Raw genomic sequence first — 72,089 nt, forward strand, 5'->3', positions numbered from 1 at the left:
TTCTTTTAGGTCCCTTTCCAACGGCCTTGTCCTTCCTAATCCATCAGATGAAACAGCAGTATGAGCACTTTCTATCCACATTACCTTGCCTAATTCTTCTCCATAGTGTGTCATTAACATCCTATACCTTTTATATTTACTGGTTTAATTTCTGCCTTCTCACTAGAACAGAAGCACCACGAAGGGAGAGAATTCGTCTGTTGTATCATGTATCCCTAGCAAGTAAAACATCACCTAGCACATACTTGTTGTTGTTGTTAGTTGCCACCCAGTCAATTCTAGCTCATGGTGACCCCATGTGTGCAGAGTAACTGCTGCATAGAGTTTCCAAGGCTGTGACCTTTCAGAAGCAGATCACCAGGCCTCACTTCTGAGGTACCTCTGGGTAAGTTTGAACTGGAAAACTTTTGGTTGGTAGTTCAGCACTTAACAATTACGCCACCCAGGAATTCCATACTAACACTCCATAAATATTTGTGGAATAATTAGATAAGTGAAAAAAAGCAAGTAAATGAAATTTACCGGAAAACTAAGATTTTCTGTTATTCTGTGGTTAAATCATTACCCTTTGTCATTCCATCAGAGTTCAGCAGTAGACTTGCCATCTTGAATTTCACATGCTTTCTGTAGTCCATGATTAGGTAAATAGTCAAATTGAAGAAAACCAAGAGCCTGATTAAATTTTAAATGTGCTAATTTGTATACAAATAATTAGGAGTTGAATAGAAAATAACTGCTCTATCACTACTGTTATGAACTTCTGGAAAGCTGTATATAATTCTGTCTAAATCTTAAGCCTCTCCCCTCCAAATTTATTTATTTTTTTAAAGGCACGTCTAAAGTTTCATTTGTTTATAGCTTCTTTTTTGTTTAGTCTTTAAATGTTCGTCCTACATTAATGCATTTTGACCCACAAGCACAGGGCAGTTATCTAGAGGGCAGTTTCACAGAGTAGAATTAATCCTCAGTTGATTTTGCTTTCAAAGCCCCAGCTTTATCCTGAATCCAGTGCAATGGAATGTTAGCAGGAGCCCACCACCTATGCCACCACGTTACCACGAATTCTGGGCATCCGCACTGTAAATGCGTGATTTTATACCACTGTGCTTCCCATCTGGCTTGCGAATGAGTTCTGCCCTACAGGACTGTTAGCAAACAGCAAAAATGATAACATTTCGCAAGCCGAGGGATAACTATGTCTTCCCTTTGGACATACAAAAACGTCAGCAGTTAAGCAGCTGATGCATCAGCGCGCATCTTACATCAAATACTGCTTTTCCCATCACTTCCTGGAATTTATGTAATTTAATTAACTTCTGCTTCAGCTTCAGTGGTGTTTGGAAATGAAGTGGCTGAAGTATTAGATAGGATCTACTTAGCATTCCATTGTGGGAGAGTGGTGCAGAGACCTAATACTTTCAATAAAATTATGCTTAAATATAAATTGGTTTGAAAAATTTAAGATTGTTTAATAAGTTTGCTATCCTTAAATAACATAGCTGTAGTCACACCAGTGAAATTTTTTGTTTGTTTTCATGTGCCTTTTGGCACTGGGTTTAAGAGAAAGAGATAGACAGGCAGACAGACAGACAGATGGATCAATATACACACACTCCTCACTGATCAACATGGTTAGGTTCCAAAGACCAAGTCTTTATGCAAAAATTGGCGTTAGGAGAAAATGAAGGATTTTTTTCTTTTCTGTTTTCAGACCATCCATTTGTCCAATTTTTTTATTTAGAAAACATGATCACTGAAATAATAACGGCTAAGATTTACTGATGTGTTCCTCACTGTGTCGAATCTAGTTATGGATTATTCTTCTGTGGAGAAGGAGGCTTGGAGTAGACAAAGCTGGATGAAGCTGGGCTGTGTGCCTGGTGGGCCCACGGCTTAACCACTTCACCTTCCTCCTGTGCTGGGTCTGGCCTCCCTTGCAGAGCCGCCTCCAGGGCTCCACTTCCAGCCCTGCAAGACCTGCATTCATGATCCCAGAGCCTGCTCTGCCCTCCCACCCAGTGAGTCATCAAGGCTCAGGGCTTCCTAGGAAGGCCCTGGGAGCCTGGCCACGCAGCTGGAGGCCCAGTTTGGCTCACTTTGGGGTGTCATTAACCTGGCAAGCATTTCTTCCAAACATCCTCTCCTATGCCTCTTTCTTTCCTCCCTTCCCACCCCACAGCAATTTTGAGCTGTAGGGCCTCAGGACGTATAGGAGCTGGGAACCCCGAACAGGCACCTGTTCGCTGGTGCTGCTGCCTATAGCCTGGCCACATAGGAGGCCGGCCCGGCTCAGCAGCTGGACCTGCTCCCCCTGCTGGCAGGAGGCAACAGAGGGTGCAAGGCAGTGCAGCCCAGCTTCCAGGAGGCCACCTGGAGACCCTCCTTGAGGGAGGGTTGCTCCACAGCCCTCTGCCTCATTACTATGCAAAGTAGGATAGTAGATTTTTCACTATTGTCTTAAGTGCAAAATTTTGGATAATGAAATAGTCCATAAGTGAGGAGTAGGTGAATACACGTATACATATATGTGTGTGTGTGTATATATATATATATATATATATATATACATATATATAAGAAACTCTGGTGGCTTAGTAGTTAAGAGCTATGTCTACTAACCAAAAGCTGGCAATTCAAATCCACCAGGCACTCCTTGGAAACCCTATGGGGCAGTTTTACTCTTTCCTGTAGGGTCACTATGAGCCGGAATCGACTCGAGGGCAACAGATTTTTGGTTATATGTATGTATATATACATACATATATCCTTTTCATTACCCTTAATACATATAGGGACCACATACTTTTTCCAGCTCTGGGGTTTATTGGGAAGCTCCTGTCCCACAGACAGTTCATGTTGCATACAGGTAAAGAGCTGTATAACAGGTGGAAATTGAAAATACAGCCACGTGCCACAAAGTACTGTTTTTTAGGACATTGTATGAGGTGGTGCTGAATCAATGCTTTTGGCAAGGAAACCATGAATTTTGATAAAAATTATTTGGGACATATGTCCCCCCCACCCACCCACGCCATGGCATGGTAGTTAAGAGCTCAGCTGCTAACCAAAAAGTCAGCAGTTCAAAACTACCAGCCACTCCCTGGAAACCTATGGAGCAGTTCTACTCTGTTCTATAGGATCATTATGAGTCAGAATCCACTCCATGACAACATTTTTTTGTTTGTTTGTTTTTCTTTTGGTATGTCCTCTTGAACTCTGAGGGTAATATTTGGGAGACAATATGTCCCTCTGGACTCTGAGGGTAGGATTGGTGGGGTGAGAGAAAAAAATCATAGTACCTACCAAAAATTCAGACACACTCAATGATTCAGTATGTATTCCATTAATGAACCAAAAACTCAAACCCAGTGCCGTCAAGTCAATTCTGACTCATAGCGACCTTATAGGACAGAGTAGAAATGCCCCATAGAGTTTTTAAGGAGCGCCTGGAGGATTCAAACTGCCGACCATTGGTTAGCAGCCATAGCACTTAACCACTTTGCCACCAGTGTTTCCCCATTAATGAAAACACATAAAAATTCAAATATATATATATATATATATAGTGACTCATAGCGACCCTATAGGACAGAGTAGAACTGACCCATAGGGTTTCCAAGGAGCAGCTGGTGGATTAGAACTGCAGACTTTTTGATTAGCAGCCAAGCTCATAACCACTGCACCAACTAATATATACATTAGTTGTTGTTAGCTGCCAGCAAGTTGGCCCCTGACATTTGGTGACCCCATGCACAGTGGAAAAAAATGCTTCCTTGTTTGTGTTTGCATAAAATCCATATTGTAATCATAGTCTTCTTCACAGAAAATCAACATAGCCTACACAAAAGCTGTTTCACAACTCTGGACAATTCAGTTGGCCTGAGATGCTGTTCTAAGATACAAGTGAGATCATTATAAGAATTAATTTAGATAATTTATGTCAAAGCACTACAATACTGTAAAAAAAAAAAAAAGTGTAAGGTATTATCATTCTTTTATTATTTAATCATCTGTCCAGTCAGACTAAATTACTACCATGGGTATATTCTACTTATATTTTGCTTAATAGAACCTTTCTCACAGAGATAACAACATACATGCAAGAATGTGCACTGTGAAGTGAAGGACTGTATCTTATTCATCTCCATAATTCCAAGTGGTAAGTATTCAATAAAATTGTAATTTTAAGTAATTAAAAAAAAAGTCAAAACTAAGTGAATGAGTGAGCACATGATGCTAAAACAAGGCCAGGGAAACACTCAATTGCACCACATCATGGCGAGCAAGGAGAGATTTTCATGCTAAATGAACAACTTACAATCTACCATACACTGTTGTAAGTGGTTTACTTGTAATTAATTTGTTTAATCATCTTAAATCTATGGAATAAGCACTATTAGTATTGTTTTCTCCCTTTTTCAGATGTGAACACTGAGTCACAGAGTAATGAAGATCACATGACACTTAGGGCAGGATTCAAAGCAACAAGCCTGGCTCCAAAGCCTCAACTCTTAACCACTGTTCTTTACAAACAGGGAAATACTTAACAGAAGGATAAGATTAAAGATGTTGAAGTTGATATCTAGTATGATTCCATGTAATATAAATAACATGCATATTATATACAAACAATAACATTGAAATAATAAGATATCACATGAATTTACTCTTCAGACCTCACTCATAAGTACTTAATTAATTTTGCTCCTCTCAACTATGCTACAGGAGCCCTGGTTGCACAGTGGGTAAGCACTCTGGGGTAACCAAAATATCAGCAGTTTGAACCACCTACCAGCCACCCCAATGAAAGAAAGATATGGCAGTCTGTTTCCATAAAGATTTACAGCCTCGAAAACACTATGGGGAAGTTCTACTCTGTCTTATAGGGTTGCTATGAATCCAATCGACTTGAGGACAGTGGTTTTTACGGGTTCAACTATACTACATGTTAGATGGAAATAATGTTGTCTTAGGGCCAATAAAGAATTTTAGAAAACAATCGTGGAAAGAGAAAAATATTTTAAAGTAACAGTAAAGATTAAATAACTTAAGAAGATAAGGGAACAAGGCCACCAAGTCACTCAGCAAAATGAAACTTCAAATCCCTGTGCTTGACTGAAGTAACTGTCTAAGCCCTAGATTCAGGGATGGGACTTTGGATTTTGTGGCTCCTCCTTATAATGGATGTCAGTATTTCCATTGGTGTTTACCATTATTGATGTATTCTATTAAAATGACATTTGGTTTTGGTTTCTTTTTCTCATAGGGATTCCACAAATAATAAGGCAGAGTTAATATTAACTATATCACATGACTGTAACTGTCATCAGGATAAACCTTGGGACCATGTGCCGCACTTGAGAAATGATTTGGAAGTAAACGCTTCCACTGTTTGATGATGAAAACCAATACTCTCTGAAAGACAGAAAGTGTTCCACTCAGTGAAATATGGAGAGGGCTCATTTTCAGAGAAGTAGTAGCCAATCCTATAATCATACCATCTTTTCTCTGCATGACTATCCCATCTCAGAAACACGCCTTGGCAAATCATGACAAAGCAATTTCAGAATCAACTAAGTACATAAATAGTATCCTGATTGCAATTCAGGCTGTGGCGACCACAGCTGCATGGCTCCCTTTGTGCTGACGCTCTCAAAATAAATTAGTGGTCATTTCACCAGTGGTCTCTTAGAAAGCCAGTTTCTCACCTTATGAACTTTCTCTTCCTCCTCAAAAAGCAGTCTGTTAACCACCCAGAAATGATTTAACAGATGCAAATGCTTTAAAGCAGTTCTGTCCAATAGAACTTTCCGAGACAATGAAAATATCCTGTCCCTGGGTTGTCCCATCCAGCACCCACTAGCCATATGCAACTATGGAGCACTTGGAATGTGACTGATGAGACTGAGGAACTGAATTTTTAATTTTATCTAATTTGAATTTTTTTAACTTTCAATTTAAATATCCACACATGACTAGATGACAGCCGCCTAGTTCTGAATTAGCACCATGGTAGACAAGTACACTACATACCAAAACCCCAAACCCAGTGCCATCAAGTCGATTCTGACTCATAGCGACTACATAGGTTAGGAACTAAACAGTGCTCCTAGCCTTCCAATTATTACTTAATAATTTTCTTTCCTGGAAGTACAAACACACCTAAACTGTCATAAAGACACAAGTTTTTATATGTCGGGATCAATTTGAACCCTGCATTCCAACTCTTCACGTCAACAAAGCAAACAAGTATTTTTTAGGGGGCTGAAAATTTATTATTTTCTTCTTTATGTAAAAATTATGGGATGCCCCCTGAAGAAGGACAACATGCTCGGTAGGGCAGAGGGTCAGTGAAAAAGAGGCAGACCCTCAAAGAGGTGGACTGACACAGTGGCTGCAACAATGATTGTGTGGATGGTGCAGGACTGGGAAGTGTTTCAATCTGTTTTACATAGGGTGGCTATGAGTAAGAACCAACTTGATGGCACTTAACAACAACAAGGTTAGTAGGGTGTAAATATCATTCCTTGTGTGTTCTCTTGTGGGAGTCGAACTAGAATAAGCTTTGTTCTCACTGAGATGAGTCAATCTCACTTGAGAGCCCAGATCAAGGGAGTATCATGATAACCAGCACTACATGTATTTACTATACTGAAAAATTCCAAAGTAGACAAAGCATTGAAGCTGTGGTGGGACAATACAAAATGTGATGTTGTATTGCATTTATTTGATTAATAGCATATAAATGGGGAATCTGGATCATTCAGACCTCTAAATGTATTTTTCAGTCTGAATGGTCAAGAATAGCTGTCCACATTAGTCATTCTAACTACATAATTTTTAAATGTCCCTTTCCATGTTACAGACCTGCTGTAAGGTAGGCCTGGATTGATTCAAGATGGCATCATGATATTCCATCAATTTTTACTGCCTCGAAATACCTTGATTATCCAACTAATAAATATAGCTGGAATTTACTTATCAACTACTATTTACCTAATGGAAACCCTGGTGGCATAGTGGTTAAGAGCTTCAGCTGCTAAACAAAAGGTCAAAAGTTTGAATCCATCAGGTGCTCCTTGGAAACCCTATGAGGCAGTGCTACTCTGTCCTATAGGGTTGCTATGAGTCGGAATCGACTCGACGGCAATAGGTTTGGTTTTGGTTTTATTTACCCAATTTTTTTTTTTTTTTATGCTGTACCATGATTCAAACAGGAGAAACATAAGCAGAGTTTCCTAAGCTCTCAACAAATGTGTGATGTTGCCTTGGAGACAAAAAAAAAAAAAAAAACAGCTTTAGAATTACAGAAGAACCTTTCCTTTGGAATATTAGAAAAAGCAATGGAAGTGAAATCAAGTTCTGGTCTTGAATCGGCTGCGTGATAGCTTGGACAAGATACTTCGGGCTTTGGGTCTCGGTTTCCACATTTCTAAAAATGAAATGGTTGTATTGAAGGTCTTTAATATCGATTGCAGAGCCAATCATATGACAATAAGAACAGTAAAAATAATAATTGCTAAATTCTTTAATAATTGCAAAATAAGTTAGAAATGGGAAAATCAATACTAGCTGAGACACGAAGCGTATCATCAGGGTCTTAAAATATAAGAAACCAAATTTATCTACAAGCCTTATATGTCACAAACTGATTTTTCTCCTGCATCCCCCCTATTAGTCCTGGCTAAAAATTGTAATTGTGAAATTAGTCTTCTTTCTGTCTTACATCTAGCCATTCCTTCTTGTCAATTGTACCTCTGCAATCTCTCTAGTGTTTATTTCATTCCTTTCATTTCCTTCCCTCTTTATCACTATTAACTCCTTAGTCCATCATTTTTTGCCAGATTCATCTCTAATCTCTCTAACCTCTCCCTAGCAACCCCACTTTTTTTTTTTTAATTTTTATTGTGCTTTAAGTGAAAGTTTACAAATCAAGTCGGACTCTCATGCAAAAATTTATAAACAACTTGCTCTATACTCCTAATTACTCTCCCCCTAAAGAGACAGCCCACTCTTTCCCTCCACTCTCTCTTTTAATGTCCATCCGGCCAGCTTCTGATCCCTTCTACCCTCTCATTTCGCCTCCAGACAGGAGATGCCAACATAGTCTTATGAGTCTACTTGATCCAAGAAGCTCATTCTTCACCAGTGTCATTGTCTATCCCATAGTCCAGTCCAATCCCTGTCTGAAGAGTTGGCTTTGGGAATGGCAGCCCCACTTTTTGGGTGATATTTGCACAAACGTGAATCTGGAGTCATTCCTGCTCTTCCCCTCCCCCCAGGATCAAAGATTTGGATGGTTTCTTATTGGTCAAAAAGACAAAAATCCTACAAAATCCAACATGGTCTAACCCTACCTATCTCTGCAGCCTCATTGCATACCACATCCTTCCTTCCTAGCCTCTAGTCAAAATGTTTTTGTTTTTTTTAAGAGCCTCTCCTACATGCCAACTCCCACTCCCTCCTGCCTGAGGCCTTACCATGTGCTGATCACTCTGCCACTCCACTCAACCCCACCTATACTTTAAGACACACCTATTCATGACTTATGACTTAGAGCCCTGGTGGTGCAGTGGTTAAGAGCTTGGCTGCTAACCAGAGGGTCGGCATTTTGAATCCACCAGCTGTTCCTTGGAAACCCTATGGGGCAGTTCTAAGGGGTTTTACTCATGATTTAGTTCTTTTCCCCTGAGAGAAGGAAGCTTCCCTGACCTCCTTGACTGTCTTAGTTTCTTGGTGCTGCTACATCAGAAATACCACAAGTAGGTGGCCTTGATGAATAGAAATTTGTTTTCTCACAGTTTGTAAGGCTAGAAGTCCAAATTAAGGGTGCTGGCTCTAGGGGAAGGCTGTCTCTCTTTGCTCTGGGATAAGGTCTTTATCTCAGCTTCTCTAGCTTCCTTCTCAGCATTCCTTGGGTATCTCCACATGGTATCTCTCTTTTCCCAGTTTCTGCTTGCTTTCTTCTGTGCCTAATATGCTATTTTTATATCTCAAAAGTAACTGATTTATACACTTTACACTGATAGGGCCTTATCAACATAACAAAGAAAACTCTATTGCCAAACTGTGTTACATCATCAGCAGGTGCTGGGGTTGGGATTTACAACATCTATTTAAAAAAAAAAAAAAAAAAGAGTAGTTGCCTTGGGGTTTATTCTGACTCATAGAGACCCTATATGACAGAGCAGAACTCCGCCACAGGGTTTCCAAAGAGCTCCTGGTAAATTCGAACTGCCAACGTTTTGGTTAGCAGCCCATCTCTTAACCGCTGTGCTACCAGGGCTCCACACCTATTTTGTTTCAAATCTTCCCAAATCTCTTTATGGGACCACATATCTTCTTATTATAACACATTTTATACTTGTATACTCTTTTTAATTAACATCTGCCTCCCCCTCTGGACTGTTAAACTATGAGAACAACAATCTATGGGAGCAAAGAACATGGTTTTTTCTCCCTCTCACCTTATTATCTCCTTTGCTTGCTCTGAATTCTGACAATTAGTTGTTGCTGTTGCTGTTAGGTGCTGTGGAGTTGGAAGCGACTCATGGCGACACCATGTGTTATAGAGTAGAACTGCTCCATAGGGTACTCTGGTCTGTGATCTTTACAGAAGCAGATTACCAGATTTTTTTTTTTTTTGCAACACAGCCACTGTGTGGGTTGCAACTGCCAGCTATTAGGTTAGCAACTGCCACCCAGGCACTTGTGCCAATTATCACTCAAAAACTCTTTGTTGAACAAATGTTGAATGAATAGCACCTAATTGGTATGATTGCCTGAAATTTTAACTTCCTACAATTCCACTGGAGCCCTGGTGGTGCAGTAGTTAAGAGCTATGGCTACTGCTCAAAAGGTCAGCAAGTTCAAATCCACCAACAGCTCCTTGGAACCCTGTGGGGTAGTTCTACTCTGTCCTGTCAGTTCATTATGAATCGGGATCGACTCAATGGCAACGGGTTTTTTAAGATTCCACTAAGCTTATATCACTCACAAAATTTTATTTTCAGCCTACTTATTGCTAAAACAACAATAATAAGCAAACAAACAAAAATAGAATTTATTTGCACAGCGTTTACAGTGTTTGAAACTGTCCACTGACTGGCCATGGATAAACTTCCAGAAATGAGATCTAATTCTCATTTCAGCACTTAAGACATCTGAGATTATGAATTTAGGTCTGTAAATATGATGTATTCTTGCTTATCAGTCTGCTTTAATTCATATTATTCACCAAATCTGGAATGTTTTACCCTCCAACATCCCCTTATCTGCATCTTTCAAATCCATATTCAGGGCACATTTGACCTATAATGGCCCAAGCTCGCCCGTCTTCTGCTTTTCCAAAGGTTGTAGATTTTACTATTTTTATTATAGTCATTTCATTCTTTCTTCCCCACTGGATTAGAAAGTCCTTAAAGCTGAGAACTGTTATTTTTTCTTGTTTTATTGAGTCATTATTCATTTATTCCACAGTTACAGTTTAAGTGCAATACAATAGTGAGCATAGGTGGGCCTGGCTTCTACTATAGTAGAGCTTATAACCTAGTTAGGAAAGGTCATTAATTAAATTATCACACAGATAAGTGCATAATTATAAACTAAAATAAATTATGTGAAAGAAAGAAGTACTTAAAGAAAAATAAATAAATAAATGAATTAAAAGAAAACCTGCCCAAAACTGGAAATGGAGATATCTTTCTTTTCTACGGCTGCAATACAAAATACCACCAACTGGGTGGCTTATAAGAACATATATTTATTGTTTCACAGTTCTGGAGGGTAGGAGTCCAAATTCAGAGTTTTGGCAGGGCCATGCTCTCTCTGTCTGCTCTGAAGAAAGATCTCCATGGTTTCTTTCACCTTTGGTAGCCCCAGGCATCTCTCGGCTTCCTTGGCTGGTAGATGCATCCTCATATGGCCATCTTCCCCCTGTAAGTCTTTCAGTGTCTGTCTTCCTCCTTTATAAAGAAAGCACTTAGATAGGATTAGGACCCAAAAAGAGGAAGACAGTCAACAAGATGGACTGACACAGTGGTTGCAACAATGGGCGTAGGCATAACGATTGCAAGGATGCCTCAGTACCGGGCAGTGCTTTGTTCTGTTATACATGGGGTCACTAGGAATTGGAGGCGACTCAAGGGTACCTAACAACAACAACAACTGCTACTCAGTTATGATCTCACATTAATTTAACTGATGACATCTTCAAAGACCCTATTTCCAAACAGTGTCTCATTCATAGGTACCAGAGTTAGGACTTCAACATGTGTTTTGGAGGATACAATGCAATCCATAACAAGACAGGGTGTGTCAAATAACTCTTCTCTCTTTAAACAGTACTTGAAAAGAGGCCAAGTAATTAAGAATTTTTGTTTTAAGCCAAACTCCAATGAAAAGTTGTTGGGTAGTTAAAAACAAGAGGTTGATATAATGCTTTTTGTTCTGTTTTTGAGACGGTCACTCTGGCTTACATAATGTGAAAAAAATTAAATAGGGGTGAGTGTGAGTAGAACAAATTATAGGAGGATAATTAGCTGGTTACTTCAATAATTCAAAAGAGGGATAATGCTAGATTGAAACAGAATAGTGGTCTTGAAGATGAAGGTAAAATAAATGTGCAACAATGGGACTTATTTGTGGACAAGCTATGGGAACATTTCGACAAACACCAGCTGCTGCATACCCAACATCCCAATGTCTAGTACATGCTCAGCATCCCTAATCTGCTACATCTCCAACATCACAACGTCTGCCACCTACCCAGGGTTTCAACATCTGCCACATACCTGCCACCCTCACTTCTGCTACATATCTAAAATCAGTTCCTCCCTAACCACCTTCTCTCCTTCCAAAAGAATTTCTTTTTATTTTGGTAATGACAGTGAACAATAGATCATAGAAAGGAAAAGATTTCTTATCTCATCCCCAGGGGGTGTACTAGGATTGGTCTAACACTGAAACAGTAATCTAACTTCAGTTGGCCAGTGATTGACCTAAGGTGGTCATGTGACCCAATTTTGGATAAGAAGATATAAGTAAATGCCAGCCCATTAGGGTTCCTAGGAAAGCTTTCGCTTTCCTGATAGAAAGTAACAAACTCAGCTGGCATGGCTCTGCCTCCTTCTACCCATTCCCGTTTGTATTAATTTCATGTTGCTGTTATAATAAATTACCACAAACTTGGTGGCTTAAGGCAACAAAAATGTATAATCTTACGGTTCTCAGGTCAGAAGTCTGAAATGGGGCTCACCAGGCTAAAATTCCCTGAGGACTCTAGGGAGAATCCACTTCCTTGCCTTTTATAGTTAGAGGCTGTGTCTATTCCTTGTCTTGTGGCCCTCTTCCATCTTCAAAGCCAGCAATTCCCAGTCAAGTCTTTCACGTGCTGCATCACTGTGACAGCACTTCCTTCATCACATCTCCTTCTCTCAATCTCCTGTCTCCCTCTTTTACTTCTCAGGATTCTTGTCATTACACTGGGCCCATCCAAGTAGTCCAGGACAATCGCCCCGGCTTAAAATCCTTAACCTAATCACATTTGCAAAATCTCTTTTGCCACATAAGGTAACATATGCACTGGTCCTGGAGGATAGAAAAGAGCCTTGGTGATGCAGTGGTTAAAGCGTTTGGCTGCTAACCAAAAGGTCAGTAGTTGGAATCCACCAAGTTGCTCCTCAGAAGAAAGATGTGGAGGTGTGCTTCCATAAAGATTTACAACCTTGGAAACCCTATGGGGCAGTTCTACTCTGTCCTATAGGGTCTTTATGAGTCAGAATTGACTGGACGGAAGTGGGTTTGGTTTTGGGTTTTAGAGAGTAAGATATGGACATCCTTGGGGTGGGGGGCATTATTCTGCCTATAACAATGTTTTCCCTTCCTGGAATATAAATGAGATGCCTGTCAACTTGGGACCATGAGCCAATAAGTATCAGAGAAAGAGTATCCTAGAGATACAAGTTCTGTCTTTATTTGGCCACTGAGCTGATATTAGCAAATGTATACCTCAGGTCTTCTTACATGACAAAGGTGAATTTTCAACTAGTGAAGCATTTTTATTTAGGTCTTCTTTTTTCAGACCTGTTTTAGATTGAATTGCATTCCCCCAAAATACGTGTTAAAATCTTAACCCCTGTATGCCTATGGATGTAATCCTATTTGGAAATAGAGTTTTCTTTGTTATGTTAATCAGACTATATCAGTATTGGGTTATCCTGAACCTAATCACTTCCGAGTTATAAAAAGAGCAGACTAGACAAACAAAACACCAAACACAGGGGAAGACGGATGCCAGGTGAGGATCCTCTACAAGCCAAAGAAAGAAGGAATGTCCTGGGCTATTCTCAGGCAAGAAATTGACAAGACCCTATTTGGACTTTTAGCCTCCTGAACCATAAGAAAATAAATTTCTGTTCTTCAAAACCACCGATTTTTTGTGTTTGTGTTACTGTAGCACTAGGCAACTATGACAGGTGCCATGCACTGCAAGAAATGCACTTTATTTTAGGACCCAGTGATGGGGCGTACCCTTATTTTGAAAAACAGTGTAGAACTGCCCTGTATGGTTTCCAAGGAGTAGCTGATCTTTTGGTGAGCGGCTGCATTCTTAACCACTGTGCCACCAGGGCTCCAAGAATAAAGATTATTTTAGGATTTTTATTTTCCTGATTCTCCCACATTATACCTGCATTTTATTTGAATTATGTAAACAAAATAATATTCATATGAATTCAGTTGTTAAAAAGACCTTTCCTCAGCACCACACTCCATAAAGCTATTAGCAGTATCTGAAAAAGTCAGCTGCTCCTTCCTGAAATTCCCCTATTCTCTGTATTGAAGAATGTTCCATTCTATTTTTTTCCACTTTGTGTTATTTCTGATGATTTTCCTTCTTCCTGCTGTCCTCTAACTATAGTTCCCTTAAAGCACTGCATTTTATAGTTTTTAACCAGGGCATATAATCAGAAATGAACTTTATATCACAACCTATTACACACAAATACAGAGGTTAGTCTTTGATTCTCAACTATATTTTTTTCCTTTTACTTATTAAAATTATTTATTTGCAATCAACTAGTATCAATTTGCAGTCCTGGCAGTGCAGTGGTTAAGAGCTAGGCTGCTAACCAAAAGGTCAGCAGTTTGAATCCACCAGCTGCTCCTTGGAAACTCTATGGGGCCGTTCTACTCTGTCCTTTAGGGTCACTATGAGTCAGAATCGACTCTATGGCTTTGGGTTTTAGCATCAATTTATCTCTGATTTCATTTTAAGTTACTTTCCACAGAAAATAGCCAGTAAACATTGGTCCTAAACTCTGCTATTGTACTCTTGGGTATTCGGTTTCCCAAGACTCAAAATGACTGCTTCTACTTTCTTACCTATCTTCAAACTTCCTTGACATCTTCACTCTTTCACCCTCAACTGATGACATTATCTTATAAAAGTTATCAGGCAACTTCTTCTTTCCACTACCCAAACTATCACCTCTGCATCTTGATCTATATCTCTGTTATGTGAATGAAACAATTCCATGCCTACCAGACACTTCTGTGCCAGATTCCATAGCCTTGCACCTACTGAGGGTTTATTTATTTTGGAAAATGATCCATCTCTTCTCTGCATCAACAGCATCTTCCTTTCTACTGGATTGTGCTTTAAAAATCTGTTCTAGTACACCTCTCAAAAGAAGAGGGGGAGAAGGAGGAGGAAAGAAGAAGAAATTGTTTGTTAATTACACATCTCTCTCCAGGTCTGCTCTATTTTCACACTACCCTTAACAGCAAAACTTCTAGAAAGAGCTATCTATAATCATGTTCTCTATTTATCACCTCCATTCTCTCCTCAGACCAGTCTAATGGGCTTTCATCTTCACTGCTCTCATGAGCCGCTCTTGTCAAGCTACACGCAGCTAAACCCAATGATGCTTTTTCTGGTCTTGTTGTCCATGATGTTTTAGAAGCAGTCAACACAGTTTATCACTCCCTTTTGAAAAGCTTCTTCTTCTGGCTTCAAAAACTCCGTTCTCTCCTCATTTTTCTCCAAGTCACTGACACTCTCTTCATAAGTTCATTTGCTGCCTCCCTTCCCAAATCTTGGCATAGTCAGGGCCTCTATTGAACCCTTCACTCTTCTCTATGTACAAATATTGCCTCTTGAGCCTATTTAATTCCTGGATTTTACCCACCATCCATACAAATAGGAATTTTCAAATTTTAACTCCTATTCTGAATTCTTTCTGGAACTATGGTTTGTATGATCAACTACAGATATGACAATCTCCATATAATATAGAATTTTAGATGCACATATAGCCTTGGAAGATGATACAGTCAGTCCAGTTCACTTCCTAAATAATAAAAGTAAGATTTAGAAAAGATGAATAATTTCCCAAGTTCACAATGCTAGTCCAAGACAGAGTGGAGGTACTAATCCAAAACCTTCAGCTACTCCTACTAAAGAACAGGACAAAAAAAGCACATGATCAAGAAGCAAGAATGTAAGATTCCTTTTTGTTTGTTGGGAAGGTTTGGTGTTGGACACTGTCCCACTGGAAGGATAAAAAAAAAAAAAAAAAACTTTTTTTTTTTTAGAAGATAGCCTCCTGGAAATACAGGCACTGTGGTGGATGGAGCTCATCCCGCCCATGCTGAGTGGTACAGCAGAGAGGCACAAGGACTTTTCTTTCAAGCTTTCCTGAAGAATTCAATCTGATTTCTACATTTTCTGCTTCCCTCTTCCTGCTGATAGGGCTGATGCTGGCTTACATGTCCCCAACCTGATTATATTCTAGTTTACTGATTAAAAATTACCAACATGATATTAAGCTATTATACAGCGAGGCGTGATTACTTGATGAGTGATCACTTTTGCAGATAACCATAACCTGACGGCAGGCTCTCCTCACCAAAGAGTTGCTGTTTGTTTAGCGCTTGCTGAGATGCAGATCTTTTATGTGAATTTATTAATTTATTAATCCTCAAGACTCAATGCTGATTTAAAAAAAGTATCTAGACCTAACAGTATGGTTTTTTCAGCTGACATCAAAGAGATGTTGCAGGCTTTCACGCTCAACATTTGGAGGCATGTATTAACTATTAAAGTATAAATTTACCATATAATATTTCTCTCTACTGAGTCCTCATGCAGTAATGTTAATCATCAGGATAAACAATTCAAAATGAGATTACAGCTAAAAATTGAAATGCTAAACAAATTCTCCATGATCACAGGATGACTCAATTAAAGCAAATTGCGGCTAAACACAGGGCAGCAATAAGGCAAACAGTGAAATAACTGGAGAAATTATCTGCATCATAAACAAAGTTCCAAAGCCAAAATATTTAAGAGTAGTGCAAAATGGTCTGGCTTGGGAAAATAAACCAGATGCCAGTGGTTTGCAACTACAGTGATCACAAATGCCAGGTATTTAAAATACTTAGCATTTTGCATGCCGGATAGTTTACTGGGGAACACCAATTATATGAACACAGGCTGTATAGTGAGCCACTACTGGTTTCATTTTCCCCTATAGCAATACCCAACTATAATAACTCAGCAGGCTCTTTCCTTCCAGTTGCCTCTGGAAAGCCTTTATTACAAGGTATCAGAGTATCTGAACAGGCAGATTTCAAAGACTTTAAAGTTTTTCAGAACAAGTATATGACTATTTTTGTGATTGCTTATTAATTGACTTTTTTGTGGGGACAGAACTTGACCACAGACTTGCTTTTATTATATCAGCTGCTGTCAAGTCAGTTCTGACTCATGGCAACCCCATGTGTGGCAGAATAGAACTGTGCTACATAGGGTTTCCAATGGCTGATTTTGCTGAAGTAGATATCCAGGTCCTTTTTCCCAGGTGCCTCTGTGTGGAACCAAACCACCGACATTCCAAAAGCCTTAACCATTTGCACCAGTTTTATTGTTTAAAAAAACAGGATTTTTAGGGAAGAAGCCTATAGCCCTTATTTGATGCTACCAAGATCAAAAGAACCATAACAATTGTGTAATGACAGTTAAGCATTACTCAGTTGCCTTCAGAAAGAGGAGGGAAAAGATGGCACAACATTCAGCCTCCTCCCTCTAGCTGCTGGCAGATGGAAAAGAGAATTGTGCAGGACAAGAGATGAGTTAAGCCTCCATGGATACGTGCCTGGGTTCTTCTGGAGCAGATATTCCCTTACTCTCAGATATCAAGCCTAGGAGAGCACATGGGATTCTAAAGAATCTTGACTTAAAATGGAACGAGAGTATGTGGGATTGCTCTTTTTAACAAAGGAGCAACCAAGCTGTCCCTCACCTCCAAATGATTTCCCTTCACTTTTTCTTCCTAACATACAAAATCATGGTTTCTCAATAAGCGTGAGTATTTATATATTTGTGCATAAATATTGTGGAGCTCAAAAAACTTTGTTCATTATTAAATGTGTCAAATTAACTTTATCTTCAAGTGCGCATTTCCAACATTAAATTTGTTCCTGCGTAAATATACATCATGGTCGTGCTTTTCTTAGTAGAAAGAAATTTGCAGGAATTGCTGTTTCTTATTAGGAAGATATTGTACTGGTTTCCTTCACATGCAAGAAGAAAATTAGGTTTATGATTTTGTGGCCAAGTTTGATGTAAAGACAGAATATAACTTTTCTATAATCCCTGTGTATTAGGCTTCTAACCTCAACAGCAGAGATTTTTGCCTGAATATATTTCAATAATTTCCCACACTCTTCATGTCTACTTCACTTTGTTAAAACAGATACAGCCCAAATGTCTTTTGGTTGTCTACCCTTTACAAGAGAAATCCTTGACTTGGTATTAGGTTACTCTGAAATATTTTCTAAAGTAACTCAGCCTTTACGAGATCCAAGTACATGCATCCAAGTGCATTTTATAGCTATAGATAATATGTATTTCTAATTTCCACTTGACAGTTTTTTTTATCACAACTGAGAATTTTAATTCTGTGTCTGAAAAATTACACTATACATATTTCCCTTGTAGCCATTTGGTATGAAGTACTGCCTATTAGAAGCAAGCCAAGCATTCTGAAGACATATTATTCATCTCTCAAGAGATGGCCATCCTCAGTGGATGCTAATTTGAGGATCTATTACTGTTCTGATTAATATGACTCCTCCAACCAGTATCCGAAATAAACGCAAATAGCCACAGTAACACAATTGTTTGAAGTTTTCGTTTTAAAACCTTTCCACTAAGAAATCAAATATACTGTAAAGTTTATACAGCTCAGTCTAGCTGACAGACTCTCAGATGGATAGACCTATTACAGTCTATCCAAACAGGAAGGCCAGGTCACTCATTAAACCATGGTCAATAAAAATGGTGAAATGGGTTTTGTCCCAAGGACTGATGGCTGGATAATTCGAGAAAAGGACAGAGAAGAATTGTGAAAAACCAGGAGATCAATGGCTATTAATTTAAAAGCAACACATATCCTAGAATGAAACACTTTATGTTGTTATGTGGGATAATTACCATTTTCAATTAGCTGACATTTCACATAGCTTTGGGACTATAGCAAGACAATAACCTTCGGCATCTAATCTCGGCTCTGCTCTTAAGGCTTTTGTCAATGATCTTCTGGTATTGTATTGCTTCAAAGGCAAACCCAATACTTTGTGAGGAATGACTTTCTTTGTCATAAATACCAAGAATTGCACAGAGTTCAGAGGAAGTTCAAGTGATATACAAGCTTAGGCAAAATATCTCAACGCTACATTTCCCTGAGTGAATGAATACTTTTCTTTCTGGACATTTCACTAATAAGCATGTGCTTTTAATGCAACAGAGCAGTCATTTTATCGTATCATGATAATACAAAATAAAAAAAGGAGGGAATTAGAAATTCCAGTATGCAGATTTCTATCCATCGGCATCTGTATATAATTTACATAACTATTTGCTTAAGCTATATTAAAAAACTTAAACATTCCCTTTCTTTTATCTAATATCATGTTTGAAATTAAAAAAAAAAGAATACCAGAAATAGTATGGTGTTATACATAACACCATACTATTTCTGGTTTAAAATAAATTGGTATTCCTTTTTCTTTTTTTAATTTCTTACCTGCTAGGAAAGGAGCCCTGGTGGAGAAGTGGTTAACACGATGGACTGCTAACTGAAAGGCTGGTGGTTTCAAACCACCAGAAGCTACACAGAATAAAGGTGTGGCAGTATGCTTCCATAGAGATTTACAGCCTGGAAACCCTTTGAGGTCACTATGAGTCGGAATTGACGAAATGGCAGTGGGGTTGGTTTGGTTTGGGTAATCTGTTAGAAGAATACGTAGTAACAGTTTTGAGAATCATTTGTTTTGCAGCTAGCTCACCAGGCCATTAGTTTGGAGTCACAGGTTTGATTCTAGTCTAATCTATGGCTCATGCAATGTGTACTGAGTCACCTAGTCCTTTGCCAAACACAAGCTTTAAGTCACAAATTTGAATGGGGAAACATGGTGAACAAACATAAAGAAAGCATTGCGACCCATCCCTCCTGAAACACAAAACGCAAATCCGTGTCTCACTTCTGGCTATTGGCCAGTTGTATCACCTCTGTATTTGAAAGGTATTGAGACACTAGCAATAATTAAAAATACAAATTGCAAGAATATCATAAACGCTTTGGAAGTAATAAAGATCTAGAAAATGGAAGAAAATATGTGGTATGTGTTTTCCAGACCTGAGTCCTTGGGGTTTAGATGTAAAATACTTCTTTATTCTATTTTCTAATTTTTAGAAATATCATTAGTGTTTATTTTGACAGTTTTTCTTAAATAGGTAAAAGGTCATTAAAATTTTAAACTGCTTATTCCATTGGGTACCTAGGCATGTAAAGCCAATCATCGATAAGGTACTACCCAACTGCATCGCTTGGTTCACACAAAGGTTCTGAATTATGCTATTATTTTATATGCTTCTTGAGATTTTAATTTCACACTCTTTAGAGCCATGATTATATTGTCAATTAAATATGTCATTAACAAAACTGGAGAATCCTCAGACATAGCACTAAGGTACAAGTCACAATTAAAACCAACATGATGCTTCCACTCACAGGATTTCTCTTTGGATAGCCCAAGCAAAGACAGCTGGGTTCCCTTCCCGCCCACCCTCCCTCCCACCTTTATACTCACCTACAAAACAGCAGCAAAGTAAAATCATTTCAAGACAAAAAAAAGTAAATGTATGTTAAATATTTTATATATTTAAAAGTACTACTTCATTCACTCTACTTTCCTATTCTCTGAACAAGTTGTCTGATTTAGGCAACTGGCAAGAGGAACTTGGACCTTTTATAAAAAGTCCTAAGAGATACATATGAGGCACTGGGGGTTCAAGGGTATCATTCTCTTCTTCCTTGAGGGAGACCCAGGTTTGACTTCACGCACAGCCACCAGCCATCTGTCAGGGGAGGCTTGCGAGTTGCTATGATGCTGAACAGGTTTCAGCAGAGCTTCCAGACAAAGACAGACTAGGAAAAAAGCCCTGGTAATCTACTTCAGAAAATCAGCCAGTGGAAGCCTTATGGATTACAGTAGTTCAATCTGCATCCGGGTCATGGGGAAGGCAAAGGACCCGGTAGCATTTCATTCCTTTACACTTGGGTCTCCGTGAGTTGGAAGTTGACTTAAGGGCAGCTAAAAACAGTAAGACATACACACCGCTTTGTAAAGGAGGGAAGGAGATCAATACTAACTGAACGATTTTAAATAAGATAACTTCCATAAATTATCCCATTTAATCTTCACAACAACATCACAAGACTAAAACTCCAGCAGGCCAAGAAAATATAAGTTTTGCTCAGCATTTGAGCAGCAAGCAGGATATGCGGAAAGAGAACAGGATTTCACTAAATATTCTTGGACAAGGAAAAGAGGAAAAGGATGTGGGAAGTCAATATTATTATCCTTATCTTAAAGATGAAAAGCTGACTTACAGAGAATACAAAACTTGCTTAAGATCACACAGCCAGGACATGATGGCCTAGAATTGAAGTCCTGATCTGTCGGAATCCAAAGTCCACGTTTTCTGCAATAATTATGCTTTCATTTATATACGTATTTCTTTCCTTTCTATCTTCAAAGCACTGCCCTGGAGGGACTTTCATGACTTCATGGTCATATCTCTTATTTGGGCTAGCTACCAGCTAAGAGGGTACCAACTACCTGGAAACAGATGTGCTAGGCATTTTTTATTTTCTATAGAAACTAATCCCACCTATTCTGGTGAGTTTGGAACAGGTGACACTATTTCACCTTCCAGCTCCACTTTAGGGCTCTTGTGGATCAAGTACATGCAAAGCCCACGCTTCTTCACTGTGGTATGACCCCTAGGCATTGGCAAAAATCTTTATTAATGTTTTGGATAATCAAATACCCATGCAGTTGCTTTAACATCTCTGTGAAATAAGTCATTTACACCTTTAACTCCTTGAAATCCTCCAATTAATCAGCACTTTTTAAAATAAATAACTTCCTGCCAGCCAGTTAAGTAACTAGCTTTTCCTGCTCTGATTCTGAATGTAATGTTCTTCCTTTATTAAAAATACCTTAAAAGACCTGCAAGCTACCTGTCTTGGATGGTGTATCTATAAGTAGGGAGAGGTGACTAACCAGCTGACCTCAGTGGGTTTCTCTGGGTCTTCCCTTTCTTTTCCAGGGCTCTGAGGTTGATGACTACACCATCCTTATGCTGATCCATACAGCTGCATATTCCACCTAAATATTACCACTTGACTGTTAACTAAAAGGTTGTCAGTTTAAGCCCCACACAAAGGTAGCTCGGAAGAAAAGCCTGAAGATCTACTTCTGAAAAATCAGCCATTGGAAACCCTGTGAAAAAAAAATTCTACTCTGCCACACACGGGGTCTTCATAATCGGAATCGAATTCAACAGAATTTTTTTTTTTTTTTTTTTGTACTAAAAACACCTGCACTGGTTGTGTTTAATAGAGTACAGGGAGTCTGGTATACTAAAAAACATGTTAAAATACTACAAAAGAACATACAATAGAAATAAATAAGGGAGGATAGACAAACTAATAAATAAATTTAGTTTACAAAGTACATGTTTCTTATGCTCCTTTAGTAGCTTATTACTGGGTCTCATTTCTACATCTTTTTCACATCCTGGCTGAGAACAATGTCGGCCTTTTAACCCCATAGGGCTCGGCTACCATTGAGTGTTTGCCCAGTTTCAGAGAGAGGGGGCCATCATGTGTCCTATCACATGACAGTTGGGTCTCCATTCTTCAACTCTTCAGAGGCAATCGGGAAAGAAGCCTCTTATTCGCAAACCTCTCTTCCTATATTTTAAATTCTCATCAAAGGAGCTTGCCCCTTCCCCACATGACTGATAGGTCTGCAAAAGTTAATAAAAATGTAGAAGGCCAAGCTAAGTCCTTCAAACCAAACCAAACTCATTGCTGCTGAGTTAATTTGGACTCATAGCCGCCCTATAGGACAGAGTAGAACTGCCCCATAGAGTTTCCAAGGAGCAATTGGTGGGTGTGAACTGCCGACCTTTTCGTTAGCAGCCGCGCTTTTAACCACTGTGCCACCAGAGCTCCTTTAAAGGTCTTTAGACACATAACAGACCTAATACTTACACCCGCATGTTGATAAGAGGGCTCTTATATCACTGTTGGAGACCCTAGGTGGTGCAAATGCTTAACATGCTCAACAGCTACCAAAGTTTAGAAGTTCAAGTCCACCCAGGCATGCCTCGAAAGAAAGTCCTGATGATCTACTTTTGAAAATTCAGCCATTCGAAACCTTATGGAGCACAGTTCCATGCTGACACACCTGGGGTCTCCATGAGTTGGAATCAACTAGATGGCAACTCACCTTTGTGTCACTGTGAAGGCTGAAGCTGCATAATAAGATAGAGCTTCAGACCAACAATAACTGTTTTTTTATTATTGTTATTATTTTTATTATGGTGTAGGAATGATTAGAATGAGAAAGTGGCTGCTCAGCAGTGGTCAAGGAAAGAAGATGCTGAATTGAGAGGTCAGCATGAGGCCAAGAACATTGTCCTCCCATAACATGCTTCTCCTGTCATTGTTCACGTTTCTTCTCAGAGTTTTTTTGCTTCTCTTCCCAGGTGTTTTACTGCTGTATTCAATCATTTTCAGGTAAGAGGTAATGGATAGTAAACACAGTGGCAGGTCTATGTAATGTTCAGCTATTTAAAAAAATACGAGCTGGAATTCCATACAGTCTGCTGTAAAATATAAATTGACTTATTGTGCCAGGAAAAGACAATAAGTATGCACACTAATATTTTATCTGTTGTACAATAGGTCTCTTTTTATAGGACCATTTCATACTTACTCATCTCTCTTTCCTATAATCAAACAAAATTCTTAAACATGCTCCATGGTTGGAGGAAAAAAAGAATAGGTTATTGATTTAGTTCAATTTCAGGGCAAATGATCTTTTAAAAACTATTATGAGTACTAAAGCACTTCCAGTTCTCTAATCTCAGTTATTTAGTACCTCAACTCATTTCCTATTGTTCCCAGATAGTCCCTGGATGACACTAGGAATTCAGTTTTGAGATTCTGAAGGCCGTTGGTCACAGTAGAGAAGAAGCAGGGTTACTATCCGTGAGTGTCTACCTCACGGTTCCTGTGTGACATGAATTCGTACAAGAGGACAAAATTTGGATTTGGGAGCCATAATTTTTACTCTTATACCTTTAACCCCTGCATAAATTCCTACCTTGCTATTGTCTGTAAATTCAGGGCTTCCCAAAAGATATAGGAAATATGGTCTTAAACATGGAATTTAAGAGCAATTTAATTCAACAAAAATTCACTCACTTTCTATTATTTACAAACTTTGTGCAAAAAACACAGTTGTACAGACATGATGCAAAGTTCTAAAATGCTTTAAAATTCTGTAAACTAAACCAGCCGTTATAAAGTGTGGAACAGGTGGAAAGAGCCCCATAAAATAAATTAGGAGACAAAGATTCGTAGGGAACGACGTGTATTTCTGAATGACTGGAGCAAGAGTTAGCTCAAGAATGCAGGAAATTGAAGGTGCTCAGCCAATTCTGCTATGTCTTTCCCCCCAATTTTCACTAAGCAACAAACAGGCAATGTGTGTTTGTGTGTGTGTGTGTGTGTGTGTTTCATTAGTTCTAATCAAAACAAATCCATTGGCATCAAGTCAATTCTGACTCATAGTGACCCTATAGGACAGAGTAGAACTGCCCCATAGGGTTTCCAAGGAGCACCTGGTAGATTCGAACTGATGACCTTTTTGGTTAGCAGCCAAGCTCTTAACCACTGCACCACCAGGACTCCTCATTAGTCCTGTGCATCCAAAAATATAATGTAAAAAAATTTAGTTAAATGCCCTTCCTATAAATGTATGCAAGATTTTACTAATGTAAAGAAACATACTTTCCACATAACTGTGTATTACAAATTCCAATTTATTTACATCCCTGTCTGTTCTCAGAATCTGGAAATCCCTAAAGCATGTCTATTTGCTATGACTGAGATCTGACATTTTGCCCACCCAATTACAGATTGGTTAAAGCAATTGACTGCTAACTGAAAGGTTGGCGGTTCGAACCCACCAGTGGCTCTGCAGGAGAAAGATGTGGCAGTCAGCTTCTGTGGAGATTTACAGCCTTGGAAACCCTGTGGGGTCACTACAAGTCAGAATCCACTCCATGGCAGTGAAGTTAGTACAGATTAGCAGCAACTGAAAAAGACGAGTAACTCTATCTCCCCAGACCTAACAGAATTTCCAGGCCCTCATTCCAAACAAACAAGAATGCTGTCCTAGAGTGACACAAACTTCTGTAGTCCCACTTCCCTCTCTGTATGCCTTTACATGAGCCTTCCCCTTGTGAAATTATAATTTGTTCTTTGCATGTTTGTTTCCCTTGAAAGCAAGCAACAGCTTCACATCCTTGAGTTTATGGCACATAGAACCTTGTTTACATCAATCCTTTAATCCATGATTGAACTAGTTAATTAGCTCCCTCTCTCCAGGTGTTGCACTATTTTTTTTTCCCCATAAGAGAGTTCGATCTGTAGTATTAGTATTATCTCAGAAACTCTTGTCGTTAGGTGCCATCGAGTCGAGTCCAAATCATACCAGCCCTATGAACAGCCAAACAACACTGCCCTGTTCTGTGCCATTCTCACAATTGTCGCTATGCTTGTGCACATTGTCGAAGCCACTGTGTCAATCCATCTCATTGAGGGTCTCCCTCTTTTTCGCTGACCCTCTACTTTACCAAGCATAACGTTCTTCTCCAGTGACAGAACCACTTAGACCCTTTTAATTTAAGAATACAGAAGAAGAGCGGGAGACTGAAGCTAGAAACATTCCTCTTAACTTGGGACAGATGAATGAACTTGAGTTTTCTGCCCCAAATACTTATTTCTCCTTCTGTTTTATTGAACTCCGCCTCAGGTTGGATGCACTGTGTCCTGACAAATGTGTTCATCTTGCCAAGGCATATCAAGGCTGTTGAAAGTTCTTGGCTCTGTTAGTCTTTCACATTGCATATGCTGTCATCATTGAACATTAGCTCTTTATATGGGAATGTAAAGGCAAGAATTTTCCTTGGTGTTTTCAAAGCTGAGTCTACCTATAGTAAGTACTGAGAGGGAGTGTATCCCAGTGGTTAAAACACGATTCTGGGGTCAGGATGCTTCCTCTTCTACATAATAATTTTGATATATTGAGCATATTGTTTTACTTCTCTGGGATTCAATATCTTCTCCCATCAAATGGGACATAATAATACAACTTTTATGATACATTTCATTTGTGTGTATGTGTGTGAGAATTAAATAACAGAATGAATGAAATTTGCCTGGGACGGTGACTAAGATGTAATAAATGCTTAATCTATTTATCAATCAGGGTATCATTTTTTCTGCAGTCTTGTACTTAGGCATAATAATATGAAAGCAAACATCTCGCCAGACTTATCTACAAATATAAATTTATATTGTTGCATGTCAATTTATTTAGATTTCCAACTTCATTATTTAGCAGTCATTCTGTCTTTACTTTTGTTTTTAAGGTGGATATAAGTTTCTGTGCATTATCTTTAGTTTTTAATTGTCCTCAAGCAACACCAATAACGTCCGAAAAGCTCAGAAGATAAAGGTGAAGTGTTCAAGGTTCTTATTAGTGCTCTAAGCAGTCTTAAGATGTTCAAAGAACTTCTAAGAGTTACTTCAAAATTCATTTGAGGAAGGCTTGCTCACATATCAGATGACAAAGCACTATTGACAGATGGAAACTGGAAGTGTTGTCCTACCTTTGGGAAATGAAGGCCTCTTTCCTTCAGCTTTTATTATGGAGGACAGCCAGAACAGTCTGAAGCCTGTTTAGCATGATGGGCACTAAACCCTTAATTAACACCTCCTCTTCAGTACCCTTTTCTATATGCTAAATTGAAATAAAATGGAATCTGCTTCATTTTCAAAAAGAGCAACACTCTACTCAGTAAAAAGTACAGGCTTGTTTGCAATGTATGCAGTAATGTTTTTGCCAGTTTAGTATTTTACATCTTTAACCCAATGTCTTACAGCAGGAACCACGAAATTACTTTTGCCACCATTCTACTATTGACCACTGTTTAAACCTTCTTGGAGAAATTGACCAAGAGGGACATTAAGTTTGTCATTTTTTTATTACTCTATCACTGGCCTTTGATTAGTAGAGAAATTGGCTGTAACCAAAGCACTGGCTCTTATTACTTCCCTAAAATGTTTATTTTAGTGCCTCTGGAAGAATTAGATTTACCATGAACAGTCTACTAAAAGATAAGATCAAAATCTCAAGTAATATATTGTAAACCAATGTTTGGATCCCATTCTCTTTAATTTACACCACAATGGTCTGAGACGAGTTAGAGAGAAACTTAATGCAAAATTTCCTTCTGAGAGTAATAGAGAGATGAGAATTCTTACTACTTGATGGTGTGATTTTATATTCCCAAACTAGGAATGATCCATATTTCTGTTATCACACGAATGGGTATTTTTATCATTACTAAAACCATTGCCTTCCACAGAATGCTCTAAGTCAATTTGTTCAGATATTCTAGGCTCATTCATCATGGAAATGATGCCGGTGACCACGCAGAGAAGCTATACTGTTCAGGATGAAATGTGTTTTATGGGACATCATTGAGGCATTGTCTAATACAATTTCCTTGGCTATAGGTGTGGAACTCTGGGGGTTTATTAAGCTCTTGTTCAAATGCTGCAATTAAATCAAAATGACTTTTTGGGAAAACAAAACAATACATGCTTTTGCCAGAAGGAATCTCAGTGATTCAATCCGTGTGTAAATGATGTGGCAATTATATTGGGGAAAAAAAAAAAAAGTTGGGCTTCTCAAGTTGCAAAACAAAGTCTGGACTCCGGTAGGAACTCATCTGATTTTCAAAATACATAGAATATCTCTCCCGGAGTATGATAGACTATGAACATTCTAGGGCAAGTCAAAGAATATCAAATAGTTTGATATCCAACTCAAAAACACATGCTGAAATAAATTCCATTTAAGATACCCTATAAAAAAAAAAAATTTTTTTTTTTAAAGAAGCGCAGTGGCGCAGTGGTTAAGCATTTGGCTGCTAACCAAAAAAGTCAGCAGTTTAAGTCCACCAGCCTCTTTTTGGAAACTCTATGGGGCATCTCTACTCTTTCTATGGGGTCACTATGAGTCGGGATGTGCTGGACAGAAATGTTTTGTTTTGTTTTGTTTTTCTTTTTAAAGAACATGCTGCTCACTCTTTTTTCTAAATAGCCTACGTTTCATCCGTGTGTGGTTATCTAAGCAGAAAGCAATATTCCAGTAGAATTGCTTGAATGTTAGAAGAAATAGCTGGTTAAAAAATTCTTTCATATTTTTTTACAAAAATTATGATCATTCAATAACAGATATTTTTACAACATGTCTTTCAATGTCTCAAAGACTTATATGAGAAATTTTTTTTAGAACTGATTACGTAGTAAATTGTGTCTACCATTTGAAAAACTGATAATCTTCCTACTTCTTAGGGAAAAAGAATTGTGCAGACTCTGGCTTCCCTCCTTACATTGCTTGTTGGGAAACACAGAAACAAATATGCCGATATGCCATCTGTCACGGTCCCTTACTAGTAATTGTTACTTGCTTATTTGCTTCTTCTTTCCATTATGTTTATTATTAATTTATACATTAGTGTAACCTTCTTCATATAATGTTTGGCAAGAGCTAGGCAGCCAGCAAACAAATGTATATTGGATGTAATTTTGATTATGCCATGATATGCTAAATAATTACATGTTTTAATGCGACTTTCTAATAATTTTCTAGAGTAATGAAAACATGTTGAATGTATTATGTAATATGTAATTTCAAATTTCTCCAAGATTTTAAATGCAATAAACTTTATGCTGTGCAGGTCATGAGGTAGAGTTGTATATGTTGGGCACAGCACAACTACAGGGATACCACTCATATCATTAAAAAAAAAAATTATTGTCAAGTGGATTCTGACTCATAGTGACCCTATAAGATAGAGTTGAACTGTCCCACAGGGTTTCCAAGGAATGGCTGATGGATTTGAACTGTCAGCCTCTTAGTAAGCAGCCAAGCTCTTAAACACTGAGCCACGAGGTCTCCACTCACACCATAGTCTAAGTAAATGACAACAGTTAAGATTATCCAGTTCATAAGCAATGTGGCTGAATGTTGGGCCTGTTATATGTGACCACACAGTGATCCAAAGAAAATCAAAAATTGGTATTTTTAGGATGTTCTTGAGTTCTAATCCATCATTAAACTATGTTAATCATGACGAAATTGGTGGGAAATAAATGCAGTCAATTTGCATTCATAGAAATTTCTGTGACTTTCTTTAAGATTGATGGATATAGATAAAGAAGAACCAAAGAAGACAAATTCTTCCTAAAAATTTATGGGCTTTTTGATGTACTTATCCATAAATTTATTCCTGACTCTATAAAAGAATTTCTGCAAAATCTATTATCTTTTGTTGTAAAAATATGGAAATTTTCATGGCGGACATAAAAGATGAACTCATTTATAAAATGTTAAGTAGGAATCATTTGATATGATCAGTTCACATGTGTGGAGTGCAGTTTAAGCGATGTATAAACTCAGAATTGAAGTAAGATATGGTGGCTGCACTAAACCATGAGGGGTAATGAAAATATCCTCGTCTCTCTAGTCAGATCTGAGTGATAAATTGTATAATTTTGAGTGTATTATTCAACCTTTTTTGAGTCTCGTTTCCCTTCTTTGAACATTGATGATACCAAGTGTTGTTGTTAGTTTCTTTTTGTTTTTGTTGTAGTTATCAGCTTTGACTCATGACAACCTTATACATAACAGAACAAAGCATTGCCCTATTCTGCACCATCTTTGTGATCATTGGTATGTTTGAGCCCATTGCTGTGGCTATTGTCTCAATCCGTGTCATTGAGGTTTTACCTTCTTTTCATTGACCCGCTTCTTACCATCCATGATGTTCTTTTCTAATGATTGATCTTTTCTAATGACGTGCCTAGAGGGTTTCCAAGGAGCAGCTGGTGGATGAAACTGCCAACTACTCCACCACCAGGGCTCCACTCATATCATAGTCTAAGTACTTCTCCTCTAAGGAATATTCTGGTTGCATTTTTTCTAAGACAGATTTTATTTGTACTTCCTTCTTATTGCATGTATTAATTGAAATGATATGTGCACAGTAGTTAGCACTACCTACAAGATACCAGCTATTCCACTCTTCCCCTCAATTTAAAATGTAACAACAAATAATAGACAAGAAAGGCTAAACTATAAAATGACAATTACTGTGAATGCAAAAGGCAGACATCTCTTCTTCCTGGGAAAATCCTCACAAGGTCCAATAAATTGAATCACACAATAAATTTAATTTTTATTTTAAAGCCACATAAAGTAGTGGAAGCTTTAGAATAAAAATGTTACATTTCATAGGTTAAAAAACACTTTATGTCTTATAATTAGTAAATATTATTTATGGAGCCTTATCTAGAAAGGTGTTAAATATAAACCAGGGGAAATGTAAAGATTATTAATATTATTTTGTGAGTCTATGTTATAAAGAAAAATTGCATGGTATCATGTATTTGAGGCACTCTTTTTAAGTGATAATAATAATAATTCCTCCAAACTGATAAGGTTAACATGCAAAACCAAAAAAAAAAAAAAACAAACCCAGTGCCATCGAGTCGATTTCGACTCATAGCGACCCTATAGGACAGGGTATAACTGCCCCAGAGAGTCTCCGAGGAGTGCCTGGCAGATTTGAACTGCCGACCCTTTGGTTAGCAACTGTAGCACTTAACCACTATGCCACCATGTAACATGCAAATATAGTTTAAAGATCACAGTAGCTTTACCCTAAAGCAATAAAATTTCACTCAACCTGCCCTTCAAGTAGGTGCTAATGAGCGATGAGGGAGTAGGAGGAAGAGATTCCCAGGGAAGAGAGAGATGTGAGAAGCACACTGGCAAACCTTTCCCTTTGCTATGGGGAATATAAAACTAAAAAACTAAAAGAGGTTAATTATCTTGCCTAAGAAGATCCTGATAGATCATGCAGCTCATCTACCTTCTGTGTATAAGGAGCAGTCTAGGCAGCTGATAGTCTTTGCGTGTGCTGCAGAGAGCTGCGGCAGATCCAGTTAAAGATGGGTTTAACATCTTCCCTTGAAAATCCCATGTGCTGTTTATACCATATTTGTCTTCTAAACTTTAATAAATGGTGATTCAAATCTTGGGATCATTTTGATATTCGCTTCATGCAAATATGGTTCATCTGTGAGATTCCTGGGGAAACTCCATCCCTGTAGCTCTAAACACAAACGTATGGATGGGATGGGTCTTGGATGGCCCTGGCATAGGTCTTCCTCACGTCAGTACTGCATACAAACAAAACAACATATGTTGTATTGTAGAATTTGCTCGTCCCCTTTGCAATGCTTCCTCAGAGATGCCTTTTACTTATTAAAACAAATAAAAAATAAAAATCTTTAATTTGGAGGTCTCACCTAGTCCTTTAGATTTAAATACCATTTGCATCATGACATCTTTCAGATGTATATCTCCAGCCAGATCTCTCTCCTGAACACCAAACTCTGAGATTTCTTCATGGATGTTCAATAGGCAGCTCACATTTAACATTTCCCAAACCAAATTCCCAATCTTTCCCCCAAAAAATGCTTCTGCAGTGTGGCCCATCTAAGTTATCCTAATTCTGTCTTTCCAGTGACTCAGGACAAAGACCTGGGGAGTCATTCTGGACTCTTCTCTGATACCACACTTCTCACATCTAAGAAAATGCTTTACCTTCAAAATAGATCTGGATCCTGACCAACTCTCACTTCTTTGCTGATATCTTCCAACCCACTTCACCATCACCTCTCACCTGGTATGTTAGCATCTCTGCTTCCACCTTGTATTTCTAAAATCTATTCTCAATAAGGAACTCTAGTGGTGTAGTGGTTAAGAGCTTGGCCGCTAACGAAAAGGATGGCAGTTTGAATCCACCAGTCACTCCTTAGAAACCATGGGCAGTTCTACTCTGTCCTACAGGGTTGCTATGATGCAGAATCAACTGGGCAGCAATGGATTTTTGTTTTTTATTCTCAGTGAAGTAACCAAACAAAGTGACCCTGTTAAAATGTAAATCAGATCTCATTACCTTTTGGCTCAAAATTCTCCAAAGGTATCCTACATCACCATCTTAGTTTCCTAGAGCTGCTGTTACAAAATACCACAAAGTGGTGGGCTTTAAAGAACAGAAATGTATTATTTTGCAGTTCTGTAGTCTAGAAATCAAAATCAAGGTATTGACCATGTTGAAACTCTTCTGAGACCTCTGAGAAAGGATCTATGTTTCCTTTCCTAGCTTTCAGTGGCTCCCAGCAACCCTTGGCATTTCTTGGCTTGTAGATGCATCTTTGCTTGGTGTATTCCCCTTGTGTGTCACTACATCTGTTCTCCTCTTTTATTAGACACCACTTAGATGGGATTAAGATCCACCCTATTACAGTATGACTTTATGTGAATCTAACTGACAACACCTCAAAAAACCAATTTCCAAATAAGGTCACAGTCACATGTACCAGAGGTTAGGACTTCAACGTAGTGTTTTTTTTTTTTTTTTTTTTTTTTTGAGTGAGAGTAACACAATTCAATCCATAACAATCACTTAGGCTAAATGCCAAATTCTCACCATCGTTTTCAAGGCTTCACACGATCTGGCCTCCTGGTACCCCTCCAACTCTGTTGATAGTTGTTTGGTCCCTCTCCCATTCAACCACAGGGGCATCCCAGCTGGCCCTCGGACATGCTGGGCCTCTAGACATTCCCACTTGCTGTTCTATCTCCCTCACATCTCTCAGGTCATTGCTCAACATCATCTTCTCAGAGAGGCCTTCTCTACCTTTCTATTTAAAATTGAACCTTCCTCTTCTCTCCAATTTCTATTCCCTTTTCTTTCTTCATTTTTCTTCATCCTACTTATCATCCTTCAGCACACCATATAGTTAAACTATTTTGTTTATTGCCTGTCTCCCTCCACTAAACTATAAGCTCTATGAGGGCAGGAATTTTGTCTATTTCATTAATTCTTATATCCCCAATCGTTAAAAAAGGCTCTAGTCCATAGAAAACACTCAAGACATATTTGTTGAATCAATTAATAAATCAATCTGCTCCAAATTTTATTCTCCAATTTATTTTTTGTACTTTTGCCTGAGTAGCTTCTGCAATATCTTAGTATCCTTACCTATATTTTTGAGCCTACAGAGTGTATCTTTTTCTTAGTTTCACCTAAGTGAAGTTTACAGAATGCTTTTTTTTTTTTTTTCTTTCTTTCTCCTTGAGGCTTTCAATTGATTTCCAGAAAAAGAAGAAGATGCTGACTATACAGCCATGGACATGGAGAAAGTCTTACTAGTCTATTTTTTAACACCAAATGTTTCATTCCGTGTAATGTCTCCAAGTTTCACTCACATTTCCCAGTCTATTAGCTATTCTCCCCAACTCTAAACCTTTCCTCTAATACACCTTGTCCTTCCTACTAGAAAAACCCAACTTTTTTCGTGTCATTTTAGGATCTAGAACTACTTCGTATTGCAGTTTTAGATGCTTCTACCTAGGACCCAGGGCCCCTGAGGGTTATGTTCCTAGCTCTCACACACTTTTCTAAGTTACTTTTGCAATACTCTAATGAGCTTTTCCTACTTCAGTCAGGACCTTCCACCTTCCCTCCGCTTTCCATTTTCTCAAAAACTAATGGTCCTTTAAGACCTAGTTCAACTTGATTCCTTCCTTGTAGAGATTTACAATCATTCCAGGTAATACTGATCTTTTCTTTATTGAAATAACTATTTTTAGTGTGAGTCATAATAATTGAGCATTTCATTTTCTCTAGAGTATATGTAGTCCCAGACTTATGACAGGGTTCTGTTAGAACAACTCTGTAGTTAAGTTGCTTCTGGTGAAAGTCAACTAACTGATCTTTTTTTTTTTTTTTTGGTTTTCTTTATTATTGACTTTTATTATCAGTATCTTAATAAATCTGATCTTTACTTGTCTTTGGGGGTGAGCATGAGAATAGCAACATCACAAATTACACACTGCAACATTGTATGTAATACATATTACTAATGATAAAAAAAAGATGTACAAAAAAAAAGAAACAGATGGTCGTAAGTGCAGTTTGTCGTAACTTGAATATGTCGTAAATCAGGGATTACCTGTATTTTATAAACTACTTGAGAGTAATATGAAGACTCAAATTTCTTCAATACCCTTTAGCCTGTGTAATATTGAATAACGGTAATTATTTTTTATTCTTCTGATGCACAGCATAAAATTAGGCACTTAATTTTTCCTTGCAAATATAAGAAAAGGAAGAAAGAAAGGCAGGGAACGAATCAAGGTGGGAGGGAGAGAAAGAGGGAGGGAAGGAGGGAGGGAGGGAAAAAAGGAAGGACGGAAGGAAAATTAGTACTGATCTTATTTCAGGAGTTTTGCATATTTTGTTAGACCCAGGAGTAAATATATGCCTTGTGCATTCAACACCTTTTTTTTTTTTTCTTTTTAAAGTGCTTGGACTTCAGTGAGGTTACATAAAATTATAAAATGCGTATTAAGTTTTAAGGGAATTGCAGTAAAAATATAATACAAATCATGCCCTTTAAATCTCCAAGTACTGTAGTGTTATATAAATATAATTGAAAATTAAGAATCTTTGTACAGTTGTGTTATTATTATGATGTGTTCAGATAGAGATTATATGATAAAGCAAATCAAGACTGTTTATACCAAAATGATTTATCCATAATGACTGTTTATATATTAATACCTCTTCTAAAAGTATTTAAAATGAATTTCCATGAATTTTTTATCGTGTTATGTGGTAGAAATGTAAAGCTGAATTTAAAACATAGCTCTCACCTTTAAAGAAATTAAAATCCAGCAGGATAGATAAATTTCCTCTCTATTTCTAAATTACACTTTTTAATTATTTCAAGTGAAAGTCAGAGCTCACTAACCAAAAAAAGACTTTTTGCCATTGAGTTGATTCCAACTCATAGCGATCCTGTAGGACAGAGTAGAGCTGCCCAATGGAGTTTCCAAGGAGCAACTGGTTGATTCTTACTGCTGACCTTTTTGGTTAGCAGTCATAGCACTTAGCCGTTGCTACTCCACCAGGGTTTTCCAGAGCTCACTAGGTGTTTTAAACTAGAGATATGGAAGGAAGATGGGAATTTCATTTTTTTTAAATAATAAAATAATTTTGCAATGTGGGTTATATATATATATATAATCAGATATAAGATGCATGCATTTCATTGGACTAACAGCATAAAGTAAAAAAAAAATGCAAAGAAAAACTTACAACATAATGTAGGCATTTAAAAGAACATTTTAGAATGGCGAAATATTAGATGCATCCAGCCTGTCTTTTTCCTACAACAGATTTCTCATTTGGCTACAGTGAACGATCGTCCAGCTGTCAGGGGAAAATTTGTCACATTTGAACTGACTTCCTTTGTGCCAGGAACTCGGTCAGAAGTAAAGGAAAGGAATACCCTGTCATTTATTGGATTTGACAGTAAATTACTCTTTGATGAGCAGATGGACTTCAAGTGATTTAAATTCATAATTACAGTGTAATCATGAGGAACAGTGATTTGGAATCTTCTGACAACCCATCAGTGAAGGACACACCAACTATGCATTTATAAGATACATGGGTACTAGAGCACTAGTCACAGAATCCTGTCCCAATGTCCTACCTGATGGCCTGTCTACCATTACATGAACGGTATCTGTGCACTACCAAATTATGAGAATATTAAACATGTGATTTATTTGATAATATCATCCCTATTTAAAGTGGGGACTATATTTTCAATAGGATGTAGATACTTTAAAAAAGGATCTATAGGATAGTCAGTAAAAACCCAGAATCCAGAAACTTTTTTTTGGGAAAAAATATATCATATAAATTAGTAAATATGCATATATCTGAATCCATTAAATTATAAGTACTTAAAATGATATCTTCGAGGCTGGTTTAATAAAAACTGCACTATTCAAGTCTCCAAAAGTCACTCACCAAGTATCTAAGACCTTCAAAGTCATTGTGTAAAGCGCTTAGAAGGCACCTGGAACGTGTTCTTACCATTATGCTTGTTAACACGATGGTGATGATGATAATAACAAAAAATCTGGACATGAACATGTTCAGAGACAAGGATAAAACCAAAAAAACTAAACCCATTACCCCGGAGTTGATTCCAACTCATAGTGACCCTATAGGATAGAGTAGAACTGCCCCATAGGGTTTCCAGTGGCTGGTAGATTCAAACTGCTGACCTTTTGGTCAGCAGCCATAGATCTTAACCATTACACTCCCAGGACTCCAGAGACAAGTATAGACTCCCTAAATATGCATCTACAGAGTAATACCGAGAGACCCAGAGGTCTTACTCAAAATAGGATTATTTTTCTTTCTCCTTTCTCTTTATACTCTGTCTTCCCTTTCTCTCTCTCCCTTTCCTTCTTCCTTTCTTTTCTATTTTTCTCTTAACACAGAAAAATTAAGTGCCTAGTGGTGAGTATTTATTAAGAGTCCTGGTGGATCAATGGTTAAGTGATATAGCTGCTAACCAAAAGGTTGGCAGTTTGAATCCACCAGCTGCTCCTTGGAAACCCTATGGGGCAGTTCTACTCTGTCCTCTAGGGTTGCTACGGGTCGGAATCAACTTGATGGCAATGGGTTTTTTTAGTATTTGTTAAGTAGTATTCATTGTGTCAGAAATATAAAGATGTGCAATGAACATTCTCTAACCTTCAAGAATGTATAGACTAGCGTATTGCATTCGACTTGGTGGCCATGGGTGGTGGTATATTGGATTAAGGGAGCCCCAGTGGATTAGGAATGCAAAAAAATCAACTGTAATAATTTACGAGTCACGTAACAGATATAACAGACGGTCTTAATTTTAGAAACTTTGTTTTTTTCATAATTGTGATCAGCCCTGTGTTATCTTTTGTATATCTTGTTCCATTAAAATCCATTTATAGTATACAATATTTATCATAAAATCAGTATGTTCCCATGTTCCATGGATACTGTTTATGCCAGAATTGTTTGCAAAATATATTTCTAGAGATATTACAGACTGATTATACTTTAAGCTTTTCCATATCACTGGTATTCATTGGATGTTTTCAAATAAGTCTTGAATTTATCTGAAATCATACCAAAACATGCATTCCTTTAGTGAAAAATGAACTTTTTAAAATTTTGATTGTATCTATTCTGTTTCCTCAGAGCAGAACACTGATGTAAGCTGACATGTAATTATATTTATAAATGGTCTTAGCTTATGCTAGTCACAATGGCCACATTCACAAAGCTAGAGAATTCACCAAGTTCCTTCAGTATTCAGCATCCTCTATTAACCATGGCACATTATTTGTCTAAATATGGGGTCCTGGTATTCTCATAGCAGCCTATTTCCAGTGTGGGAAAGACGACTACTCCTTGATTCCTTGTTCTGAGTTTGTACATCTTACTCAACATGTATTAAACATCTACCATGTGCAAATTAAGAGGGTGATACTGAAATGATAAAGATACAGCTCCTATCCCTAAGGTTATCACTATTCAGTGGAGCTATTATTACAAGAGTCTATTTCCTTGCTACAGATTAACAAATTAATCTCACTGGTTCAGCTATTTCTTATAATGTCTTTTTAAGTAAGTGGAATATTTCTTCCTATTTTGTACATGCATCCACTGAGGTTAAAAAAAAAATTAGAAAAGGAGAGTTGTAGAAAAATAATGAAGACCAAAATCTCTCTTTTTTTTTTTTCTCCTGAGTTGTTGAGTCTTCATCATAGGCTAGGATGAAAGCTCCATCTTTGGCTCTGTAACTAGACACCAAGTACAAGCAAATTTATACCATATCTTAAGAGATCTCGCTAGACTGAAAGATCCTTGAGGGTAAGGATTGTGTCTATCTTGCCCATCATTTTACCACTAGTCCAGTTCCCAGTGTATCAAATATGCTGTCTTAGTTTGCTATTGCTGATGAAACAGAAATACCACCAGTGGGTGGCTTTAAAGAACAGAAATTTATTTTCTCACCATTCAGAAGGCTGAAGTCCAAATTCAGAGTGTGGCTTTAGGGGGAATTCCTTCTTTGTCTGTGTCAACCTCTAGTAGTCAGTAATTCTTGGAGTTTCTGGGTTTGTAGATTCATCTGCTTCAGGAGTCTTCAGCTGGCATCCATCTTCCCCATGTGTCTGCTTACCTGTCTTCGTGTCTACACTGCTGTTTGTATCACTCAGAAGTGATATGATTTGGGAACACCCTGCACTGATACGACCTCATTAACATAAGAAAGAAAATCTTATTCCCAAACAGGATTACTTCCACAAATTTAGGGGTTAGGATCCCAACATATATTTTAGGCAGACACAATTCAATCCATAACAGATGCACACCCAAAACTCTTGTTGCATGTTTGTTATGAGAATTAACACCAGGTTGTAGCTGCGGTGCTAATCCCAGAATCTACTAAGACACTTTGCTGTGGAAAAGCAAAAAATCATTTCTAGCCTTGAATCTGGGATTATATTCAAGAATTCACTGTGTGAGTTTCTCAAGGTCAATGCTTTCCAAAAAATACTAGAGTGAAGCAAACAGAAGGATAGTCAAGTAAAGGGCTTCTGATAAAAAAACAAACAAAAATAGTAAAGTAAATCAACTTCTGGCAATGAAGGGTACAAGTCACACTTAAAAAAGAATGCCTGAACTTTGAAAAAGGAAGCAACTTATTAGAGGAATGGAAATAAAATTGCCAAAATCATCTTTATTTTTGTCTGAGCCTGGCGACAAAATGATTTAAACTAAGGCTAGTTACCTTTAACCATGAAGATATGTTTAACCTTGGTTTAAGCCAGTTATCACGGGACATAGAGGGTTTTCTTCTGACCCTGGCCCTGAAAATGATGCTGTTGAATACTGTGAAGCCAGATGGATAAAAACAGACAGATTGCACACTATTTATGCGACAGTGGAGATTTCTCTCATTAACAAGGGCTATGAGGCTAAATAATGACATGCCCTTCCTTTGCTGTAGCAGACGACAGACATTTTTAAATGAAGGAAATATAGTGTCACATTACCCAATCTTTATAGAAAAATGACAAATAGCCTGGACTAACAAAAAGGAAATGCAGTGTTACAATTCCACCTTGCCATGTTTCATGACGCCATGTCTCCATATCCCTCAAAGATACTCGTGTATTTATTTATTTATTTTTAAGAAAGCTTAAAGAGAAAAGACAGTCTGATTTCATTTGCACTGCATTTTGCAATTTCTGTCAGAATATTTCAGGAACTTCAAAACTCTTCAATGCCTTTAGTTTGTTGTTGTTGTGAGGTGCCATTCAGTTCGTTCCAACTCATAGAGACCCTATGTACAACAGAATGAAACACTTCGTCTCACGTACTTTACATGTTGTCTGGAGGGACCAGTCCCTGGAGAAGGACGTTATGTTTGGTAAAATGGAGTGGCAAAAGAATAAGACCCTCAACGAGTGGCTGCAACAATGGGCTCAAGCATAACAATGATGGCGCAGGACCAAAGTATGTAAGAGGAAGTCTCATCATCACTTCTAAGAAGCATTCTGGCTGTGCTTCTTCACATTTGACAACTAGCCTTTGCATGACATTTTTTTTTTTTATTAACTTTTATTGAGCTTCAAGTGAACGTTTACAAATCAAGTCAGTCTGTCACATATAAGTTTATATACATCTTACTCCTTACTCCCACTTGCTCTCCCCCTAATGAGTCAGCCCTTCCAGTCTCTCCTTGCGTGACAATTTTGCCAGCTTCCAACTCTCTCTAGCCTCCCATCCCCCCTCCAGACAGGAGATGCCAACACAGTCTCAAGTGTCCACCTGATATAATTAGCTCACTCTTCATCAGCATCTCTCTCCTACCCACTGGCATGACATTTTTATAAGAAATTGCAAAAGCTCGAATTGATGTGTATGACTGCACTTTCTCTCTGTTCAGGTTATTTGTTAATCTTCTACTCACTCCAGGTCTCCCAGCATTCTGTGTGCCAGTGCCATTGGCGAATCAAGATCTTCCACTGATGGCTTTCAGTTCAAACTATTTTTCATGCTTATGTTCACACCGTAACCTAAATGGCCCTTACCTGCTGATTTGGATTAAAAAAAAAAAAAAAGAAAAAAAAAGCTCCATAAATATCAAGATCATGCCAGCTAGAAACAAAAATTTTGGATGATTTTCCATTGGAAGGTACAGTATTTATGTATCCATTAAATTGGACTTTGTTTTTGAATGCTATATACATTTCAAGCTGTTAAATTATAACAAGAAACATTGGTATCCTATTTTCAAGACATTTGACCTTTTAAAAACTATGCTTTCATTCACATATTATTCTAGGAAATAGATGATGAAAAATGAAAAAAAAAATCACATTCGCATTACTTTGCAAAGCTATCAGGGGATTATGTTTGTATTACAAGAACAGGGCATGAAGTTAATATCACTGTGAATCCATGTCTTTTTTACCCCCGAATTTATGTTTCCACCACCAAACTTCAAGAGTTGAATGCCAAGTATACCAACACAGCTAAACCCAGCAAGCTATAGACAAACCCAGCCTCACTAACCTCCTACCCTTCTTCTTGGCTTAGTTTGGCCACATGCTCTTCCTTGGAATTTAATATTGCACAGCTGTCTCTGATCTTTGTACATTTGCCTTTGTTTCCATAATTCAGCAATTTCAATCCTTCCTTACAACCTCCTTCCATCGAGTTACCTTCACAGCCTATTTTAAAAGGTAAAGTCTGATATTAACTTCAGTGCTCGTTTATTAAGTTTGAGTTTACTATTTTTGACAAGAATAGTATTTTATAAAGACTGTCATATTTGAGTATGATATAAAGTCATATAAGTTATGTAGGGTCTACACCTGATTTTATTTTCCCCATTAGTTTTATTCTTTTAAACTCTTGATGTTACAAAATAGGAGGGTGTTTTTGTTCGTTTGGGGAAAAACATTTACGCAACAAAGCGTAAAATACTTGTACTAAGTGTATGATTTATAAAAACCAACTCCTTAGAACACTCACGAATTTGCAGAAATTGATGCCTTTTGAGGCTCATGTATACATGTATTCTTCCTTTCCTCTTACCTGACCGTTTTTCAGTATCACAGCAATTCCAAAGTGTTGCTAATGCCATGGCAAATATAACAATTGAAACCCAAGTCAGCCTGTACTGACACTTGTTAAAAAAAAAAAAATTTTTTTTTTAAAACAAGATTGAGATAGACGCATTTATCAATGACTGGTAATTTCATGTTTTCAAATGCACTGGGTTTTTTTCACTGTCGTCTGTAGCAAGCACAGATCATATCATTATGTTGGCTACATATTTCTTATTATAATAGAATCTCGACTGTTGTATAAATAAAACTAATCTGTCTGATTCCTATCTCCCACGACACTAAAATTATTTTGTTGGTTATTTCTTTGTTGAATTGTTGAATTGATATACTACTTTTTATACATATTATCTTAGTAAATTTTAGGAAGAAATGACAAGGAGGTAATAAACCAAGCTTCCACAGAGAGCCAGGACCCTGCAGAGATGTTTAGGGTAGACCTAGGCCAGATTGATAACACTATCCTGAACTCAGACGCTTCATCAGTCTCCCGGTGCCTTGGTAAGTCAAGAGTAGAGTAGCAGAAAGTTGTTTTGAATCCTGCCAACCACCAAAACAATGGAAAACCATGTCCTCCACAGCTGGAGTTTATTGCTTCAGGCAGGACCTGGTATAGAATGGATACTGACTTGAATTGGGAGATAATATGGGGCAGATTAACATATGCACCTACCACCTATTTGTCAGATTGCCAAACAATGGCTTGTGTTGTTGCTATGATGCTTGAAACTATAAAAGCCACCAGTATTTCAAACACCACCAGGGTCACCCATGGTGGATAGGTTTCAGTGGCACTTCCAGACTAAGACAGACTAGGAAGAAAGTCCAGGCTATCTATTTCCTAAAATTAGCTGATGAAAATTCTATAGCTCCCAACACAGTATTGTCCAATATAGTCCTGGAAGATGAGCCTGCTAAGTTGGAAGGCACTTAAAATACACAGTGGCTGCAACAATGAACTCAAGCATACCAGCTATTACAAAAATGGTGCCAAACCTGAAAACATTTCATTCTGTTGGACATGGGGTCTCCATGAGTCAGAGCTGACTTGATGGCAACTAACAATAACAAATCATGGATAACATTTCGAAGAATGGGAATTTCAGAGTACTAAATCGTGCTCATGAGAAACCTGTACATAGATCAAGAGCCAGTTGTTTGGACTTAACAAAGAGATACTGTGTGGTTTAAAGTCAGGAAAGGTGTGTGTCAGGGTTGTATCCTTTCACCATACCTATTCAATCTGTATGCTGAGCAAAGAACCTGAGAAGCTGGACTATAGGAAGAAGAACGGGACATCAGGATTGGAGAAAGACTCATTAACAGCCTGAGTTATGCAGATGACACAACCTTGCTTGCTGAAAGTGAAGAGATCTTGAAGCACTTACTGATGAAGATCAAAGACCACAGCCTTCGGTATGGATTACACCTCAGCATAAAACAAAATTCTCACAACTGGACCAATAAGCAACATCATGATAAACGGGAAAAGATTGAAGTTGTCAAGGATTTCATTTTATTTGAATCCACAATCAACGCCCATGGAAGCAGCAGTCAAGAAATCAAAAGATGCATTGCATTGGGCAAATCTGCTGCAAAAGATCTCTTTAAAGTATTGAAAAGCAAAGATGTCCCCTTGAAGACTAAGATGCACCTGACCCAAGCCATGGTATTTTCAATCGTGTCATATGCATGTGGAAGCTGGACAATGAATAAGAAGACCAAAGAAGAATACGTGCCTTTGAATTGTGGTGGTGGCGAAGAATATTGACTATACCATGGACTGCCAAAAGGAAGAACAAGTCTGTCTTGGAAGAAGTACAACCAGAATGCTCCTTAGAAGCAAGGATGGCAAGACTGTATCTTACATATTTTGGACATTTTGTCAGGAGCGATCAGTCACTGGAGAAGGACATCATGGTGGTAAAGTAGAGGGTCAGCAAAAAAGAGGAAGACCCTCAACGAGAGGAATTGACACAGTGGCTGCAACAATGGACTCAAGCATAACAAAGACTGTGAGCATGGTGCAGAACTGGGCAGTGTTTTGTTCTGTGTGGTCGCTGTGGGTGGGAACCAACTCGAAGGTACCTAACAACAACAACAGCAGCAACACATGAAAACATTGCTATTAAAAATAAGTTTATTAATTATTGCTGTTGTTTCTAAAAGCCAAAGAATATATATTTTTCATAATAAAGGTAATAGGTAATATTTACCGAGAGCTTTCTCTGGGCCATGAACTTACTTAAAAGCTTTATCTTTCTTATCTCCCTCAAACGATTCATTGTTATTCTGTCTTACAGATGACAAAACTATGGCTTATAAAGAGACGTCACGAAGCCTGCTTACTTGCTACAGATAGGACCTGAAGATTCAGAGCCTGAGTCCCAGTTCTGGAGCATCAGTCCAGGATTAATCTTTGAAATGTCTTTATGACATCACATGAGACTAGGCCAGATCCGTTGCCATCGAGTCAACTGTGACTCATAGCAACCCTACAGGACAGGGTAGAACTGCCCCACAGGGTTTTCAAGGAGTGGCTGGTAGATTGGAACTGCTAACCTTTTGGTTAGCAGCTGAGCTCTTAACTACTTGACCACCAGGGCTCCATGCTGAATTGTAAATTATGCACGTTGTCTTGGCCTTGGGTTTGCTGTCAGTGTTGCATGATCTCACCATATTACCTGATGTATTATGACATCAACCAGCCCTCTGCTTCCAGTCAGAAGTTCCTCTTTGTTTCATGAGTATATCTAAATAAAGTTGTAAAGTTAAATACTTTAGCTCTGCATGTGTTGCTTGGGTGGGAGAGAAAAGTCCACATTGAATGTATATGCCTCCTCCCAACTTCTCATTCAAATTCCTAATCTTTAATATTCACTGTAAATGTAAATTAAGAAAAAAAAAGGTTCTAACTCTGAAATTCTAGGAAAACTTCATGAGTTCTGCTTAGTTATTCTTTCCTTTTGTTAAAAGTTTTGACATATAAAGGTATTTCTGTTCATGATTTTAATTTGTTAGACTATGATTAATGTATAATAAACCATGCTTCAGATTTTTCTTTTGTTAAAGGGTTGAAAAGTAGGTCTTTGGGGCTTTGGTTTTTAATTTATTAGACTATGATTAATGTGTAATAACAATGAAGTATATACACAATTTTGTAGTATTCTTATAACAGCATGATCCTAAAAACATATGCTAAAAAATTGCTTTTGTTTAACTCAGTGGACCTGTATGAAGGTTATCCTTAAAGTTTAATACTCAAGTTAAAATTTCATTTCTTAAGTGATTACTGTTCTTGATTTTCAGTATTCATGAAATACCATAAACTGATGACATTTTGCCCTACTCAACTGTTCCTTTAGAACTCTTAAACAATTATTGATTGTGTTTCATTTCTTTCTTTTGCTAATCTATTCACTACATCACAGAATGCTTACAGTTTGAGCAGAAAAACTAAAACCGCAGATTTCAAGTTTCATTCTAATAAAAATACTTAGCATAATGCCATGTAGCCATACTTAAAATATATTAATATATACTCATATTGTTGGCACATAAAGTTCAGATAATATGGATTTTCCATATATTTCAATATATTACATTTGAATGTGGGACTCCCTAGGAGTTATTAGTGGGGTTGATTATCCCCACGAGGCTCAATGACTTAAGAAGGCTGAATATGGAAGCTGGAAACAAGGAATAGAATCAAAGTGCAGTGGCCAAAGGTTAAAGAAATAAGAAACCCTTTTCCCTCACTCCATCAGCTCCATAATTAGTTTAATATATGTATACTGTTCTAATAATAATATCCACTCTTGTTAGTTCTGTTTCATCTTTTGTTTTGTTTGCCATATACATGGCTTTTTCACTTCATTTAAGAAACCTTGAACAATACATTTTTGGAATATCTTTGAGTTGGTAAGAACCCTGAGAAGGTTTGTTAGCAGAAAAACTGAGCTTCTATAAGAATAGTTGTAGAAATAGTACAGAATCTATGCTTAACCTGAGAGTTAGTAGAATGGTCTTAGAACATATGGATGAAGTAAGTTACAAATACATGAACTGACTTTGCAACTCTTGATTCTTCCAAGCTATTGGTCTCACAGTAGGCATTTTTGCAGTACCCAACAGCATGAATTTTGGGGGGATCTAATTGTGTTGGCTCCATCAATAAGAATGACTCTCTTCCATACTATAAAATTTCACAGCCAGGAATAAATGGAGTTTTAGTATGGGTTAATTCTATATGCTGAATTACAATTTCAAAAGCAATTTCTAAAGGCATTTGAAAGTAACGCTCATACCAAGGTGAAATCATAAAATCAACAATAATAATGGCTAAAGTAATTTTCCTTAGGCTCATTTTACCAATTATGCTGAATCTGACTCTATGCCCATGAAGAGCACATAAATTTTTTTTTCTGAAAAAACACCTACTAACTTTAAAATTATAGATGATATTTATATACATCATTACAGCATCTGTTAAGCACTTACAAAATACTCAAAGAGTTTGAAATTTTCTAGACAGCATTTATTTATCTCATGTGACGGTACCCTTAGATTACTTTTGTTTATCTGATACTCAATTTTTAAAATCACATATAGCTGGCTAACTTTTAAACCAACTTGGATTTATGGTTGTATATTTTATAAGCAGCTTGTCTTTGGAGAGTAATTCCAAGGTAAGTCATTAACTAGCTATGCTCTACCTTCCTCCCACTCTTCAACACAAATTCAAAGAACATATATTCATATACTCCCTTCATTTAAATAGACAAGTAAAACCAAGCTCAGTCAGAAAGGGAACTGTTACTATATAATAAGTAAAGATGTATTTACTTTCCACAATCTTAAAATTTTTTAGAAGTCTTTCATTTATAATTTCTTTAAAATAGAAATAGAAGAAGTTATCTACTTGACATCTCAATAATATTTCCTTTTGGAAAAAAAAAAAGTAAAGGCAGATTTTCTGCAACCTAACCTCTTAATTGCTGATCAATACATAGCACATCTTAGAAAGAGATTTTAATTTACCGAAAATGAAATTTGTCTGTAAATAATTAGTAAATTAATAGAAAAGAGTAATTATGAACAAAACGATAGAAAAGAATCACAACTACAATGTTCTCAGATAAATCACAGTTAATCGTATGTAGAAATCCATTAGCTTCATTTGGATACTTAGTTAAACAATTAATTATGTTGGTAATGCAGTAGCACTCTTAGACATATATTCACTTACATAAGCCCAGAGAGAAAGCCTTCTTCCTGGCACTAAGAGGTCACGTGTTATATTTAAGAGATCTTTACATTCCACACCATCTTCAAGATTTGAAGGCAATAGTACGTAGAACTACTCATCCATATTAGAATAATCTATTACTTTACTTCCCAAAGCACATGGTCTCACTCTTCGAAGGGTTTATGCCTTATAAATCATTTAATTCATTTGAGATTTGTCAAGATTGGATTTGATATTAACTACGCAGGGATTTTTTTTTTATTACTTGATGATGAAACTAATTTTTTTCCAGCAAATAATACATCCCTCAAATAATACATTCTTACCTTAAAGAAAAGAATCTCTGTTCTTATTTCAGTCTCGTATCTTCTCTTTTTAGCTGTAAGTTAATTTTTGTATATCCTTTGTGTAACTTATACTTCATATTGTAAGTTCCTCTAGTACATACCTTCCTTTTAGCTTAAAAGCTGACTCCTAAAGCCTGTATTCTGTGGTCATTAGACAGCCCTGAGAGCTGTTGGCGATCAGTAGATGGTACATGATTTCCGCTTTCATGTGGTCCTCCACCCAGAGGACTAGGAATTCCACACCAACCACTTCTGTGAAGTAAAAACCACTTCTGTAAAGTAGCACCTGTTAATATTACCAATGCCTTTCTAATTGCCAAATCTATTCAGGCAATTCTTTCTACTTCTGGAAGTTTGAATCATTGGATAATATTGATCACTTCTTCCTTCCAACAACCTTTTCTTTATTTGTCTCAGAAACAAATCGCCTGGTCTCCTCTCTACTGTCTTTCAGTGGCTCAGTTCTTTTTCACTTTCACCTCAAACTTGGAGTTTCTCAGTACTCAAGAATCCATCCTTTCCATATACATGCTGCTTAGGGGTCATTCTGCATATGGCCCTAGGCCTTACCTAAGGAGCCCTGGTGGCACAACCATTAAGTTCTCAGCTGCTAACCAAAAGACTTGTTGTTCAAACCCACCCAGTGACTCCATGGGAGAAAGACCTGGTGATCTGCTTCTGTAGAAGTTGTTGTGTGCCATCAAGTCAGTTCTGACTCATAGCAACCCTACGTGTCAGAGTAGAACTGCCCCATAAAGCTTTCTTGGCTGTAATCTTTACGAAAAGGAGCCCTGGTGGGACAGTGGTTCAGTGCTCGGTTGGCAGTTCAAACTCACCAGCGGCTTCTTGGGAGAAAAGACCTGGGAATCTGTTCCATATCAACAACAGGCCTAACTATGCAACACTGATGTCTCTTTACAATTAAAGGATTGTCCATCTAGCTTGTCTGGTTTATATCATCACTTGGTCTCCTACGTCAGTCAATCTTATTAATTATAACTTTTTGCACTTCTTTTCAAAACTGCCACACTCTTACTCACATTGTTTCCTAAGCTGTATACATCAATCATTTCCCTAGACTGACATAACAGAGAGCAGGCATTGAGTCTTACTCATTTCTTATCTTCTGTATTCATTTCTGGTACAATACCCAACACACAGAAGTTGCTGAGTAAATATTTGTTGAATAAATAACTCTTTCTTTTCCCTTGTTTCTCACATCCAACAAATTTTATTGATTTTTGCAGCTTATTCTTGAATATATAAACTGTGACATCTCAAAAATTGAAATATCTACCGAATAACTAATACCCCTTTTCTGTCAACAACAATCTTTGCAGAGGCAGATCACCAAATCTTTCCCCCAAAAAAGCCTCTCTGGGTGAGTTTGAGCAGCCAACCTTTTGGTTAACAGCCAAGCACTTAGCTATTGTGCCCCTGGGGCTCCTTAGGTGAGGCCTAACAGATTATATAGAAGGGCCCCTGGGAAACATGTACAGGGAAGGGAGAGGAGGGTAAGGTCCTGACCACTGAGAATCTCCAGGATTGAGGGGAAGGTGGAGAAGAAATGAGTTGCTGAAAGACTATAACTTAGAAGCATTCAGTCCTCTTATATCTGTGTATGGATTTGAAAATTCATAATTTCAGTCTATAATTTCCCCAGCTTATCACACCTTTGGACCTCATGTCCTTTCCGACAGAGTTTGAACCACAAAGTAGATCAACTGAACTCCATCAGTATCTTCAAGCTGTCTTCTTTATTTTAGGCCCTCCCAACCTACCAACCAGTGGCATCACTAAGGAGGAGGGGCAAGAGGGGTGCAGACCACAACAGGTGACACTGGCAGAGGTGGTAACAGCAAAATAACTGTCTATAGAATTTTTGTGCCATGTTTCAGCAGAAATTTATTATCTTCTATAAAAATATCCCTGTAGTTAGTTATAACTACAAAAACATTTTTCATAAGCCCAGCTTACATGGGTTAATATACCTACAAGGCTATAAAACTGTATGTTAATGTACTTTTTGAACCTTCTAATGTGCACAGGTCAGAGCTGTCGTTATTACCCAATTGCATTAACACTTCGAATCACATGGTTTCATCTGCGCAAGCTACAAGCACGTGCTATTGTTTCCCTTGCTGTCAGTGTTTTTATAGTGACTGATTTTGCCAAATTTTCTGGTACTTTAACTACACTATTGTGGCAATTAGCATGGGGGTGGTGACACCAACCCTAGTGATGTCACTGCTACCAACCACGCAACTCTCCATTCCACACGTATGCCCTTATCTCCAGTAGCTGAGAAGAACCGGAAGACAATGTGAACCCCATAAATGTAAGGTTTCTAATCTCAGTTGGGTCCTCCACAGTGACCAGCCACCCCTTGCCCTTTCTCTTGGTTAGCTTTACAATTCCCTTAGAAACTGTCTGAATCTGATGCTGCTTTTCTCTGCATTCCTCCAATCCTCTCTTATGCAACAGATGAGTTTCTACCCTAATTTATCTGGAGAGCTGAATGCCATCAACTCCTCTTAATTCCACCCCCTACAAATTGCTATTTGTGCATATTTTAGTGCTGCTTCTCCTCCAGTCTAGAAGGATTAAATCTGTTCTCTGCCACCCCCTCCTTGGCTGCTCTCAGTCCTATCCACTTCCTTAATCATTCCTTCACTCTGGAATCTTTAATATGCCCCTTTCTACATTTTTTTTTCCCATTTAAATAAAATTATACTAAGCACTCTCAGCCTCCGCCTGCCTTACTAGATCTACTGCTGCTTGTTTCTCATATTCTGGGTATTCTCAGGTGTCTGTTCTTTTCTAACCTCTCTAAATTTTAATTAGGTGATCTCATCTGTTGTTGTTAGTTGCTGTCTAGTCAGTTCTGACTCATGGTGAGCCCGTGGGTGCAGAATACAACTGGTCCATAGAGTTTTCAAGGTTGTGACCTTTTGAATACAGAGCACCAGGCTTGTCTTTCCAGGAATCTTTGGGTGGCTTTGAGTTTCCAACTTTTCAGCTAGGAGGCAAATACTTAACCATTTGCATCACCCAGATATCATCTACCATCTATCAATTAACAACTTTCAAATCTCTCTATCTAACTCGGAGAAAACTCTTGAATACTGGATATGTATACCCAACTGCCTGCTAGACAGTCACCAGAATTATGAAAAATCAGTGTTTAAAATTGAAAGCATGATTCCCACCCTTCTTTCACCCCACCACAAACTTACTGATTCACTTTTTGCCTTCTCGCAGTGACTATCTCCACTCTCCAGCCAATGGCTGAAGTCAGAAATTCTAGGGCCGTCACAAACTGCTTCTTATTTCTCATTCCTTACACCATATCAAATCCTAAATTCTGTTGAGTTAACTTCTTAAGCTTTTCTCAAGTTAATCCTCTCCTATTCCATTCTTCTGCAATATCTTCCTTTCTGCTTTCATTATTTCTTGCCTCGGTTCTTGTTGTGGGCTCCTAATTCCTTCCTGCCATCTGTGTTTATCTGAATAAAAGATGTTTCCGACAGCAGTGTCTCTGCTTATACTTCCTACCCCACTGTCTTGGCCAACCTCAAGTGCTATTTGCACCCTTGAGTTCAGCTGCAAACCTAAAGCTCAGCAGTTCCAATCAACCAGCCTGTCCTTAGAAATGCTATAGGGTAGTTCTGTTCTGTTCTATAGTGTCGCTATGAGCCAGAATGACTCAATAGCAAAGTTTTGGTTTTGAGTTTTTAATTCTTATTCATTTAAAACTAAGTTTAGGGTCACATTTCTGAAAAAAAAAAAAAAATCCCAGAGCTCATCCTCCACCTCTCCAAGTATTTATGTTACTGCTGTGCTTTATAACATGTTCTATATATTTCTGCTTATTGCGTAGTCAGTATATAACACATTATAATCACTACCTTGCACATTCTTCACTCTTGTTATAACTTGAACTATATGCAACCACAGACATTTTTATCTTTATTTCTGTTTTTCTCTCTTTCTCTTTTTTTGTATTTCTAATCTTTAAACTGTTTCAGATTCAGCTCGAGAAATGTTTTTCAATAACATAATAACATGGATGAATATATTTATGACTATTTCTCCAGAAAGTTTTCAAGAGTAAAGTCTGTAAATACCCACAGGGACATAGAGTCCTGACTTCCTAACTTCTTAATCTTTATATATTTTTTCCTAAACCACCAATTACAGAAAGTCCTAAGAAAGATGTTCTCTTGGGTATCTATTCATTACTCCATTTCTAAAGCCAGGACATCTAGTCTTGATTGAAGTGGTTAATAGGTTCAGGGCTATCTGGGGATTATGTGAAAATAAATTGCATTCTGATGTGGTCAGATTCTCCCTCCCACCCAAGAAGGACTAGAATTTCCAATGTCATGGCAGACTTGATCCAAACTTCTGAATGGGACCATCATGTACTTGGGCTCTTGGGTTTCTTTGGAATAGCCCAGCATATCTTCCAATGACTTCAGTAAACTTCCTGAAATCCCTAAGCCTAAAACTGAATCAGAAACTAACATAATCTTTAAAACACTTCTGGAAGATTTTCATACCACTTGTCTTCTTATTATTATTCTTGCCTACCATTTTTGAAGATTCGTAGGTGTAGGCCTTATTGATGAGCAAAATATTTATGACATACATGTGGGGAAATTTGATCTCACAAAGTAACTGATTTGCATCTTATTTAATATCTTAGTGATCTTTTGAACATCATACAGCCTGGGATGGGTGCACAGATGGCTCTAAAATATAGTCTTCTTCGATACAATTTATTGCAGTTTTCCTAAAGTGTCTTGTGCAGTGAATCTATACTATATTCTTACACTTCTTTCAAGTTGCTCATCCTATAATCCCAGGACATGGATCTGAATTTGTTATATAGCAAGAAAGAGGGAGATAATCTCATGGTGGGAGCCGGGCATTATTGTCTAACATTGTGGTTTTAAGGACAGTCATCTTGGTCTTTCAGCTGATACCAGTCCTTTACACATAACAAGCCTAAAACATATTAATTTTGATTACCATATAATCTTTAGCAACAATTTCAAAGTGATATTTTGAATTTCCATTATTTGTCATGAGAAGACTTCACTTTCTATGCTCCTACCAAGTTTTGTGTTGTTTATTTTGTGGGTCAAATATCTTCTTTTTTTTTTTTTTTTTTTGCCTCTTAAACAAAGCATATTAAATTTAAATTCTTCACATAGTCAGATAGGTTGTCTTGACTGTCTTAAACCCCCTTGAGTTAACTTTCCTCCACTATTCTTTCCTTTTTCCTCCACGTCTATTAACAGTAGTTTGTTGCTTCACAACCAATCTTTCCATGGAGACCTTTGCACCAACACCACTGAGAAATAAACCTCTCGCTGCAGCTTTCTCATTCAAGCCTGACTCCAGGCAGTTCCTTCCCCATCCAGTGGGATAAGCACTTTCCCTTCCACCAGAAACTTGACCTTCCTCCAGTTCACAACTAAAGTTTGAGAGGCTTAACTACCTTTATGCCATTAGAAAACTATTACAATGGGCTATTTATTCTTAGTCTTCTTTATCGGTTCATTTTTTCCCAATCATGTCTTGTAATTTTGATGGTAACTAATTGAATACATCACGTAAAACCCCATTATCCCTAGAGACTCCCCTAGATGCAAACCCCATTTTCTATCTTCTTCCACATTCTCATTTAAATATACACACATATATAAAGAGAGAGCTCCTTAGAGTAAAACTACATTTAACAAGTCTATTGTGAGAGAATACATAATGCATACATCAAAGAGCTAAACAAAGATTTTTAACATCTCCCTCAACCATTTGTTTCCTCTGCTCATTCAAAACCATTCTGCCATGCTTTCTTGTGCTCATGTTTCCTGTTTTGTTGTTGTTGTTATTCAAAAAACTAAAAGCTTGGCAATTTCAAACTCTTCTCTAAATATTCTTTTCAACTCAACCTTAACTGAAAACTGGCTCTCCAAGAGGATATCAATTACGAAAGAAAAACAATTTACTGAAAGGGCAATTCTTCAGCTTTCATTTATTCCTAATTCCACTTCAGTGTGGATTTTACCACAATGCACCACGGAATCAAACCTTGTGAAAGTCACCAATGAATTCCTTGTCACTATATCCAATATACGTTTATCAACCCTTTTTTACCTAAATTCTCTACACCCAGAAAAAAACCCAGTGCTGTCGAGTCGATTTCGACTCATAACGTAGCATTTGAAAATGTTGGCTACTTTCTCCATTTTGAAATTCTTATTTACTTGTTTTGCATAACAGTGATCATTCTGGTTCATCTTTACCTCATTATGGAATATTTTTTATTAGTATTGTTTGTGTGCTTCTTTTCCTGGAGCCATTCTCTAAGAGTTAGTGGCCCTGGGGATTGTATAATAGATTATTTTCTCTTCTCAGGCTGCACGCCTGCCTAGAGGGCAGCTTTCACTGTCATATATACTGAGGTCTATCAATTATTTGTCTCCAGCTGAGATCTTTCATCTGAGCTCCAGACTGCTTTATCCAACTGTGTAATAAACATCTCCATCTGGCTGTGTTACAGAAACTTCAAACTTCCCATGTTCACAATTGAGCTCCTTATCTTTTTTCCATGCTTACTTTTTCTCCCAAATCCCATATTCCAGCAAATGGCCCATTACCCACCTAGTGGGTCAAACCAGAAACCTGAGCGTTGTTCTTAACTTCCTTTTCCTTTTCACATCAACATCTGTTTGACTACCAACTCCTTTTGGATTCATCTTTCAATCCAAATTTCTGAGGTCTGTCCACTTCTGAGCATCCTTCTGCTACTATCATGGCCCCAGTGACAGTTATCTCCCATCCGGATTATTCTAATGGCCTTGTAGCTGATTCCAGTCCTTCAAGTGTTGTACCTCTTAAAGCCATTTTAGATTCTGCAACCCAGATGACCTTTCTAAAAAGTACATTTGAGTCCCTGATTAAAAGCCTTAAATATTTTCCTATTGCCCTTCTCTCTCCCAATGCTAGCCATCCTTTGACTATCCTCCCCTCTGCAAACTTTGAAAACTATGACATCCATGCTTAAGCTGAACTTCTTTCAAGGCCTTGTTTTACTATTCCTTTGCTTTGAACTCTATTCCACTCTCTCATACTATACTAGTCTTCATTTATGGAATAAATCTTAATATTTCCTTCTGAACACAGCTTACATGTGATTTTCTTTGGGAATACTAATTAACTTCTAAGATTGGGTTGGTTGTTCCATTTAACATGATTATATGTACACTAGGCTTCCTTGTACAGCTCATTTTATTATTTATATATGCTATATTTTATGTCCCCTCCATTGTAGTTAAAGATTTGCAAAAGTGGGAACCGAGTCCATTTTGCTTATCATTTTATTCCCAGCACTTAGCACATATGGTAGTCAGAATTCTAATAACGGCCCCCAATGATTCTCACCCTTGTATAATTTCCACCACTTGAGGGTAGGTAGAAACTAGGAATATGTTGCAATAGCACTCCCGTGATTATGTTACATTATAAGGTAAGAGGTATTTTCACAAATGTAGTAAAGTTAATAATCAATTGACTTTGGGTTAATCAAAAAGGAAATTATATGAGTGGGCCCGATCTTATCACATGAGTCCTTTAAAAGCAGAATTTTCTTTAGCTAGTAGCAGAAGATGAAATTGGAGAGATTCAAATACAATTAGTAATCAATGCAATTCTGCCAGCAACCTTAATGAACTTGGAAGTGGATTCTTCTCCAAAATCTACAGGTAGATTTTGATTTTGTTTTGAGATCCTAAGCAGAGAACCCAGTCAAAGCCTCCTGAACTTCTGGCTCAAAGAATTGTGATAAAATAAATGGGGGTTGTTTCAGTTGCTAACTTTGTGGTAATTTGTTACGGCAACTATAGAAAACTAATATAACACAGTTCCTGAAACACAGTTGAAGCTCAATATTTGTAGAATAATTGAATTTAATGCACCTTTAACAATATAAAAAAAACCTAAACCCTTCTATTCTTTGATGTACAAATATTTTTATTTTCTTTTTAGGGTTAATACGTATGTTATTTTTTAAATTTACGAAGGATTCGTTTTCAAATTGATTAAGTTGTTGCCTGGGTGATTTAAACAGCATCTCTAGGCCAAGAGCTTCTCAACATTAAACCACATTTAACAAGTCTAAAATAAGAGAAAGGAGGCCTGGTGGTACAGTGGTGAAGCACTCAGCCGCCAACCAAAATGTTAGAGATTTGAACCCACCAACTGCTCCATAGGACAAAGTTATGGCAGGGTGCTTCCATAAAGATTACAGCCTTGGAAATCCTGTGGGGCAGTTCTACTTAGTCCTCTGGGGTTGCTATGAGTCAGAATCGACTCAACGACACACAATAATAACAACATTATACAAGAATATATAATGCATTCATCAGAGAACTAAATAAAGACTTCAATATCAGCAGTATTATTAGTATTTCAGTGAAATATCTGGCAATCAGTGCCTGTCATCGGTTTGAAAGGGTTGATTCTACTGATGCCTTTGTCTCCGACATACATCCCCGGGTGATGTCTTAGTGCTCTTGTTTTGACTTGTCATTTTTCCCACAGGCAACTCTTATATCTATGTCAGAGCAATGTAGGTTGTCTACTTATTCAAACCAAGCATTCAAGCCACCTGCTGTTCTAGGGTTGTGGTTTGATTGCTGGCATTTATTCCTCTTTCAGGCTCAGTCTATTAACAAAACATTTCCTATGATAAGAATGTACTGAAAGCTGTAGAATCTTATTCTGCTTTTGGTCATATTTTTCCTTTAAATAATTAAGGTTCTTTAAAGAATATTTTTAAAGAAAACCTAAATGATCCTTTGAAATATTGTGCTGATAATTCAGATTTTCGTCAGAATTGTATGTGCCAGGCACCATGCTGGGTATTCAGAAAAAATGGATAAATTGGTCACAATGAACATCACCTTTTGAAGAATATTATACGCACTGATTCTAATGCAAAATAAAAGTGCAAATACTGTGTTATACTAACAATATAAACTAAATACTAAACAGACAAAAAATTCTCTCTGATGAGTGTTTCAATTAGAAAAATATTCTAAAAATAATGTGGATTTTTTTTTTTTAGTAGAGACTTCACAGGTGAACAATCTATGAATGCAGATAATTACAAATTACATTTGAGAAGGGTGAGTAATCTACTATAGATGTCATGAAGACTGAGATATAGAAGCAATAAGCGATGAAATAGGAAAGGTAGTGTCCAGAATTATGAAGATTCTGAGACTTTACCTACTCGTAATCTTACGTGGTAGTCTGCCACAGTTTCGTGCATATTGGAAGAAGACACAAGACTGTTGGGTCAGAGACAGTGAGAAAAGAGAATGTCTCAGAAAATTCAAGTGAAGCTGCTTCATCTAAATGTTGACCCACTGCCGTCAAGTCGATTCTAAGTCGTAGCAAAATCTTATAGGAAAGAGTAGAACTGCCTCATGGGATTTCCAGGGCTGTAAACCCTTACAGAAGCAGACTGCCACATCCTTCTCCCATGGAGTGGCTGGTGGGTTCAAATCACCAATCTTCCAGTCAGCAGCTAAGCTCTTAACCAACATACCACCAGAGGTCCTCAAATGTTGACCACTTTCCTTTAGTTACATATCCTTACATGTAACGAAAAAGAAAAATAAGAACTTTTGAGTCCCTGGGTGGTACAAAGAGTTAAAAGGCATGGTTAAAAATCAAAAAGTTGGAGGTTCAAGTCTACCCAGAGGCACCACAGAAGAAAGGCCTGGTGACCTGCTTCTGAAAAATCTGACATTGAAAACCCTGTAGATCACAATTACACTCTGATGCACGTGGGGTCACCGTGAGTCAGAAGTGACTTGATGGCAACTGGTTTACTCATATCTACTACATTATTACTATATTCGTATCTGCTATATTCCTTGCAAAGATACTCTTACACATGCATAACGTGAATGACCAACTTCTTTTACAGTTGTAAAGGTATACATATTTATTCACACGCACAAAGCATGCATTCATATATTGAATTGTATGAAATCTAGGACACAGGCTTATACAAATAGCTCAGGAGTTGTAGACACACAGAGAAGCCATATTTCAACTGGTAGCACCAACCAAATAAATCCTTACACACGAAACTAAAATCTGGGTCATTTTTCTATCAACATTTAGATGTGATGCAGTATTTAGAATCTTATTTTACTGAATGGTATCCAATGGTCTGAAAGAATCACTATAATACCAAAATAATAATAGAATATTAACTAAAATCAATTTAATCAGTTGGTTGCTATTACCTCTATAAGATAAAAGATCTGTGTAGAAGTATAAATAATTAGTTAAACAACTCTCTTAAATTCAGGGTCATCGATGGTTGCTACATGAAATGCAATATTTTAGAGATATCAAATGTGAATGACAAGTTATGTCTAGTTGAATTAAATGTCTTACATGTCTTGAATATATTTCACAGGTTCAGGCTATTTTTAAATTTCCAGCTCAGCTATTATATTAAAGGAAGATACGCATGATCTTCTCTGATATGCCTGTGTTAGTGTGCACACATTCCCATCATTCAGTCATTGCTTTGCTGGTTGACCAAAGTATTAAAGTTTCAGACTTTGTTCTTTTGTAATCAATGCCCAGTCACGACCTTTTTTTTTTTTCCATATACCTGTTCCTCCCCATAGTTTGCCCATGACTCAGTTCTGTTTTCAAAACTTTCTAACTTTGCCTTTGTAAAGTCTTGCTTCACACCAAGTTTCTGACAGGTTGTCAGTCCCTTTTAAAATTCTCCAATGAGTGCGTATGTTTCTTCTTGCCCAGAATGGAACGGTCTTCACTCTTTGAAAAAAGTTTCTGTTTCTTTCTATTTTAAATCTTTTTTTGGACTTTTCAAGGTTTTAGAGACCTTCTCTAGAAGTCATATGCTTTTAATCTCCCTCCTCCCAGATTATCAAAATCCATTTGTTTTTATATTTAATATTCATACTCTTTTCTGTCTTAAAGCATGGAATATATTCACATTCAAAAGAAGTCACAATAAAAACATTGGGAGGCTTTAATATGTATTCTTTGTTTTTCTCCAAATTTTAATTCAACAAATTTAATTTAATTTGTTGTTAATATTGATATTCAAAACACATTGTATCTGTTTATATGATCTATGTACTTTGTATCTACCAGTAGTAATTTTATGTTCATCAAAAAAAAAAAAAAAAACCCAGTGCCGTTGAGTCGATTCTGACTCATAGCAACCCTGTATAGGACAGAGTAGAACTGCCCCACAGGGTTTCCAAGGAGCACCTGGTGGATTCGAATTGCCGACCTTTTGGTTAGCAGCCGTAGCACTTAACCACTATGCCACCAGGGTATTATACGTTATGTTCATACATTATTAAAATATTGCCTAATGTGAATTACTTTGTTATAAGTATGCTTCATCAAAAGAACATTCACTGAACTGCACTGAACATTCACTCATAAAATACAAAATTTTTAAAAGTTAGCGTATACGATAGGAGCTGTGGTCGTGCAAATGGTTAAGCATTTGGCTGTTAAATGAAAGGTTGGTGCCTCAAACCCACCCAGTGGCTCCGTGGGAGAAAGACCTGGCAATCTGCTTCTATAAAGATTACAGCCAAGAAACCTCTATGAGGCAGTTTTACTCTGTCACCTGGGATCACTATGAGTTGGAAATGACTCAGCAGCACCTAACAACAACAGTGCATATGGAATGGCTACCAATTATAAAATCGTTAAAATTATTAAAAAGAAGTCTTCATAACATAGCAACATCATTCAATATACTTTTAACAATGAAAGCTACCCTGAAACTATGCCTCCCTGATGCATTGATAACCTAGAGCTGAAGCCATTCCTAAAGCCCACTCTTGAGGCAAAGATGAGACAAAACTATAAAACAAAAGATAATATACATAAGGAATATGCTTCTTAGTTCAACCAGGTACGTGAGACCAAATGGGCAGCTTCTGCCCAAAAGCGGGATGAGAAGACTGGAAGGGACAGGAACCGGTCCAATGGGAACAGGGAACCCGGGGTGGAAAGCGGGAGTGTGCTGTCGCATTGTGGGGATTAGAACTAATGTCACAAGACAAATTTTTGAATAAGAAATTAACTTGAGCTGTAAACTTTCACCTAAAACACACACACACACACACACACACACACACAAAGCTTCCTGAGAGGGCAGATAGTAGACATAAAAGTGCCTAAACAGAGTTCTTACTCAGTTCTAGGGGCAATGCAGGCGCCTACTGCTTTGCGACCTTCTGTAAATTACTTAAGCTCTCTGAATCTCAATATTTTCATCAGTGAAAGAAACTAATAGTACCTAACTCATGGGGTTGGTACACGTTTTGAGTAAGATATGGTACATAAAAGCACTTTGTGCATTGTAACAAAACATGTAAACATTACTGATTATACCACCAAAAGTATGTAAATCATTTTCTTTAATTAAAAGGTTGAAGAATTTATAAGAAATGCTTTAAAAGCAATAATTTTACAAATAGAAGGTGATTTTCCAGCTTATCATGGATATCTGTCATAATGGAGTTAACATCTTAATGATAAGCTAATAGTCTCAGGGTTTCATAAAACAGAAAACTGAATGCTACTAGTTTAAATTAACATGGAACTCAAGACGGCTTTATGAATATAAAAGTCTACTTTGGTTTAGGAAAAAATCCTAATTGGATGTGAACTAATCATAAGATTTATATATAAAAATTTGGATATCAAGATAATTCTATCTGTATTATACAATGCATATATCAATTTCTTAATATACTTTTACTGAAACTTGAAAAAAAAACTATGATCAAAGTTACACAAAAGACAATCAGTAAAGAGTTCTGCCAGCTAAGATTTACCATTTGATTACTGGCGTGGTTAGCTGCCCTCGAGTCAGTTCTGACTCATGGGGACCCCGTGTGTGCAGAGTAGAACTGCTCTATAGGGTTTTCAAGGCTGTGGACTTTTGGATGCCAATTGCCAGGCCTGTCCTCTGAAGTACCTCTGGATGTTCAAATCACCAATTTTTCAGCTAATAGTCAAGTGTTTAATCGTTTGTGCCACCCAAGGTCTTTTATAATTTGATTAAAAAAAAATTGCCATTGAGTCAATTTCAACTCATAGCGACCTTATAGGACGAGTAGAACTGCCCCATAGGGTTCTCAAGGAGAAGCTGGTGCAGACCTTTTGGTTAGCAGCCAAGCTCTTAACCTGCTGCACCCCAAGGGCTCCTTACCATATGATGTTGTTGTTAGGTGCCGCTGAGTCGAGTTGGTTCCAACTCATATTGACCCTATGTACAACAGAAACATATATGATATGGTATGCAGTTGAAATATGGTATAGACACTGAAGCTCTGATTGGTCTAAAATAGAAATTGGAAAACCCTAGTCCTAATCACCTTTCTGCTAAATCGTCGTGTCACCTTTCGACCGCTTTTTCACCCTCCTTAGGACAACTTTATGCCTCATGGATCAAGTGAGCAGGATCCAGAAGAATGTTTTAAGACTTAGATCAGGTTGTACTTAAAATTTTATGTTAAAAAGTCAGTAAGTCTCAAAATGATTTTCTGACTTCACTCTACCTACATTCTCCTAGACAGTTGCCTCATCTCAGTCCTCTGGGCAGAGTGAGAATATTCTGCTGCCTTTCAAAATCTAATTGAAACCCAAAAGACAAGTCCTCTAAAATATTTCTGATAAAATTTTTATTCGTGAAGCATTTATATTGGGTAGCACTCATCTTGATAACAATATTTAACGCAGGAAAAATTATTTAAATATGCTATATCTATTACAATGCTACCAAGCAAATAGCTAGTCACTAAAAACAAGGAAGTCATCTATTTTCCACCCAGAAGCCTGTCCAGAAAAGTTCTCCTAATTCTTCTTATAAGAGTTAGTCTCAACTAGTTGTCAGGAAGGTATTAAAGCTGTGACAAGGTATAATAAATTTCAAGGTTTTTTTTTTTTTTTTTTTAGTAGAAACCAGGAACACATCCCCTCCTCTCCACCTGCAATAGACTTTCAATAAATGAATGCTCAGCTAGATTGACAGTAGTTGTCCCCACACATATAAGATTATATTTTCAAAAATGGTCACGTGCACATCTTACAATGTGAAGTCAACATCTATGTTCCCTCTCCTTGAATTTGGCCTGGCCTGAAACTACAGCACAAGTGGTGTTTTGAACTCTGAGACTAGGTCATAAAAGGTGATTCAGCTTGTGCCTGCAGCTATGGGGATGTTTACCCTTGGAACTCAGCCACCAACCTGTGAGGAAGCAGAGAAGCTAGGGGGAGAGGCCACATACTGAGGTGTTTTGGCATCAGCCTTTAGGTTTGGAAGTGAGCAAGTTTCAAATGATTCCAGCCTCCAGCCATCAACTCACTCATAGCTTTTAAGTATCCCTAACTGAGGCCGCAGACATCATGGAACAGAGACAAGTTATCTGCTGTATGTTTTCTGAGTTTCTGAATCACAAAATTCATGAGCATAATAAAATGTGGTTGTTTTTTATGCCATTAATTTGGAATGTTTTTTTATGCAGCAATAGATAACTGGAACACATTATATTTGGCCAAATAGTTTTTGTACTGACCACCAAGTGGGGTTATAGATTTAAGATTATTCTATAGGGGATTATTATATTATTATTATCATTACTGAGCCTATTAATACGTATTAATAATGAACAGCTTTATTTCTTTTATTAAGAGAAATTGCAGTCATACTACTGACTTTGTTATCATTGTTGGTTGCTATCAAGTCAATCCTAACTCACATGACCCTATGTATTGACCTTACCACATGATTAATGCCTGTCTACTTACTGAAGTGCAAATTATATTCCTTAAAAGCACCCTTTTATATAAATTATTATTCATATAACATTACATATGAATATATTGTGTATTAATAAATTAATAAATACTATTTTTTTTGTTGTTATTATTCATTATTCCTCAAAACTCCTAATGCATTGGTAACAGTAAATTGATTTCTCTTCTCAAAATTAATTCTAATGTCATCTGCCAAATGCTGCATCAGCAGGAAATAATGAAGACTCCTTCATGCTTGCCTTGCGGATCACTTCTCTTATCTGCAGCCCATTTAAAACACCAGCTGTCACTCCAAACTCTCAGGAGGAAAATATGTTCCTTTGTAGGTCATTATATCATGCCCTTTTTTCCTCCCTCATCTTAAACCTTCAGTTCTTAAAGTCTGCCGTGTCTCTCAATTTGCCACAATGGAACCAATTATCTCTTCATCCCTGTGTTGGATCAAGTGAATCACCTGCCTGTCCCTCCAATACTCTATTGTTCCATTTATATTCTGCCCTCTCCCCTTGGAGCCATGAATTCACGATTCATTGTGAAGAAGCTTCTACAGCTTCACAAACACCAAAATCTACTCCAAATATTGATTTTGTTTCCCAATCTTTGACATTTAAGAGTAGAAATGAATCAGCAATATATAAATATGGAATTTCTTTTGCAGTTGAAATATTAAAGAATAATGCCCAGATAGAACTGAGTTTCAAAAGAGTTTACAGAATTTATTTTGGAAATAGAATCTACCCTGCTTATATCATTAAGATAGGATAGGAGAGCAAAACAACAAAGTGGTCACTAATGAATACAAAATAGGGATTTTAACTTCAGCATTCATGTATTTAAGTTCAGCCTGTATCAGAAAATAGCCAAGTGGCACCAGCAGCCATTTATTATGTAGGACTGTCTACATTTTGGACGTTTGATTCAGTGCTATTTATTCATTGTCTTTAATACTTAGAACAATGCTACAAAGTACAGATCAAAATCCTAATTTTTCAGATACAAAAACTGAAGCCTAAAAAGGTTAAGTAGCAATCTAACATCAGCAGGCAAATAAATTCCGTTTTATTTAACTCAGAATTACTCCTTTTGTCACTTCATAGATTTCTTCTTTTCCAGTTCCTACAGTCTTAGAAATGATCTTATTCTTTATTCTTTCAAAATTGTTGGCTTTCTATCAACTTCTGCTTTTCCAGCTTTATTTGTCAAGCTCTAATCCCTAGGAGTTTTATCGAGAAGTGCTATATACCTAACCAAAACCGTAACAATAACGTTATCCTGCTGCTATATAGGTATGATTCCTACTTCATGATTTTACATTTAGGCATGTGCAATTGAATGATTTTATGTTGGTGTAGTGTGTATAGGAGCCCTGGTGGGGCAGTGGTTAAAATATCTGACTGCTAACCAAAAGGTTGGCAGTTTGAAACCACCAGCTGCTCTGTGGAAAATGATGTGGCAGTTTGCTCCTGTAGAGATTTAAACAGCCTTGGAAACCCTATGGAGTCACCATGAGTCAGAATTGACTCACTGGCTAGGGGTTTGGGTTTTGGCATAGCATGTATAGTAAATTTTATCAGTGCCTAAGACACATTTAGTCACTCACCTACAATGCTTTCTGCCTAGTCAGTACTAAGTCAATAAGGTGTCAGTTGAAATTCTAAGTTACGTTTAGAATACCTCACTGGTCAGCTGCATCTCAGCACCTGAAAATCCCTGGAAAAAATTTATAACCACTCTGACTCTACACATTATAATGTTTTTAATCAGATTTCTCAAAATTGCCCTCAACATTGTAAGACAGAGCTGCTACACATCCCTTTTCACTTTTATTCTCTAGTTTTCCAAGATGTGTATTTTACACCTTCACCTCTCTCCTAAAAACCTAGGCTTGGCTGATCCTGGCGAACCTTGCTCATGTAACACTTGTTTTTGGAGACACATTCCATGTCCGCTAGGACCTACAGGTAGTTATCGCCCTTTGTTATTTTCAAACCCCTTCTCTCTTTTAGTCTTTCCAAACCTCCTGTCCCGTGGAGAGCATATGGCATCAACCTTTTCATCCTCTTTGATATAATCTACTAGCCTCTCATGCATTTATTTATGATTCATCTATTGGTTTGCTGTTATCTTCTTTACCTTCATGCCTGTCTCAATTATTGATGAAATCAGCAACCATCGAGTGAATTCATCTAGCACTTTGATCTTTCAGTTTCTTGTATCCTTAGCTTTAACTACCTTTGCCTCTATACCACATCAGGCATGAACCGACTGTCATCCCCAACAATGACACCAACTCTGCCATCACAAGCTCCAGCATTGCACCCTCAGATCCACATTGCCTCTCTTTTCATACTACCCACAACAGTATTTCCACTCAAGTCTCTGTTGCATGAGAACATGCCATCCGTTGATCCTACCAGCTGTTGCACTCTCAGATGATGGCCTCCCTTCTAATTCATAAGGAAGACAGAGGTAAGCATACAAAACAGCCTTTTGTCTATCCACCAAACTCATTAATCTGGCTGCCTCTCTCTGCACACATTCTGCTTTTTCCTGAGGTTATAAGAGAAAATGTGTCTAGATCTTCATCTGTCCTTTGAATCTCACACTTTTTCAACTTCTCAGTGTCTTCACTTTTGCAAATATCTGTTTTTTTTTTTTAATCCTACATCATAAAATCCTCCTGTTTTGTGGTTCATTCCCCCTGGCACACAAATATGTCTTACTAACCACCATCTTAAAACATTATCCTTTAACTTGTCCTTCCTTTCCAGCTGTCACTCAATTTCTCGTTGCCTGTCATAGCAAATTTCTCAAAATAATAATTATTGGCATTCTTTATATGCACTGTCCCTAATGTGTTAACCTAGTTCCAACATTTAAATATTATTTTTATACTGATGATTATCAAGTATTTTCTTCAGGCTGAGCCTCCTTTTGAGCCCTAGACTTAAAAAAAAAAAAAAAAAAATCCAACTTTCTACTTAACAACTGTACTTAGAAGTTTATAGGCATCTTACATTAAGTCAGACTTGATTTCCCCTTACACCAAACCTACACTTTTCCAAGTCTCCTCTAACTTTGTAAAAGATACTGCCAGATTGCTAAAGTCAAAAGTGAAAAGAATATTCCTAATTCCTCCCTTTCTGACACATCCTATACTTAATATGCCAGCGCTGCCTACAAATCCAACCATTTTTCATCGTTTCTATTGCCTTAACTCCAGCTCAAGCCACCGTACATTTTGAACTAGGACACAACAGCAGCCTTCTAAATGATCTTCTTTTTATTTTTTCTACCTCAAAATTTCATCCTAAACGCTGAGCTCAGGCTGATCTTCTTAAATCCCATCATACAATTTCTCTGATTAAAATCTTACAATAGGTTCCTTGGCAATTCTCCTTTCTGTGGCCTCCATTTTTTCTGCTTGGACAATTTATTTGACTTCATTTCCATCTTTGCCACACTGGTCATGACTTCAAACCTTGAAATATCAATGTTGTGCTCATTTAGACACTGTCCATTTGCTATGTAATCTTTATGAATAATTTTCCTCCAGAATCTTGTTTGGCTACGCCTTCATGATTTAGCCTGAAAGTCACCTCTTCACAGAGGCTTCTCTGACAACCATCTTAGCTCCAGAAGCTGCCTCTTTAACCTACATTTGATTATACTGTCTTGTGTCATTGTCTTCATTATAGTCATGGCTACCTCAAATTACCTTTTTTACATGTCTATATGTTCACTGATTGTAGCCATGAGTCCAAATTGACTTGACAGCAACAGATTTGGTTTTGGTTGGGTTTATTCAGCCATTGGGAAGTAACCTACTGGAGAGCAGGAATGTTGTCTTGTTCATTGTTTTACAGCTAATGCCTAGAACTGTGTCTGCACATGCAAAATAATTAATACATATTTGTTGACTGGTTCTTTGTGGTTCGCATATATGAGGATTACATAAAGTCTCAAATGTCAGTGGGCTTTAATTCATTTGGGGGAGAGAGTAAAAAGATATATAAATTCTGCATTTACCAGAGACCTGATGTTAGTCACCCTAGAAGATTACTAATTTAGAAACATTTTATAGAGAAGTTCTGAGGTTTTGCTTCACGTGTTAGGAATTGTCACCATTTACTATATGAACTAATTTTTGTATTTGTACTCTTGGAGAAAAACAGATTTCAAGCCACATAGTTATCTAAAATGATTTTTCTTTACAAACTTAATGCTATTTATTTCTGATGGTTCTTTTAGGCTTATTACTTAAAAACAAACAAACAAACATTGCCTTCAAGTCAATTCCAACTCTTAGATTCCGTTATCCTTCCTAGAGTTAAAGACTCTCTCATAAAATTCATTAAGCCAGTTTACCAGTCATTTTCAGCAGACTTTTAAGAAACTCTTATAAAAAGTCACAATTTCTGTTCTTTTGATTTTTCTGAATTTTGATAACTTTCCTAAAGAGGTGGTCCTCCAGCTTTAATGTGGGTGGGAATGATCTGGACAGTCAAGTGAATGGGCAAAAAATTCTGATAAAAATATAGATTCCTCCACCCATCTTGTCTGAGATCTCCACCCATCTTGTCTGAGATATTTTGATTCATCACATCCAGAGTGGAAACCAGAAATCTACATTTTAAATTCACGCACCAGATGATTCCGGTGCAGGTGGTGGTGCATTGAAACAAATTCAGATGGAATCTATGAAGAATTATTCTTTCTTAGTGGGTGACTGCACAACGATTTATTGGTAGGTAGCATTTTTAAAAAGCCAACCTCCCTCCGATAATGTAAGGAATACGTGTTGTTTTAGAAAATTTAGGAGGTACCAAATAAATAAGGAGATGATAAGCATCACTTCCAGTCCTGTGGTCATAGGTAGCCACTGTTGATTTGAACTCAAAACACATTTTTTTAATATTATGTTTTTTTTTTTTTTTTCATTTTTCTAGGCATTAAGAACTACATACCTTCTGTGGAGAATAGGCATTTATATTTTCTTTTGCCATTAATCTTTTAAGCTCTTAACTTTTAACCCACAAAGAATTTATTTCACGAAATGCATGAAGTTCTGAACTATTGTTTTCCCCAAAAGCTACCAAATAATCCCAAAACCATTTATTGGCAATCCTGATTTATTCTTCCCCCAAGGATTTATTATATAGTAAGCTTTTACATGTACAGGGAATTGATTTCTCAGAATTTCTTGAAGCCAATGATTCAGTATACTTTTTTTCTAGCTCTATATCCTTTTTGTTTAATAGCGTGATTTCACGTCAGAAAGCATGGATCTGTGCAATCAATTACTAATGGGAACCTGTACAGGAGCATTTGTAAATTCTACCCTGGAGGTTGGAATAAATAAAACAGGTGTCAAGCCTTGTGTATGAATTTTCCTATGGAAAATGTCAAGCCTTTGGATACATTTTGGTGTAAAATATAAGATGAGCTAGAGATATCTCTAAACTGTCAGTACAAGCAGATTGTGGGAATTATTCTGTCTCTTTTTATTCAAACTGAGTTTGCCTGAGTAAGATGTATTTGAGCTCACATGATTAGACACCCACTCCTCTGATGGAATATTTGCAGGAAATAAGCCAGTGAGCAAACCTACTCCTACTGTTAACAGTCCTGGGAGTACAGAGCAATCAGAAGCAAGCTGCACTAGGAGGAGCAGGGTTTGTGGGTGGACACTATTAAAGAGAGAAGGGATTGGGGATGATAAAAGGTGTATCTTCCTTGTTCAAATGATGCTTTGAGAGGTGATTTAATTAGAGTGATTTCTTCGTCAGAACAGCCAAGCAAAATAAAATGTGGCTCAATTCTGCCAAGACATGGTTCAAGACAGGAAATATTTATCATTACATCATCAGCTGCCATATCCATTCTGATAGAGACCATGGCACTATCATATTTTGGGCCAGGAATGGGAAAATGGATAGAAGATATTTGCAACCAATTCTATACGTTTGTTTTTTCTATAACAGTAGCAATAGAACTCCCTTTTTTGTTGACTAATATAAAAAATACTTAATAAAACAAGTAGGTAAGAAACAAAAATTTCTCTAGTTTGTCTGGGAACTAGTCAATTATTCCAAATTATTCCGTCTTGGCAGTTGACTTAAATTTTTCTATTGCATGCTTTGCTAAGACAATACAAATATATTCTTGAAGCTTTTCTGTAAACACTTCCTCTTGCTTGTCATAAACAGCACTTCTTAGCATCTAAAGAAGCTGTAGCAAGGTGAGTTTCTATAGCTAATTGAGATCTTAAGCTCTATTTTACAAAAGGTTCTAAAGGTAATCGGGATAGGTTTGTATTGCAGCTTAACCATCTTCAAGGATATATCTCACAAGATGACTCCAGTGGAATTATTAAAAAAAAAAAATACTCCTAGTGTCATCCACCATAGGTTTCTTTAACGGATACCTCTGGAGATTACACCAGGCTTAGAAATAAAAGAATGATACTTCTGTCTTTAGTTCCTTTTCTTCCATCACTATGGAGGCAGTAGAGTGACCTGGTAGGTATCCATTCACAATGCTGTCAAGGACCTTGTTCTTGTGGATCTTTCTTCCATAGTCACTTCAATTCAGTGCCACTCAAAAATTTATATCAGAGCTAAGGTCCAAGAATATTTTTCTCCCTCTGGGGAATTTGTACATTTTATAATAAGAATCACATAATAAACCATGTATCTATCATCTTGGGGGCAAGTAGTTACATCGTATAACATTGACTAGTCAACTGCAATTTAATGGAGCCCTATCTTATACAGGAACTAGGTTTGAAATTTAAGACAAAAAAAAAAAAAACACATTGCATTTTTGTTGATTCTGACTCATAAGGCAAAATACTACATAGCCACAATCATCCTTGAGAGTCTCCTTGCTAGGTTCCATCTCAGAATACAACCTACTGTGTTTCAGTAAATCAACACAACCAGCGCCTTCCAAACTCACACACACTCTGTCCAGTAAGATGCTCTCACTATGAGAGGCAATCTCTCATCAAAATCTCATTACGGTGATTGGTGGTCCAATTTTCAGCATGACTTAACTAGTTCTACCTATTTTTCTCTCATCTTTATAGCTCTCCTATAATCTAATTCACAACAGTTAGGTGAACAGATGAATCAACTACACTGTAGCTTGTGCATAACTTGTAGTTTATATGCATATCCTTGTTCCAGTTTTCACTGGTCTTTGGCCTCTATCTTTCATTTATAGTTTCTGCATTTCTGCTTTTCAGTTCTTTTATTTCCTGATTTGTATGTAATCTCATATGTGGTCAAAGCCTGCCTGGGTGAAAAATAGGGGGATAAAAATATAGACAGTAAAGTTGAACAAGCAAACAAAAACACAAAAATAACCCAGAAGGACCCTAAAGAAAAAAGGGAAGGTTCTCATTTTCTTTCAGGTAACACTGTGATTGTAACATTTTGTTTAAAAATAAATATAATTTTCCACCATAAAACTTATATTATGATTTTTTTAATCTAGCCTTCCATCTGAGAGTCAATGTAACTAACAGTAAAGACATACGAAAGGAAATGATCCCATAACAACAAGGAGACTGCAAAATGTCATCATCATTGTACGATAAACATCAAAATACAATTTTGGAATACAGAAAGTAAATTGAAAAAAAAAAAATTTTTTTAATATTTTTAAAAAAGCAACACAGCAGAGGAAGCCATGGCTCTAAGAGGTTTCCTGGGCACTGCCGTAGAAATGGAGACCAAGCTATTTTGCAGAACCTGCAAAGAGCAGGCTCAGAGTTGGTGATATGGAGAAGAGCAGTGAGTATCAGGGTTACATAGGGCCATTTATTGTGGGTCATCATACAGAGTGACTCTGAATACCTACTCCATCTGTAGTCAAAGGACAGACAGTCTGGCATACACTCTTAGGGGGAAACAAAAGGGCTCTTCTCTAAATAAACAAGCTCCTGCAAGAGTTAAGACTTCCATCGTGTCTCTTCGTACTTCAAAGAAAAATATTCCTAAATCTGGAATCACAGAGACCTTCACTATTCAGTGTAATATTATTTGTAATAAAAAGGCAAAAGTAACCTAAATATTGCAAAGAATGGGAATTCCAGAACACTTCATTGTGCACATGAGGAACCTTTACATAGATCAAGAGGCAGTTGTTCAGACAGAGCAAGGGAATATTGATTGGTTTAAAGTCAGCAAAGGTGTGCATCAGGGTTGTATTCTTTCACCATACCTATTCAATCTGTATGCTGAGCAGATAATATGAGAAGCTGGACTATATGAAGAAGAACGGGCCATCAGAATTGGAGGAAGACTCATTAACAACCTGTGGTATGAAGATGACACAACCTTGCTTGCTGAAAGTGAAGAGGACTTGAAGCACTTACTATTGAAGATCTAAGACCACAGCCTTCAGTATGGATTGCACATCAACATAAAGAAAACAAAAATCCTCACAACTGGACCAATGAGCTACATCATGATAAACGGAGAAAAGATTGAAGTTGTCAGGGATTTCATTTTACTTGGATCCACAATTAAAAGCCATGGAAGCAGCAGTTAAGAAATCAAAAGACGCATTGCATTGCGTAAATCTGCTGCAAAGGGTTTCTTTAAAGTGTTGAAGAGCAAAGATGTCACCTTGAAGACTAAGGTGTGCCTGACCCAAGACATGGTATTTTCAGTCGCATCATATGCATGTGAAAGCTGGACAAAGAATAAGGAAGACCGAAGAAGAATTGATGGCTTTGAATTGTGGTGTTGGCAAAGAATATTGAATATACCACGGATTGCCAAAAGAACGAGCAAATCTGTCTTAGAAGTACAACCAGAATGCTCCTTAGAGGCAAGGAGGGCGAGACTTACATACTTTGGACATGTTGTCAAGAGGGATGAGTCCCTGGAGAAGGACATCATGCTTGGCAGAGTACAGGGTCAGCGGAAAAGAGGAAGACCCTCAACGAGGTGGATTGACACGGTGGCTGCAACAATGAGCTCAAGCATACCAACGATTGTAAGGATGGCTCAGAATCGGGCAGTGTTTCATTCTGTTGTGCATAGGGTCGCTATGAGTCAGAACCGACTCGACGGCACCTAACAACAACAACAATAACAGCCTAAATATCCATTAATAGGGGACTGATAAAATTCATGTAGATACATTACAATATAGTGTGGAAATTTAGATAGCCATTAAAAATAATAATAGAACTGTAAAATGAAGACATAGAAATATTAGCAACATTTTTTTAGGTGAAAAAAAAGGCATAGAGTAGTGTCATGGATTGAATTGTGCCCCCCCAAAATATATGTGTCAACTTGGTTAGGTCATGATTCCCAGTATTGTTGGGTTGTCCTCCATTTTGTGATTGTAATTTTATGTTGAGAGGATTAGGATGGGCTTGTAACACCACCCTTACTCAGGTCACCTCCCTGATCCAAGGTAAAGGGAGTTTCCCTGGGGTGTGGCCTGCACCACCTTTTATCTCTAAAGAGATGAAAGGGAAGCAAGCAGAGAGTTGGGGACCTCACACCACCAAGAAAGCAGCACCATGAGCAGAGAAAGTCCTTTGGGCCCAGAGTCCCTGCACCTGAGAAGCTCCTCGACCATGGGAAGATTGAGGACAATGACCTTCTTCCAGAGCCAACAGAGAGAGAAAGCCTTCCCCTGGAGCCGACACCCTGAATTTGGGCTTGTAACCTACCAGATTGTGAGAAAATAAATTTCTTTTTGTTAAAGCCATCCGGTTGTGGTATGTCTGTTATGGCAGCACTAGATGACTAAGACAAGTAGTTTGTATAATATGCACTGTTTGGTAAAAATGAAAGAAAATGAAGACAATAAACCCACTTTCACTATTTCTCCCTTCCAAAGAAATATGTATTTTTAGATTTTTAAAATTTTAACCTAAAAGTAAACGTTTATTTGGAAGGGAGAAATAGTGAAAGTAGTGTTAGGGAAAGGAACTAAATTGTTATCATTCCTAGTAAGGAGGAAATAGACATTGTTTAAAGTTGATTAAAAAATAAAGGCATATCTTATAGGATTATGGGCATAAACAACAGGAAGAAAGGTGAAAGATAATCTACTCTTACAAAAGCTCTAGGGCCGAAGAGGGAAGAGCCTGAGCTCTGGAACCTGGCTTCCTGGTTTAAATCTGAACAGCCACTCCTTACTTATCTGACTTTAATCAAGTCATCGCATCCCTCTAATCCTCAATTTCCTCAACTCTAAAAGGATGACTGAAATAGAATCTTCTAAATGGGGCTGTGGGTAATTTTATTGGACAGTGAATAAAACATAGTCTGATGCCTGGCGTATAGGCAGTAATCAATAAATGCTAGAACTGGTAGCTAATATTATTGCACCTCAGAAGTGGGTCTGTAAATGGGTAGGGGTGGAAGATGATACATTTTCAATATACAGTGAAACCTGTGAGAGCAGGAACATGAAGGGACTGCCTTGTTTTTCCAGGTCTTGCAAGTTTTACACCTTTGACGGTCTTATCATTTTTCTATCATTCTCTATTCGTGGAAAATATTTGCATTTTCTTCTCTAATAGGTTTCTGCCTTACACAGGTTTTGGCTTTTGTAGGTTTTACTTGTATTTTGACACTGTTTGATAGTTTTAATCTATATGTTTACCCTGATCATGATTTATTGTGATAACATTTAAAAAATCTTTCTTTTTTTAAATAAGGAAATTTTGCAAACCTCAATAGTACTAATATGAAGTAATA

Source organism: Loxodonta africana, chromosome 17 (assembly GCF_030014295.1).
Source record: "Loxodonta africana isolate mLoxAfr1 chromosome 17, mLoxAfr1.hap2, whole genome shotgun sequence".
Taxonomy (NCBI): Eukaryota; Metazoa; Chordata; class Mammalia; order Proboscidea; family Elephantidae; genus Loxodonta; species Loxodonta africana.